This window comes from Echiichthys vipera (genome assembly GCF_963691815.1).
Source record: "Echiichthys vipera genome assembly, chromosome: 9".
Lineage (NCBI taxonomy): Eukaryota > Metazoa > Chordata > Actinopteri > Perciformes > Trachinidae > Echiichthys > Echiichthys vipera.
Window position 1 is genome coordinate 32,688,591 of NC_139834.1, and position 60,948 is coordinate 32,749,538.

The 60,948-nt window shown below is 38.8% G+C and overlaps 2 protein-coding genes and 1 pseudogene across 3 annotated transcripts; 1 reads left to right on the forward strand and 2 right to left on the reverse strand.

Annotated features, from left to right (window-relative positions):
- Positions 1-1,376: 1,376 nt before the first annotated feature.
- LOC310951200 (odorant receptor 131-2-like) lies at positions 1,377-2,129 on the reverse strand (annotated as a pseudogene). Its single transcript has one exon. The product of its transcript is annotated as an odorant receptor 131-2-like (transcript).
- An 8,218-nt stretch (positions 2,130-10,347) lies between these two features.
- LOC310951201 (odorant receptor 131-2-like) lies at positions 10,348-15,765 on the reverse strand (the record flags this gene model as incomplete). The annotated part of the gene is made up of 4 exons (XM_083919323.1): positions 10,348-10,517; positions 12,114-12,146; positions 13,072-13,828; positions 15,616-15,765. 4 exons carry the CDS (start codon positions 15,763-15,765, stop codon positions 10,348-10,350), a joined length of 1,110 nt encoding a protein of 369 aa, XP_083775449.1.
- An 18,137-nt stretch (positions 15,766-33,902) lies between these two features.
- Positions 33,903-37,089, forward strand: LOC310951202 (odorant receptor 131-2-like; the record flags this gene model as incomplete). Its single annotated transcript, XM_083919324.1, has 3 exons — positions 33,903-34,046; positions 36,150-36,940; positions 37,068-37,089. 3 exons carry the CDS (start codon positions 33,903-33,905, stop codon positions 37,087-37,089), a joined length of 957 nt encoding a protein of 318 aa, XP_083775450.1.
- Positions 37,090-60,948: the final 23,859 nt, after the last annotated feature.

Consider the following 60,948-nt stretch of genomic DNA (forward strand, 5'->3'; position numbering starts at 1 on the left):
GTGGGTGTCTGTGGTTTATTACGTTTGCTAGCGTCACAGCGCCTTCGCGTACATGCGCACTGTTTGCATGTGTTGGCAGGGGGCCTTGGTGAGTTTGTGTCCAGGGCCTGTAGTCATGGTAACCCGTCTATGCTCATGCCAACCCCTACTATACAAACGGTTTTACCCCCACATCCAGCACACAATGACATAATTATAATCATGTTTTTGGAGGAATATCCTCAAAGCAATTTCCGTCAAAAGCAACTGAGAGCTTTTTATTGATTATTTAGACATTGTAGCAAATTCGGCACACAAGTTATCCCCCAAGAGGCATTGTAGTTTTATTTACATCTGCTTTTGCTAGTTTGCAAGATGCATCTGTGCAATACAACGCGCAGAAAGAGGGCATTCAGATCCAGGTTTGTATTACTCTGTTATGTTTACGCATGCGTGCCGTATTGTATTGTATTATTCATTTATTTCAGACTTGTAATCCAAAGATGAGAAAAAAAAAAACTGGACTTGGTTATTTGTCTAGGAAGACGTTTCACCTCTCATCCAAGAGGCTTCATCAGTTCATGGTTAATCTGACCAGGCTGGGACTGGACCAGGACCAGGACCAGGCTGGGACTGGTCCAACTAACTGGTGTGGAGATCCAGGTATTTAACCTCTCACAAGGCAGATGATGTCACTGGAACCCTTTGTGCTCCAGTGCCAATGACTGTCGTTAGAGTGGCAGTCATTGGTGGGAAGTAGGTCTGGACTTGGTTAGTGCTGGTCCAGTCCCAGCCTGGTCCTGGTCCAGTCGTTGGTGGAAGATGATCTGGACTTGGTTAGTACTCTATTGAGTCTGAACGACAGTCGTTGGAGTCACAGGAGGACGTTTGTGAACAGTTGTTCTTTGAGGTTGGATTGTTGAATGAAGGGATGAAAGGGCAGCATTGTAAATTGTAGATAAGTGGTGTCTCAGACCTCCTCCTCTGGTTTGCGATGGTTACTTTACTTTTGCATAGATGGCTTCTTTTACTCCTCTTTCAAACCATCTGTCCTCTCTGTCCAGGATTTGGACATTGTTGTCATCAAAGGAGTGGGCTTTCTCCTTGAGATGTAAGTGGACAGCGGAGAAGCCATTCTGAGAGGTTAAACACCATGATCTCACACCAGTTAGTTGGTCCAGTCCCACTCTGGTCCTGGTCCTGGTCCAGTCTCAGCCTGCTCAGATGCGTACATGATTTGATGAAGCCTCTTGGATGAGAGGTGAAAGGTCTTCCTAGACAAATAACCAAGTCCAGTTGCTTTTGACTGAAATTGCTTTGAGGATAACGACACCCTGGACAAATGAGAGCATCCACAGGTTTTTGGAGGAATATTAGAAACAGAAATGCCAAAGGCTTTATTCCTTAGACAGTTTCTCTTCAGTTCGTGGTTTGATGCTTGCATTCACGGTACACAGCAGATTCCTTTTCAAATGCTGTCTGAACGTCTTATCTCGAAGCCTGTACACGATTGGACTGACGAACCTTGGGAGGATCTGGACGAAGATGTAACAGAAAAAGCGTACGTGTGTCTAAAGTGAAGGGAACCAGTACAACAGAGAGTTCTTTAACATATAGCCTACGTAGGTTAGCATACACATCAGGAGCTGAAAGCTGTGGAGCAGGATTGTGTTCCTGGCCTTCTTGGCATCTCCGTCTACTGATTTTTTTGCAGCTATGAATATCTTGATGTAAGTGTAGATGAGAGTGAGCCAAACAGCAGTTTGGTAAATTATGTAGGAGACATCCCTCTTTTCGAAGTGCACAGGGTGTCGGAACAGGATGTCCTTACTGCAAAATATTCTGGAATAAAACAACTGTATAGGCTCTGTTGCCAGAATAAGAAACACATCTGGCAGTGTGGAGAGCGCACTCATCGCCCAAATCCAACCAATGGTAATGTACGTTCTCTTGATCGTACGGATAACGGTGTGACAGAGCTGCAAGCAAATGGCAATGTAGCACTCCACTGCCATGACGGCTAAATTTAACGGAGTGTTGAGGGTGGTGAAGACGGAAATGGTGTGGATGAGGCAACACAACGAAGCGTTGATTTTGTAGAAGGTGTAACTGAAGACGAACAGGGTGACTGTCGTTGTCAGCTGGATCATTCGTTCACCACGAGGTGGATGAACAGGGTGTAACGGGGGTTCGAGTAAAATATCTGAAGGAGGTAAGAAGAAAAGAAACTACTCACGCTACGTTTGAAACATTAGTGATTGTGTGCATCCGGGTCAAACTGATGACTGTAAAAAGGATATATGCGTCTGGCTCTAATTATTAACAATTTTTTTTCTCTTTATTCTTTATTAAAATATGCATTTTGGCAAATTATATCTTTTTATAGTTATACGATGAAAATAAAGTGTTAAATTGTCACTTTTTACTGAATTTGAACGTGTGTTTGAACGTAAAGTAACACTTTTGTGTGCAAATTAAAGTTGTGCTGGGTGTAGTTTATGAAGTTTATTACAGTACTGTAAAAAGAGTACCATATTTTCCACACTATAGGGCGCACCGCATTATAAGGTGCACCGCATTATAAGTCTTAACGTAACCCCAGCATCGACTGGGGTTACGTTAAGGACCGCCTCTAAATTCAGTGATGTTAAGTTCGCGTGCTAGCGCAAGTAGCATCCAGCTGCAGACCCGGAGCACAAGCCCCTCACTTCCGTCAAGCCAGGGGCTTGTGACAAGTGAGGGGCTTGTGTCAAGTGAGGGGCATGGTCAAGTGAGGGGCGTGTGACAATTGAGGGGCTTGTGACAAGTGAGGGGCTTGTGTCAAGTGAGGGACTTGTGCTCCGGGTCTGCAGCTGGATAGTATTGGCTAGCGCTGTTGCCTTCAGTCGAATAGTGATTGTACGGACACTTCTACTTGCTGCTCCCTGTTCAACAACCCACTGTTGGAGTTTGTCCTCCAACTGTAGCCGTCTCGCTCTGTTCCCTCTAAAACTCTGATTAGTCTTCTTTACTTGGCGCAGGTCGTCTTGTTGCTTCCTCCACTTCCGCACCATTGTTTGGTTCATGTTCAACTCTCTGGCTGCTGCTCTATTCCCGTGTTCTACTGTGTGACTAATGGCCTTGAGTTTAAACTCTGCGTCGTAAGCGTGTCTCTTTATAGGAGCCATTTTGGGCTCTTTACACAAACAGCCACATGGAAATGAAACGGCACGCTTCGCGCAGTCTTATATCTCAACATGCACTGCGCGTTACTTCTTCTACGGGGGAAAATAGAGTCGGCGGCTGCTCAACGTAGTTGCGAGACCTGTTGTGGCTCAATATTGGTCCATATGTAAGGCGCACCGGATTATAAGGCGCACTGAGACATTTGAAGGTTTTAAGGTGCGCCTTATAGTGCGGAAAATACGGTAAAGTAGTTACTAACTGTAGACTATTGATGCAATATCGTGTATCGTCGGAGTTTCATTTGAGTGGTAATGATCTTTATAATAAGATCGGATGAGTATAGGTGAATGGAAGAAGTAAAAAATAACAATAAGAGGCATCTAAAATAAAAATAGAAGTAAAAAAAAATAAACTATACTAGAGCAGCCAATGACAGTGCTGCAAAGTATGGAATCGGGAAACGGTGTGTACAAGAATAATAAATAAGACATTTTATAAGTAGTAATGAAGCTGTTTGTGTGTATTCATATATATATATATATATATATATATATATATATATATATATATACTGTAATAAGGTATGTATATAATATATTGTATAGTACAGCAAATGTAGCAGACAGAATAGAATAAAATATCATCTATATTACTGTAAAGCATGTGTATAATCTAATCAAATGAACTTTATTTATATGGCACTTTTAATAAGAACAGCATGAAAACCAAAATCTCCCAGCCCAACAAATACACAAATACATACACACTCACGCATATACTCAGCCTTATGCATAGACATACACCCTCGAACACCCAAACATACACACACACACCCACACACACAAACACTAGCTGTTGCTAAGGGGGACATGGTTTATACCAGGGGTCTGCAACCCGCGGCTCCGGGGCTGCATGCGGCTCTTGGGCGCCCTTTCAGTGGCTCCCTTTAGCTTTATCTCATCTCATCTTCAGCCTCTTATCCAGGGTCGGGTCGCGGGGGCAGCAGCTTTAGCAGGGGACCCCAAACTTCCCTTTCCTGGGCCTCATGAACCAGCTCCGACTAGGGGATCCCAAGGTATTCCCAGGACCAGTGTGGAGATCTAATCTCTCCACCTGGTCCCGGGTCTTCCCTGCGGCCTCCTCCCAGCTGGACGTGCCTGGAACACCTCCCTAGGGAGGCGCCCAGGGTTCATCCTTACCAGATGATCCTGAACCACCTCAACTTGCTCCTTTCAACGCAAAGGCTCCCCCTCTCTCTAAGGGAGACTCCAGCCCCCCTCCTGAGGAAACCTATTTCGGCCGCTTGTACCCGCAACCTGGTTCTTTGGGTCCTGACCCAGCTTTCATGACCACAGGTGAGGGTAGGAACCAGGACTGACCAGTAGATCTCAGATCTCAGCTCTCTTTTTGTCACAACGGTGCGGTAGAGCGACCGCAGCACCGCCCCCGCTGCTCCGTTCCCGCTGCTCCACCCAAACTCCCGCTCCATTGTCCCCTCACTCGTGAACAAGATTCCAAGGTCCTTGAACTCCTTCACTTGGGGGTCAGGACTCATTCCCTACCTGGAAGAAGGCCTCTGGGAAGATCGCCTCGGGATCCCCCAGGTAGAGCTGGTTAACGAGGCCCGGGAAAGGGAAGTTTGGGGTCCCCTGCTAAAGCTGCCCAGCACCTTTCCCTGCCGGTGGCTAATCTGGAGTTTCTCGCATAATGGTGGCTCCCCGTATGCTCGATAAGTGTTGAGAATTTAGCAAACAATATTTTCTATAACAGGTAATAATTGTATATATCATATAACTACTTATAAGCTGCGACATTAAACATGTTTTGCGGCTCCAGACAAATTGTAATTGGTGGAAGAAGGGGCGAAAGGGCTCTTTTGATAGTAAGTGTTGCAGACCCCTGGTATATACAGTAGTTTAGTGTAATAAAAAATAAAAAAATCAACGTAAAGGATTCTGACCTGTTTTTTTCTAAAAGTGTGAATCAGGATACCGTTGATGTAGTTGATGGTGACGCCGAGAGTCACCACAATCACGTTTTGGCCAAAGCCGAGGTGTAGGAGTCAAGAGAACTCACGGCACTCGACGTGTTATCGCCATAAAATGAGGAATTCATTGTGCTGATTTAAGGATCCTGCAAGAAGAACATTGAACAGTTAATTTACTGCACATTTTCCTCTTTTTTACTTGTTTCCAACAACAAAACATAATTTTAACACAGGTCTTAAGGGGAGACAGCCCATACAAAATCATAATTTAGTGGTTTTTGGGGCTACTTCCCTCCCACAACGTGTCTTCTTTAAGATCGGTGCAAAGAAATCATCCAAAATACACATTGCATATTAAACAATCCATGTCAATAACTTGCACAAACCATATTAAACAGACATTAGTCGGTTATCAACTGGGGAAGTTGCATGGTGATTAGTTTCTATTTCCTATTCACGTGCTTATCTACACCATGTTGAGTCAACTCGATTCAACAAATACTAGATAAATAGATAAAAAGCATGTTTAATTATGTGCATGATTATTATTAGGATTATAACAGCGTGTAATTTCATGCATTTCTTTTCAGATGAAAGGTTTTCCACTCCGTAAAACATGATACCCATTTAGTTCAACATAAAACATATAATATATGTTTATATATATACATTAAATATGGTGGATAAGTCATATATGTGTATGTCCATTCAGAAGGACTGCAATGCTGCACATCTCACAAATAATGTGATTTGTGCAGTTTTATAATAATATTACAAAACAATACAACTTCAAGCCAATGCGGGACTTTGGTCTCCACAGATGTAATTAAACTACCACAACCCAAAGCTGTATAACAAATAATACAACATACACAGACTGAGCAGAAGACGTTTGCAGCAGAATAATTCAGATTAACATCAAAGAATGGACTACCTCAGATGGTGCACTACGGTTTCCACTGTCACCACATGTGAAATGAGTTCGAGATTGTGTTAAAAAAAGTCACAAAACAAATAAAAAAAGACACAAAACAAATAAAAAATAGACACAAAACAACTAAAAAAAGACACAAAAAGACACATAACTAAAAAAAGACACAAACAACTAAAAAAGACACAAAAAGGCACAAAACAACTTAAAAATAAGACGCAAAACGACTAAAAAAAGAAACAAAACAACAACAAAAAAGACACAGAACTAAAAAAAGACACAAAACAACTAAAAAAGACACAAAACAACTAAATAAAGACACAAAACAACTCAGAAAGACACAAAAAGACACAAAACAATTTAAAAAGACGCAAAAAGACACAAAACAACTCAGAAAGACACAAAAAGACACAAAACAATTTAAAAAGAAGACGCATAAAGACACTAAACAACTAAAAAAAGACACAAAACAACTAAAAAAGACACAAAAAGGCACAAAACAACTAAAAAAAGACACAAAACAACTAAAAAAGACACAAAAAGGCACAAAACAACAAAAAAAGATACAAAACAACTAAAAGACACAAACCGACAAAAAAAGACACAAAACGACTAAAAAAGACACAAAAAAACAAAAAAAGACACAAAACAAATAAAAAATAGACACAAAACAACTAAAAAAAGACACAAAAAGACACATAACTAAAAAAAGACACAAACAACTAAAAAAGACACAAAAAGGCACAAAACAACTTAAAAATAAGACGCAAAACGACTAAAAAAAGAAACAAAACAACAACAAAAAAGACACAGAACTAAAAAAAGACACAAAACAACTAAAAAAAGACACAAAACAACTAAAAAAGACACAAAACAACTAAATAGACACAAAACAACTCAGAAAGACACAAAAAGACACAAAACAATTTAAAAAGACGCAAAAAGACACAAAACAACTCAGAAAGACACAAAAAGACACAAAACAATTTAAAAAGAAGACGCATAAAGACACTACACAACTAAAAAAAGACACAAAACAACTAAAAAAGACACAAAAAGGCACAAAACAACTAAAAAAAGACACAAAACAACTAAAAAAGACACAAAAAGGCACAAAACAACTAAAAAAAGATACAAAACAACTAAGAAAAGACACAAACCGACAAAAAAAGACACAAAACGACTAAAAAAGACACAAAAAAAACAAAAAAAGACACAGAACAACTAAAAAAAGACACAAAACAACTAAAAAAAAAAAACACAAAAAACTAAGAAAAGACACAAACCGACTAAAAAAAGACACAAAAGGACTAAAAAAGACACAAAACAAATAAAAAGAGACACAGAACAACTAAAAAAAGACACAAAACAACTAAAAAAGTCACAAAACAACTAAGAAAAGACACAAAACAACTAAAAAAGACACAAAACAACTAAAATAAGACACAAAACGACAAAAAAAGACACAAAACAACTAAAAAAAACAAACTAAAAAAGACACAAAACAACTAAAAAAAGAAACAAAACGACAAAAAAGACAGAAAACAACTAAAAAAAGACACAAAACTAAAAAAGACACAAAACAACTAAAAAAGGACACAAAACGACTAAAAAGACACAAAACAACTAAAAAAAGACACAAAAAACTAAAAAAAGAAACAAAACGACTAAAAAAAACCACAAAACAAATAAAAAAGACACAAAACGACTAAAAAAGAAACAAAACAACTAAAAAAGACACAAAACAACCAAAAAAAGAAACAAAACGACTAAAAAAAAAACAACTAAAAAAAACGCAAAACAACTAAAAAAAGAAACAAAAGGACTAATCAAGACACAAAACAACTAAAAAAAGACACAAAAAACTAAAAAAAGAAACAAAACGACTAAAAAAAGACATAAAACGACTAAAAAAAGACACAAAACAACTTTAAAAAAGACGCAAAAAGACACAAAACAAGTAAAAAAAGGCACAAAACAACTAAAAAAAGACACAAAACAACTAAAAAAAGACACAAAACAACTAAAAAAAGAAACAAAACGACAAAAAAACAACTAAAAAAAGACACAAAACAACTAAAAAAAGACATAAAACGTTTGCAGCAGAATAATTCCGATTAACATCGAAGGGCGGCCTACCTCAGATAGTGCACTACGGTTTCCACTGTCACCACATGTGAAATGAGTTTGAGATTGTGTTAAAAAAAGACACAAAACAACAAAAAATGACACATAACTAAAAAAAGACACAAAAAGACACCAAACAACTTAAAAAAAGACACAAAAAGACACAAAACAACTAAAAAGGACACAAAAAGACACAAAACAACTTTTAAAAAAGGCGCAAAAAAACATAAAACAACTAAAAAAAGACACAAAACAACTAAAGAAAGAAACAAAACCACACATATTAACTTGTAAATGTTCATTAATATGATCAAATTTACTGTTGCTAATATATAAGATCATTTATAACCATGTATGCACATTTTGATTATAACTCATTATGTAAAACCACATGTGAAACCCCTGACCAACTCAGTTGAACCTTTCAACTGTTCCATTTCCTTTTTCGCAGTTATTCTTGGCAAGTCACTTGAAGTGTCTAGACAGGTCATGTTATTGCTCTTAATTATTTTTATTAAATCAGCCCAGTCCCCTATTGGAGCCCCATGCAGGACTCCAATCAAGGTCTCCGAATACTCTGAACTGCTGTTCGGTGCATATACACAAACAACAGTCAGAGTTTCCCTCCCTACCACCCGCAGGCCTAAGGAGGCGACACTCTCGTCCACCGAGGTGAACTCCAACACTGCAGCGCTCAGCCGGGGGTTTGTGAGTATCCCCACACCCGCCCGGCGCCTCAAACCCTGGGCAACTCCAGAGAAGAATAGGGTCCAACCCCTATCCTGGAGTCAGTTTCAGAACCGAGACTGTGTGTGGGGGTGAGCCCCACCAAATCTAACTGGTAGTGCTCCTCCTCCAGCACAAGCTGCGGCTCCTTCCCCGACAGAGAGGTGACGCTCCACGTCCCCACAGCCTCTGCTGCCCGTGTCTGGTCCGTCGAGGCTCCTCACCTTCACTGCCACCTGTGCACCAGCGCACCCGACCTTAGCAGTTCCTCCTGCGAGTGGTGGGCCCACAGGATGGAGAGGAGGGAGGTGCCACGTCACTTTTTCGTGCTGTGCCCGGCCGTACTCCATGGCAAACCCTCGCCGGCGAGCCCTGGGCCTGGCTCCACACGGGGGCCCGGGCTTCCTCCCGGCAGGGTCTCTCTTCCTCTTCCTCGTTTGTCCATGGAGTCTTTGTGAACCATTCTTAGTCCGGCCCCTCGCCTGAGACCACTCTGCCATGGGAGACCCTACCATGAGCACCAGGCTCCAGACAACACAGTCCTCAGGACACACAAACCTCTCCCCCACGATAAGGTGATGGTTCCCGGAGAGGTCTTAGGATTTTTTTGTTTTAATTTTGGATTTTAAAAGTTCATATTATTAGTTTAATAAAAATGTACCTGGATTCAAAAACACATAGCAGCCGGTTGGATAAACACATTCCAACATCATTACCTATACATTCTTCACCTTAAAAGTCCTCCAGTTCTGTTGTTATTTAAAAGCTGTTATTTTGAAGCAGCAAAATTAGGAAATGTTGGGTTTTTATTGGCAGGAACTTAACAGGACTCTGACAAGGCTGAACAGGGAAGTAAAATAAAACAGATACCTGAGAGTACAAACAGGAGAAAAAATAAATGTTAGACCACAGAGATTCAGTTAGAAGCTACAAAAGTGTTGAGCGCTGAAGACAGAGACTCTTAAAAAATGTTTCCCTCTGCTGCCCTCAGACATCAGTTGAGTCTCGCAAACAGCATTTTTTGAAGGGAAGAAGGGGGCTTGCAAATTAGCCACCTGGCCACAATCGCACACACATAAAAAAAAACTTCTCCTCACCCTCCGCGGTGGCTTGGTGGTTGACCCTCTCTCTAAGCTTGGGTCCTCAGGGAGCTTGAGGGTTCTGCGCAGTATCTTTGCTGTTCCGAGCACTAAACTTTTCTGGACCGAGATGTCCAGGTTGTTCCGGGAATCTGCTGTAACCACTCCTCCAGCTTGGTTGTCACTGCCCCTAGCGCTCCGAACACCACGGGAACCACTGCCAACTTTACCTTCCAGGCTCTCTCCAGCTCCTCTCTGAGCCCTTGGTATTTTTCAAGTTTCTCGTGTTCCTTTTTGCCGATGTTCCCATCACTTGGTATTGCTACATCCACCACCACGGCTTTCTTCTGTCCTTAATCCACCACCACGTCTTTCCTCTGTCCTTTATCCACCACCACGGCTTTCCTCTGTCCTTTATCCACCACCGCAATATCTGGTTGGTTTGCTATCACCATCTTGTCAGTCTGTATCTGGAAGTCCCAGAGGATCTTCGCCCGCTCATTCTCCACCACGGTTATTTCTCCTGTACGGAGCGACTTTGTTTTGAGATTTATTTGTTAACTTTGCCTTTTGTTTTGTTCCTCCTGTGCTGAGTGATTTTTTTGTTTTTGGCTTTCATTCTGTGCCACGTTGTTGTCGTCAAGCAAATAAATTCAGTGTTGATCCGCGAACCTCCGCATCTGAGTCCTCTTTCCTGCCTGGGTCTGACAATCTTATCTCAGTGTGTCGATATTTGAACTAGTTCTGGGTATTGTTTTATTTGAAATTCTTTCAAACTTGTGCTGATCTACAATACAATAACTGATGAAAATCCCTTTGAGGTCCATGACCATGTTTTTCTTAAGAACTTTTTTAATTTCTCATTTCATCGAGATGAAAGCAGTTCTCTAGAAGTTACAGAGAATAAATGGAAACACGTTTGAACAATTATAAAAGCACATGTAAAAAATACAAATTCAATTCAATTTACAAGGCTTTATTTGCATGACATCTGAAATATGTTACCAAAACACAATTGAACACCCGGGCGCCTCCCTAGGGAGGTGTTCCAGGCACGTCCAGCTGGGAGGAGGCCTCGGGGAAGACCCAGGACCAGGTGGAGAGATTAGATCTCCACACTGGCCTGGGAACGCCTCGGGATCCCCCAGTTAGAGCTGGTTCATGTGGCCCGGGAAAGGGAAGTTTGGTGTCCCCTGCTAAAGCTGCTGCCCCCACGACCGACCACGGATAAGAGGCTGAAGATGAGATGAGAGATGAGACGTTGACTACCATACATTTGAGGGTGTATGGCACTTATCTACCACCGAATTGGCTCAGTAGGCCTAATGGTAAGATTTTATTATCTTCTGTAGAAAACATCAATGGACAGGTAATTGTTGACACTCTGGGAATTTTTGCAACATTTAAAAGTTGTTTTGAAAAATTGTGTAGTCCAGATATATCACATATTGGACAAGATCCAAACTCCTTCCTAGATCTAGGTGCAGCAGTCATTAAGGTGGAAATGTCTACTGAAATTGATGATATACAGCAGGATCGGAAAGTATTTGGGCCCCCTTAAATCTTTTACACTTTGTTACTTTGCAGCCATAGTTCATGCTCAAGTCATTTAAGTGTATTTTTCTCAATAATATACACACAGCAGAGCATTTTGACAGAAAAACACAGAATTGTAGACATTTTTGCAAATTTATCGAACACCAAAACTGAAATATCACATGGCCATACGTATTCCGACCCTTTGCTCAGTGTTGAGTAGAAGGATCTTTTGAGCTCATACAGCGATGAGTCTTCTTGGGAGTGATGCAACAAGATTTTCATACCTGGATTTGGGGATCCTCCGCTACAGTCTCTTCAGTTCTGGAATTGGATGGTGAATGCTGATGGACAGCCATTTCCATGTCTCTCCAGAGATGCTCAAATGGGTACGTAAGGGTTCTGGCTGGGCCGTTCAAGAACCGGCACAGAGTTGTTCCTAAGCCACTCCTTTGTAAATTTAGCTGTGTGGTTCGGGTCATTATCTCGTTGGAAGGCGAACCCTGGCCCAGTCTGAGGTCCTGAGCACTCTGGAAAAGGTTTTCCTCCAGGATATCTCTGTACTTGGCCGCAGTTATCTTACCTTTAATTGCAACCAGTGGTCTTGTCCCTGCAGCTGAAAAATGCCCCCACAGCATGATGCGTCACCACTTATGCTTCACTGTTGGGATTGATTGGGCAGATGATGAGAGCTGCCTGTTTTATTCCACACATACTGCTTCAAGTTCAATCTCGGTCTCATCAGACCAGAGAATCTTATTTCTCACAGTCTGAGAATGTGTTTTTTTGACTAAATTCATCGTGCTTTCGTGTGTCATGCCCTGAGGAGAGGCTTTTGTCATGCCACTCTGCCATAAAGCCCCAAGTGGTGGAAGGCTGCAGTGGTGCTTGACTTTCTAGAACTTTCTCCCATCTCCCCACTGCATCTCTGAAGCTAATTCACAGTGATCAGTTCTTTTTGCCTCTCTCACCAAGGCTCTTCTCCCTTGAATGCTTAGTTTGGCCGCACGGCCAGCTTTAAAAAGAGTTCTGGTCATGCCAAACTTCTTCCATTTGAGGATTATGGAGGCCACTGTGCTCTTAGGAACTTTAAGTGCAGCAGAAAGACTTTTGTAACCTCGGCCTGATCTGTGCTTGCAATAATTTGTCTTTAAGCTCTTCGGGAAGTTCCTTTGACCTCATCATTCTCATTTGCACTGACATGCACTGTGAGCTGTAAGGTCTTATATAAACAGGTGTGTGCCTTTTCTAATCAAGTCTAATCACTTTAATTAAACACACCAATAAAAGTGTAGAACAATCTCAAGGATGATAGGAAGAAATGGAAAGCACCTGAGGTAGATATACAAGTGTAACAGCAAAGGGATGCTAGATGTTATGGACCCAGTTTGCAAGTAGATTGAACTGAACTCTCCCTGAGATGCTTCACTTATCAACCCCTCAGGGCTGTCCATTCCTGACTGTCTTTTATCCACTGTCTCCACCCTTAACACCAGGTAACCGGGCGTTGAAAGTGATTCCTCCCTTCTGTTATTTTTTACAAATCGCACACAGTGATAGATACTTTTTCAGGTACTTCCTGAAGGTCTTGTCTCTTACTCCATATAGGATTGGACTTATACATCGTGGTAGGACCTGTATAATAATATAACAAGCAAACAGAGAGTCTGTGTAATTCTTAGGGAACCATTGCAGCAGAGCTTCTTTCAATGGGGCGACTGCATATGTTGTCGTACACAGCAGCACCTGAAACCCATGGAGGATGATTGTGTTTCTGGCATTTTTAGCATCTTTGCTAGCTTTCTTAGCAGTGAAGATAATTCTTAAGTAAGTGTAAAAGATAGTGATCCACACTAGAACTAAAAACACTGCATATGTGATATCTCTCTTTTTGATGGTGAGAGGATTTCGGAAGACATTTTGTGCGACACAGAGAACCTGTAAATAAAAGTCCAGCAGCTCGGTGACCAAAGTGATCAGCAGATCACTAAGACCAGACAACATGTTTGTCGTCCAGATTAAACCAATCAGCATTAATGTTCTCTTGACGGTACAGATCTGCATGTGGTGAAGAGGGAGGCAGATGGCGATGTAGCACTCCACTGCCATGCAAGCCAGGTTCAGAGGGGTGTTTTGAGTGGTAAAAACAGCAAGCAGGATGAAGATACAACAGATGGGGACATTTATTTTATAGATAGTGTAGCTGATGAGAAACAGGGTGACAGTCACCGTCAATTGGATCATGTCATTGGCGACCAGATGAATGAAAAGGATGTATCGAGGATTCATGTAGAAGATCTGGAGGTAGGACAGAAAAACACCAAGGAAGAGAGATAAGAAATGAAAACACCATGAAGTCTGACATCAGAGATTCTAACTTGAAACAGGGATATCATGCTCAATGTGGGATTCAAACTACTCAGTATTTGCCAGATGTCAATCAGATGCATTTGACATAGCTTGCTAGCTAGCTGCTAAATACCTTGAACTCATTCAAATTGTGATTTTGATGTAAATTCTTATCAGTGGTTCAGCTTTGTGATGCTTCAGTGCCTCAGCTCAGCTACTAGCCTGGTTTCAAACCTCTGAATTGGGTAGTGGCTCATAAAGATTTGGTGCTGGAAAAAAAAAATCAACCAGTATTTTGGGGGTGTCTTCCATCTTTCACTTTATAGCTCCCTAGATACATCAGTAGATACATTTACAGTAGTATGGCCACAAAAAATATTGCCAAAAAAGATTGATGCAGCTGTACAGGTGAATTGACTCGCTGAAAAGACAATTATTATATTTCTTGTGTACTTCTACATTCAGTTAAATCTCTTAGTAACTGCTACTGCAGCTCCTATGTTGACTAAAATGTCACTTTTGAACCTGCTCTTGATTAGTTGGGACCAAACAAAACAAGTTATTCAATCACAACTAGAAATCTGCTAACATGAACACGATGTAAAGCTAAATACCGAAATGAAAAGAAATGGCAGTTCATTCTGATTATGAATATACAGCTCCAGTAAACATGTCTCTCATTAAACAAATCCACATGTGTCTACAGCTTCATATAGAATTGCTGATAACTTTATGTAAATTCAACAAAAGTGCCTACTTGGGATGGGCGTGAGTGATTGATTCCTCGAGTAGTTCTCGTTTCAAATTACCTCGATTGGTAAACAAGGCTCTTAAGGTTCTTGTGTGCGAGCAGCACTTCTTGCTTCTGCGCTTGAACTTTTGATTGTGGGACCTACATGACGGGGTTACTCTGCAAGGCCTTCAGCAAAACCTACTGGAGTGGTGGACGTCCAACAGGCACTGTGACAAAAAACTGAGCGTTGTATCAAAGCAAATTCTGCTGATACCTGCCACTTCTGTGCCAGCAACAGAATGGGAACGAGGATTCAATCACATTTTTGTCAGGAAACAATGTTCTGAAGTTGTGGCTGTAAAAGAACAAATCCTTAAAGGGTAACTGTGACAGACATGCTTTATTCCTGTGCATCATTATTCCTGTAGGAAGATGCGTTGTGTTCTTAAAATAAATTTAGAAAAAAGGGTACTCAGTTGACATGACCGAAAGAACGAGGTCACAGGTACAAGCGGCCGAAATGTGTTTCCTCAGGAGGGGGGCTGGAGTCTCGCTTAGAGAGAGGGGGAGAAGTTCAGCCGTCCATGAGGAACTTGGAGTAGAGCCGCTGCTCCTTTGCGTTGAAAGGAGCCAGTTGAGGTGGTTCAGAATCATCTGGTAAGGATGAACCCTGGGCGCCTCCCTAGGGAGGTGTTCCAGGCACGTCCAGCTGGGAGGAGGCCTCGGGGAAGACCCAGGACCAGGTGGAGAGATTAGATCCCCACACTGGCCTGGGAATGCTTCAGGATACCCCAGTTAGAGCTGGTTAATGTGGCCTGGGAAAGGGAAGTTTGGGGTCCCCTGCTAAAGCTGCTGCCCCCGCGACCCGACCCTGAATAAGCGGTTTAATCTGAGATGAGATGAGTACTCGGTTGGCCCTCGAGGAATTGAGGAGAGCCCTCGATTTTTGAATGAACTACTCGTGCCCATCCCTACTGCCTACATGTTAAAAGGAATAGCAGACCTGGTGTTTGCAGAAGGTGTGAATGAGGCCTGCATTGATGTAGTTGATGGAGATCCCGAGAACCACAACAATCACATTCTTGGTCACAGCTTTGGAGAAGGAGTCTCGATACTGTAAAACCGCCGTCACATTGTCAGATGATGCGTTCATTTCTTCAAAACTGAGGAGAAAAAATAAATTCTATAGTTAAATATTTACAGGGGTTAAATACTAACTATTTACAAATTAACTTAAAGACAATGCTCTCAAGCCATCCGGGACAGGGCCATCAAAGGGACAGCACCCGCATCAGTGGACCAGAAACAACTCTCGGTGTGGTCGGCCCCCTCGAGAAAACACTGGAAAACTGAGGGGCTAAAACAGTAAAATAGGATGTAAAGGTATAGAAGCTAAAAACTGAGGGAATAAAAACAGTCAAAACACTAAAATAAGATAAAAAGGAATAGAAGCTAAAAAATATCCTCAAAGCAATTTCAGTCAAAAGCAACTGGACTTGGTTATTTGTCAGGAATACGTTTCACCTCTCACCCAAGAGGCTTCATCAGTTCATGTACGCATCTGACCAGGCTGGGACTGGATCAGGACCAGGACCAGGACCAGGATGGGACTGGTCCAACTAACTGGTGTGGAGATCCAGGTATTTAACCTCGGACACGGCCGATGATGTCACTGGAACCCTTTGTGCTCCAAGTGCCAACGGCCATCGTTAGAGTGACAGTCATTGGTGGGAAGTTGGGTTCCACTTCGTAAGTGCTGGTCCAGTCCCAGCCTGGTCCTGGTCCTGGTCCAGTCGTTGGTGGGAGTAGGTTTGGACTTCATTAGTGCTCTATTGAGTCTTAACGACAGTCGTTGGAGTCACAGGAGGCCATTTGTGAACAGTTGTTCTTTGAGGTTGGATTGTTGAATGAAGGGATGGAAGGGTACCACTGGTCCAGTCCCAGATGGGTCCTGGTCCAGTCCCAGCCTGGTCAGATGCGTACATGAACTGATGAAGCCTCTTGGATGAGAGGTGAAACGTCTTCCTGGACAAATAACCAAGTCCAGTTGCTTTGGACTGAAATTGCTTTGAGGATAACGATGACCTGGACAAATGAGAACATTCACAGGCTTAAGCTAAAAAATTATAAAAAATATAGGAAGCATAAAAGGAAAGGAAATAATAAAACAGGTCAGTTAAAAGCCTGATTAAAAAGATGGGTCTTGCGCCTCTTTTCAAAAACAGCACTCTCTTCTGTCCTGAGGTTTCTCCGGGGGGCCATAATTACTGAATGCCACCTCCCCATGTGTTTTGGTTCTTGTGGCGTGGTTAAAAGACCAGCACCGGAGGACCTCAGGGTCCGCGGGGGTTGATAGGGTAAAAGTATTTCAGATAAATAAGAAGGCCCGAGACCATTAAGACATTTAAAAACTAGTAAAAACCGATCCTGAAGCGCACGGGCCAATGCAGCGATTTTAAAACTGGTGTAATGTGCTCCTGGTCCTCATCAGCACGCGTGCGGCTGAGATCTGTAGTAATTGTAAGTTGTATATGTTCTTTTTGGGAAGACCAGAGAGCAGGGCGTTACAATAATCTAAACTAACAAGAGATAAAAGCATGCATCAGTACCCCTGGGAGAAAAAAGGCGGGCTCTGAATATGTTCTTAAGATGATAAAAAACCTAAATCAACAAACCCAAATCTTCGTTATATTTTTGATGTATGGAATAAAAGTGAGCTCAGAGTCAAAAATCCCACCCAAAAGTCTAAAATCCTGTAGCATTCGTAAAGGTTTCTCTCTCTGGCCTTCAGGACCAATGACTAAAACCTTGGTTTTGTCCTGGTTGAGCTGCAGGCAAGGTTAAAAAGGGCATCAATTGGCCCTGTGTCATCGGGGACACGGCGTTATACAGTTGCGTATCGTCAGCACAACTATGAAAGCTGATTCCATGTGTCCTGATGACGTCCCCAAGGGGAAGCGTGTAAAGATTAAAAGGATTTGGACCTAAACTTGACCCTTGGGGAACCCCACACTTTATCTTATGGGTTTCTGAGGAACATGTATCCATACTTACAAAGAAACCGCGATCAGTATGGTAGGATGTAAACCAGTTAAAAACAGTACCAGAGAGGCCGTTAGATGTGAGATAATGATTATCTAAATTACACCTGATGTCATTTAAAACTTTTAAAAGTGTGGTCTCTGTGGTACTGTGGTTCAGGCCAAACATTGGGGTCTAAATCACTCTCCTTCAGAAGGGGCTTCACCACCGCCGTTTTAAAGGAGGTGGGGATGACACCCGTCTGAAGAGAGCTATTCACCAGATACGACAGCTGCTCCTCAAAGAAGCCATACTGTTTTAAAAATTGTGTGTGAACTGGATCTAAAAGGCAGGTTGTGGGCTTTACCTTGGAGAAAACTTGACCAAGTGTCCTCGCAACAACCAGGACAAAACTCTCCAGTGTTTCCTCCGGTAAAAGCAACGATCCAGGTGTTGAAAAACTGGATCTGATGTTGTAGATTTTTTTTCTGAAGTGGTCTGCAAAGTCCTCACAAAGGGCGTTATCTGGTGCTCTGGAGGTTTTTTTTTTTGTGTTAGTTAAAACATCAATTGTAAAAAATAGGAGTCTGGGGTTATGTTTATGGTCATTGATTATTTTTCGGAAGTGGGAGATTCTTGCTTGTTTGACCGTGTTATTGTAAATTTCGAGGTTTTGACGTAAAATGTTGTAGTGAACTGTTAACTTCGATTTCGTGGGGTCCACCCTGGACAGGACGCCAGTCTATCGCAGGGCACATAGAGACCAACAGAGACAGACAACCATTCACACCTACGGACAATTTAGAGTCATCAATTAACCTAACACCTGCACGTCTTTGGACGGGAACCGAAGACCCGGAGGAAACTCACGTAGACACGGGGAGAACATGCAACACAGCAGGAGTGCTCTGTAAGAGCTGGATCAAATTTCCTCCCACAGTCCAAAGACGTGCAGGTGTTAGGTTCATGCGAGGACACTTGCTGAATGATTATATATATTTGTACTTGTTGCACCGGTGTTCCTTTGGGTCAATTTGATAGTCTGGATGATTTAATCATTATTATTATTGTCTGTTTTACAGTTCAAATATTATATGAGGTCAAATTCATGCTACTGTCCGTGATAATGGACGTTACTTTCATTCCAGATATTACAAATAACACAGAATACTACTTAAAATAACAGACTTACTTTAAAACACACAGACGGAAATCCCTCGATGCAATTGAACATCAGTAATATATTTCATTTTGTTAAATAAATACATAAAGTACCCGACTAAACTTGAGTAACAAATTGATTATGATCATTTTCGAGATGTTTAACGGTCAAATTGACCCCTAGAATAAATGGTGTTAGTAAAATTTGAGGGCAACAGGAGGGTTAAGGAGTGCAAACCGTTCATATGAAAAGAAATGCACGAAATTAAATGCTGTAATAATCATGTACATAATTAAACATGCTTTTTATCTAGTATTTGTTGAATTGAGGTGACTCAACATGGTTTTTGTAGAAAAAGCACGTGAATAGGAGAAAGAAACACCATGAAACTTCCCCAGTTGATTACCGACTAATGTCTGTTTAATATGGTTTTACAAGTTATTGACATGGATTGTTTAATATGCAATGTGTATTTTGGATGATTTCTTTGCACCGATCTTAAAGAAGACAGGTTGTAGGAGGGAAATAGCCCCAAAAAACACTAAATTATGATTTTGTCTGGGCTGTCAAAAAGACACAAATAACTAAAAAAAGACACAAAAAGACACAAAACAACTGAAAAAGAGACAAAACAACTAAAAAAAGACGCAAAAAGACACAAAACAACTAAAAAAAGACACAAAACGACTAAAAGACACAAAACAACTAAAAAAAGACACTAAACAACTAAAAGAAGACGCAAAAAGACACAAAACAACTAAAAAAAAGACACAAACCGACTAAAAGACACAAAACAACTAAAAAAAGACACTAAACAACTAAAAAAAGACGCAAAAAGACACAAAACAACTAAAAAAAGACACAAAACGACTAAAAAAGACACAAAACGACTAAAAAAAGACACAAAGCAACTAAAAAAAGACGAAAAAAGACACAAAACAACTAAAAAAAGACCCAAAACGACTAAAAAAGACCCAAAAAGACTAAAAAAATCACAAAGCAACTAAAAAAAGACACAAAAAGACACAAAACAACTAAAAAAAGACACAAAACGACTAAAAAAGATACAAAAAGACACAAAACACTAAATAAGTCACAAAACGACTAAAAAAAGACACAAAACAACTAAATAAGACACAAAATGACTAAAAAAAGACACAAAACAACTAAAAAAAGACAAAACAACTAAAAAAAGACTCAAAAAGACACAAAACAACTAAAAAAAGACACAAACCGACTAAAAAAGATGCAAAACGGCTAAAAAAGACACAAAACGACTAAAAAAAAGACAAAAAAACACTAAAAAAGACACAAAACGACTAAAGAAAAGACACAAAACAACTAAAAAAAGACACAAAACAACTAAAAAAGACACATAAACACACAAAAAGAAACAAAACGACTAAAAAAAGACACAAAACAACTAAAAAAAGACGCAACCGACAAAAAAAGACGCAAAAAGACACAAAACAACTAAAAAAAGACACAAAAAGACACAAAACAACTAAAAAGAGACACAAAACAACAAAAAAAGACACAAAACGACTAAAAAAAGACACAAAACAAAAAAAAAGAGGAAAATTTGCAGTAAATTAACTGTTTAATGTTCTTCTTGTCAGGGGGCTTGCAGGATCCTTAAATCAGCACAATGAATTCCTCATCTTATGGCGATAACACTTCGAGTGCCGTGAGTTCTCGTGACTCCTACACCTCGGCTCTGGCCAAAAACATGATTGTCGTGACTCTCGGCGTCACCATCAACTACATCAACGGTACCCTGATTCACACTTTCAGAAAAAACCAGGTCAGAGTCCTTTACGTTGATTTTGTTATTGCTATCATAGCCGATTGAACCTCTTTTTGGATGGATTTGTGTATTTTATTACACTAAACTACCGTATATACCAGGGGTCTGCAACACTTACTATCAAAAGAGCCCTTTCGTCCCTTCTTCCACCAATTACAATATTGTTAAAGAAATGTATAAAATATTATCAGAAATGTTCTTTTCATGCATATAATACAAAGTGTTTTTTTAGAGTGTTTGTTGCAAAGTATGTGCCTGCATGTCTAACCAATTATATTTGACCCATCTGGGAAAAGTTTGATAACGTGTTCCCTCCCTAGAAGAGAACTGTGGGAGCAAAAGCAGCTGTGACCTTGTAGAAACTCTTGTGTGGAAAATAGTATCTGTATGTAACTAGTTAATTATTATTCATGAGTGACTTATGATTATTCATGCAAACTTCAAATAAAAGGACACGGGGAAGAATGGAGAGTCGGAGAGGTTTATGAGGACCAGACCTGTGCGTGCGATTACCTCTGCTCTCCCCGTGTCGAGATACGTTAAGTGTTTCTTGTCTCTGATCGATGAAGCCTCCAATGTGTTGTTCTGTCTGACAACTGAAAGATTTGACATGTGTTGCGTTTGTCAAAGCAACAGAAATATTTTGACATTTTTGGTCCTTCGAGCCGGATCTCAACACTGCAGAAAAAAGGGTGACTGACGGGACGTCTGCAAAGACTGTGCACAGCAAAGTCTGGCGGGAAAAACCTGCCGCTGGACAAAGACCACCTTTCCAAGTGGCCAGACGAAAAACCCTCATCCATCCTTTTGACGCAGCAGACGAGATCCGAGCCAGTGGAGGGGAGACATTCATCACGAAAAGGTCAGAGATTGAAAGAAACTAGGGAGCATTACGGCTCCAAGAAAGACGTCTTTAAAAGTGTGTCTGATTGCAGATCTGCAAAGAGTGTATGTGAGTGCGTGAATAATTGTTGTATGAAAAGGAATTTGGTCTGTTCGGCAGTATTTGGGCCCGAAACCTAACGGTGTAAACAAAGAGCCTATTTGCTTGCTGTAATAGATTAAATTGCATTAAGGACATTAGGTGAAGGGACTAGGGATCTAAAACGCAGATTTATTCCTGGGATAGAACCCCCAGACTGTGTCCGCAAGGAACAATAAGTTCTTTGTAGAAGCTTGACACAGTGGGAATTATCTGTGGTCCTTGAGAAATTTCCCTGAGTCCTGGATCACTCAGTAACGTGATGCAATTGAATAAAACATTTCATGTTGTAGTAAGATGCAAGTAAAATAAAAAGTAAAAGACAGATACTTGTAAGTGTAGAGAAAGCTAAAGCAAAAGAGGTGCTGGTTTATATGACGGAGGATGAAAAGACAGGGCCAGTGACAGGAAGACAGGAGAGACATAGGGATGAGGAAAGTGAAGAAAAAGGAGCTGCTGCAAAGCCAAAGGTCGTAGTGCAGGGATTATGTAAAGTACATTCTTTCAGGACAGGAAGAGTTGATTTACTACCCAAAAGTTGTAGAGGAGGTTTCAGATAGAGCGAAACAGACAGGGACAGGGGAAGTGCTATTAAACTATCAGGATGACCGGGCCTCATGTACTAAGAATTGCGTGGCTTTCTTACTAAAACATGGCGTACGCTAGAATCCAGAAACTGGCGTAAGCACAAAAAAATTCAGATGTATCAATGTGTGCTTACTCATGGATCCAAGCACTTTTCCTTTGTACATCCCAATCAACGTGGAATTGAGCGCACATGCAGAAGTGCTAAACTCCTCCCTGTCCACGCCCCCATTTAAATATGCATATCAATGTAAATAGGGCCTGCACTGGGGATTCCCTCTCTGCACTATCAGATTTAAACGATGAGTAAAGGTAAGAAGCGCAACTTCAACGAGTCTAAGCTCGAAATTTTATTAAATGAAGTGGAGACCGAAGAGCGCTTTTATTTGGTAGCCTCTTTTCAGGGATAAACACAAAGAAAAAGACATTTCTGGGGAGTGTGTGTGTGAGGCAGTGAACGCTGTGGGGTCGGAGCAGCGCACAACCACTGAAATAAAAAAAAAAATGGTCCGACGTGAAGCGGAGGATTTCGGCCCACCGCCGAAGTATCACCGCAACGGGCGGGGTGACAGGAGGGGAGGAACTGACCCCCTTTTGATCAGAGAGTGGCGGCTATTGTGGAGGGAACAGCTCTAAGCGGAGTTGTGGGGGGCCATGAATGCGACACAGATCATCCTCAAGGTAAATGTGTTAAACTCAGAAATGTCATTATACTAGGCTGCTCACATTACACATGCTCGTGCGTTAAGTTGCCAGGATATAAACACATTGACTCATGTTTAATTACTTCATTTTTTAAAAATTATTATTTCTCAATAGACGATGAGACAGGAGAGGGCTCCTCCCTCTGCACCGTGCGCCCTGGCATCTCCACCGGCACCTCCAGCACCACGCGCCCCAGCGACTCCACGCCAGCTGACGTCCGCCCGACTGGCTGTGTCCTTTCACAAGCTGTGCTGGAATCACAGGAGGAAATAGTGAGAGCAATCCGTGGCGTCAGTGATCGTCTAGATCAAATTGTCAATGCACTGGGAGATATTTATCATGCAATAAACGCACGTACAAAGTAAATCGTGTCCTTGCCTCTTTACATCATTGAAATCAGACGCTGCCGGGCCCGTATCGCTTTGCCGGGTGGGTCGAGGTTGACGGGTCCGGCATCCGGTTCCTCCGGTGGGGGGGGGGGGGCTCTGGCAGTGGTATGCCATGGCGGTGTGCCAAGTTGTGCAGGACACCATAGGCCAGCACGATGCGGTACATGTGTACAGCAGCACCCCGCCCGACCTGTCTAGACAGCGCCAGCGCCCCTTCAATAGGTCAATTGCCCTCTCCACCACTGCCCGAGTTCGGGAATGGCGGTCGTTGTATCTCCCCTGTTGGTCGGTGCCGGGGTTAGTGAGAGGGGTCAACGGCCACGTTCTCAGGGGGTAACTATATACATATATATAAATCACACTACTGTTCGCGGGAAAACAAACAGGACAAAATAACTGCATTACAAGGATTGACAAGACTGATCACACTTATATTAATGACTGCAGAGGTTCCAACTTTACGCACGCGTTTATTGAGACGAATAATGAACACAAGGAGACATTCTTTTTTCACCAGGGAAAAAAACAAATACACATATTTGAATGCGCTTGTCCAAACGGGCATTGTGCTGGTTTAAATTCGGGGCGCATTAAACGGATAAATGATTTACTCACCGAGGAGCCACCCATCGCGCACCGTGCCAGCCTCCAACCTGTTACCAACCATGCTATTGTTTAGATTGAACGAGTCATGCGGTGCCAGAAATCCCAGAGTGGTCAGCACCTGTGTGGGAATGGACAACCCCTGGCTCCTGGGCGTGTGTCGTTCTAAGTCTGGCCGCGGCTCCGCGCACAGCTCCAGTAACACTGGCCTCTGCAACCCGAAACGACTCATGAGCCAGTTGTCGTTATTTGCAAACAGATCTTCCCGCTCTCTAAACACCCTCTCACGGCTGACATAACCATTTGCGATGTCTTCTAACAAGGCCAAGGCTGCCATTGTTAATTCCATTTTTTATTAAATTGCGCATGCTTTTATATCCTTCTCCTTATTTTATATCCTGACGATTGCAAACACGTGTGTGTTAATTGTCCATTAATGTGTCTCTGATGAATTGTTTTCACATAACTAACAGTTTCCCAGCATCACCTCTAAGTGTCGCCAACGAAACAATAGCTGTAGAAACGTGCGTACGACAGCCATGAAGTTTGCGTGGCGCACCGCAGATTTCCACGGTCATTTCACTTTTGATACATCCGAACGTTGGCGTGGAAAATGGCGTACGCCACGTTTTTGTGCGTACGCAACATTGATACATGAGGCCTCTCTATGCATAGTATAAAACAAGAGGTCATTTTGTATGTGAACGGTAAACTTATTACCTTTTTATGTGACATAGGTGCCTGCAGGACTACCTGCAGATAACTAATAGATAAATATATAGATAAATAGATAGAAATACCATTAAAACAGTGCACAGACGCACAGTATGGAAGACAGAAGCTGCCAAACAAATAATAAATAAATGAATAAGTTGCTTTTTAGTTTAAGAAAACATTTAATTTGACTTCACTTTGTCCGTTTGTGGCTGTAGATTTCTCCTTAATTCATCAAAAGTTAACATTAGATAAAACATAAAATTATAAAAATAAGCTTAATTTTATGGGGACATATATTATAAATAATACAAAATAGTACTTACAAATATTTTGACATTTTTATATACTTAATATACAAACATATCCCTCGATCAAATTTAAGATCAATCTAGACAACAGCCTTGGTCCTCGTTAACTTCCTGTCAGCTGATGTCATTCACATTCACTGCAACAGGAATCAAACTGGGTCTAAAGGTATTCTGGATGTATAATGTTTGGGGATTTTGGTTTAATTCAAAATGCTATTTAGGTAATCATCAAATACATGCAGAAAACCTGACATACAAATTTTGATTCTGGTCGTTTTCTGGATGTTTAAATTCACTTAATACTAACAGTGTTAGTAAAATTTGAGGGCAGCAGGAGGGTTAACGTCAGTAAAGAACGGGGGAAGAGTCATGGTGATCTCAACCTGGTTTCTACATTTGATTCATAAAAACATGCAGAAAACAAAACTAACAGTATTTTCTGATTTATGGTTAAAAGAGATTTCTGTAAATATATCTCTATATTATAAATATGTCAAAATTAAACAAGAACGTTGAACTTGGTTTTATCAAATGTTCACGTTTCTGTTCTGGAAATGTAAGAAAAATAATACTTTATATTTTATACCTTAATGCCTCATTTGCATTTTTAAACATTACATTTCAAAGAACTTGTAATACAATAAATATTTTAATAATATAATACATTGTACCCTTTTCATCCTTTATAAAGACTTGACCTCTTTCTTAACAAATGATGCATTATATTTAATGCAGGGTGGACGCACACCACATGTTTCTTTGACTAAATCCCCAAAGCAAACATGGAAAGATTTGGATAATGAAGCAAGACGAGTAAAAGCAGCTCACAGCTGGACAAATACAATCGATCCTAAAGTTCAATACAATAAGGATACGCAATATTATCGCCAAAAACTACAGTGGGTGGTCACAACCACTCCAAACGTCCATTTGGACGAGTCAAACACATGAGAAGCAAATGTGTTATCCCTTACGACAGAAGAACAACAAAGTCTGGCTTCATTACCCAAAGAATTATGGTCTGAAGGTCCATCTGATGTAGGATTAATGAAAGGCGTCCCACCAGTGGTAATTAAAGGAAAAACAGAATATAGGCCGAAAGTTAAACAATATCCCTTAAAACCTGATGCAGAAGAAGGCATTGAGCCTGTAATTGAAGATCTAAAGAAAGCAGGAATTATAATTCCGTGCCTAGATTCACCCTGTAATACACCTATTCTTCCTGTCCAAAAAGCTGCGCCATCAATTTCTTGGCGCATGATACAGGACCTAAGAGCAATTAATGCTGCAGTACAACAAAGGGCACCGAATGTCCCCAATCCACACACATTGCTAAATTCTATGGATCCAAATGCAAAGTATTTCTCGGTCATAGACTTAAGCAATGCGTTCTGGTCGATTCCAATAAATAAAGATAGCCAACATTGGTTCGCATTTACGTTTAAAAATAAACGATATACATTCACAAGAGTAGCACAAGGCTATTGTGAAAGTCCCACAATTTTTGCTGAAGCAATTGCCAATTGTCTAGCAGACTTCAACCCCCCTAGAGGGAGCCAAATCCTCTCATATGTAGATGATATCATAATAAACTCCACAACAAAAGAGGATTGTAAAGAAGACACGTTATCTTTACTCAAATTTCTTGCTAAAACTGGCAACAAAGTAAGTAAAAGTAAATTACAATTGTGGAAAGAAGAAGTAAAATACCTAGGTCACACGTTGACCCAAAATGGCAAAACAGTAAATCAAGAAAGAAAAACAGCCATTTTGTCTGCACCAAGACCAATAACAAAAAGACACATGATGTCCTTTTTAGGACTTTGCAACTACTGCCGAGCGTGGGTAATGGATTACGCAGAAGTAACAAGACCTCTGCTTGATCTTATTTACTCTACACCTATGGCGTTAACAGATAAAATAATTTGGACAGAAACGGCAGAAAAAGCGTTTTGTAACATAAAACAAATGCTGGCTGGAACGACGGTACTTGCCTTACCAAACTATGATAAACATTTTATCCAAACTGTAGACTGTAAAAATGGATTTATGACATCAGTGTTATTACAAATACATGGGCAAAAACACAAACCCTTAGCCTACTATTCAACGCAACTGGACCCAGTGGCTAGAGCATCCCCGCCCTGTGTTCAGGCTGTGATCGCAGCACCAATGGCTGTACAGGCCTCTGCGGAAGTAGTATTGTTTCATCCAATAACACTACAAGTGCCACATGCAGTAGCAGCACTGTTATTACAAACAAAAATGACCTTTTTATCACCTGCCAGACATCTGTCATGCATGACTACACTTTTGTCGCAACCACATCTAAATATAGAAAGAAGCACAACATTAAATCCAGCCACGCTGATACCAGTATCAACAGATGGCACTAAACATGATTGTCTGCATGAAACACAGTTAGTGTACAAACCACGTCCTGATTTATTAGACACACCTTGAAACATGGCCATATAGTATTTGTTGATGGTTCTGCACGTAAGAATGCACAAGGACAAAATTGTGTAGGCTACGCTGTAACAACTATAGATAAATGCCTAAAAACAGGAAAATTACCATCTAATTTAATGGCATAGGCCGCTGAAATAGTAGCATTAACTGAAGCATGTAAATTATTTCAAAATAAGGACGTAACAATTTACACAGATAGCCAATTTGCATATGGCGCAGTACATCTATTCTGCCAACAGTGGAAACTTAGAGGTTTTAAAACGTCAACAGGAAAACCAATAACACACGACAAGTTATTACAGGAACTCTTAAAAGCTATAATGTTACCAAAATCTATTGCAGTGTGCAAGTGTGATGCCCACACAAGAAGAAAAGATATGGTTTCAATCGGCAATGCAATGGCAGACAAAGAAGCTAAATTAGCCGCACATCCTGTTTTGCATGTTTCAACGTCTCAAAATACACCAGTGACATGTGACATATTACAACAAAGACAACAACAAGCACCACAAACGGAGAAATCAATGTGGCAGAAAAAATTAGCTACAAAAATAAATGATATTTATATTGGACCCGATGGTAAGCCCTGGTTACCTCGATCGCTGTTCAAATGGGCTTCAATAATGAGCCATGGGCGTTGCCATGCCTCAAACGGGGGGATGACAGACTTATTGAACAGCTACTATACTACTTATGGGTTTAATACATATTCAAAAAAAATTTGTAATCAATGTTTAACATGCATTAAACATAACTCACAAGGACAACAACGTCCAAAACGAGGTGCATTTCCAAAACCAGAATATCCTTTTGAAGAAATACATATGGATTTCATAAAACTAAACAAAAGCAAAGGTGTAGAATACTGTTTAGTTATAATAGATGCCTTTTCCAAATGGGTAGAAAAGTTTCCATGTGCTAACCCTGATGCAATCACAGTAGCAAAAGCTATATGTAAAAGAATTGTCCCAACCTTTGGGATACCAAAAAGAATACGATCAGATAATGGCTCACATTTTGTAAACGACACAATAAATAAAATAGGAAAAAACCTAAAAATAGACTTAAAATACCATAGTGCTTATCACCCGGCCTCAGCTGGACTTGTTGAGAGATTCAATGGCACAATTAAAAATAAGCTAACCAAATGCATGAACGAAACTGGAAGACCATGGCCTGAATGTGTTGATTTAGTACAACTAAGTTTACACATTATGCCTACAGGCGAATGTAAATTGACTCCTTTTGAAACACTGTATGGTAGACCATATTATTTACCTGACTTACATTTAAAAATAAAAGACGAGCCTGACTCTGAGAAGACATTGGCAGACTATATGAGACAAACACTGAGCCATAGGAAATGTAAAGAAATCAATAATCTGCCTGATTTCCCTATATGCCCCCAGGAGGACAAAACTGTGACGCCTGGTGACCACGTGTTCGTGAAGGTGGTAAAAAGGAAGTGCTGGTCCAGTCCAAGGTGGGAGGGACCATTCCAAGTTATTCTCTCCACGCCTACTGCTGTGAAGATCGCTGAGAGGTCCAGCTGGATACATCTCTCACATTGCAAAGTGAGGACACTTAGTGATCTCGTTCCAACCGCTGAGTAGGGGAAGTCTGACTACAAAGGGGTTTGGAAACGCCTAGGTCCATTCGTCTCAACGTCAGTGAAGAAATCAACGATCCTCTCAGGTTAGTGGAACGAGAGCATAAGTGTGAAACCGTGTCAAAATACCAGAAAAGATGGCTGGCCTCCTGGACTGCAGGTGCAACGATGGTCGCACTGATGATCTTTGCTGCCCTCGCCCCGTGGATGTGGACAACACTTCAAGACCCGAAGGATGAAGAAATGGTTCCAGTGGTAAAAACTGTGATTGATGACTGTGATGATTCATTTCTTCTCCGTAACAGTACTGGTATGACGAGGTCTGTAAATCTCAGATTACGTAGGAAATGTTATCAAGACAGCGAGCAGGGTCATGGTAAGACTTTGATATACTGTAGTGATTACATTATTCTCACAGCAGAAGGTACTTGGTCACTTCAGGTTCTCAATAAATTATTGATGACATGTAAACACTTGTTCCGTAATCATAGCATGTGGACACCTATTGTTGAACCATACACACTCCACATACGACATCCTAGAGGTGATTATTATCGTAACCTCATTGGCAGGGAAGGGCATGGCTTACTGGAGGGGACTGGTGTGAGATTCTGCTGAAGTTTCTGACACCCATAACTGTGATTTTTCTCCTATGCTGTGTATTCATCACGTGCATCGTGCCTTGTCTACAATCCCTGATGTCCAAGATGATAAGCAGAACCACGGCCGAGGCTCTGTTATATCAGCAGGAGAGCCTGGCCCTGATAACTGCACATGCACATAACGAAGGATCCACCACAGCAGACACACACTTATACTGTGATGGCTGTGAGGAGTGTGCACTGGCTGACATAAAATACATTGTCTAAACTGATTACCTCTGAGTGTAAAGAAATGTTGTTTTCGAACCTGACGACTGTACTGAAAGCTCTGCCAAGAGAATGGTATGTGTCTGATATGAGAAAGAATAATAACAATTCTGATAAACAGGAGGGAAATGTTAAAGAAATGTATAAAATATTATCAGAAATGTTCTTTTCATGCATATAATACAAAGTGTTTTTTTAGAGTGTTTGTTGCAAAGTATGTGCCTGCATGTCTAACCAATTATATTTGACCCATCTGGGGAAAGTTTGATAACGTGTTCCCTCCCTAGAAGAGAACTGTGGGAGCAAAAGCAGCTGTGACCTTGTAGAAACTCTTGTGTGGAAAATAGTATCTGTATGTAACTAGTTAATTATTATTCATGAGTGACTTATGATTATTCATGCAAACTTCAAATAAAAGGACACAGGGAAGAATGGAGAGTCGGAGAGGTTTATGAGGACCGGACCTGTGCGTGCGATTACCTCTGCTCTCCCCGTGTCGAGATACGTTAAGTGTTTCTTGTCTCTGATCGATGAAGCCTCCAATGTGTTGTTCTGTCTGACAACTGAAAGATTTGACATGTGTTGCGTTTGTCAAAGCAACAGAAATATTTTGACAAATATGTCTGGAGCTGCGAAACATATTTGATGTCGCAGCGTATAAGTAGTTATATGATATAATCAATTATTACCTGTTATAGAAAATATTGTAAGCTAATTTCTCACCACATATCGAGCGTACGGGGAGCCACCATTATGCAAGAAACTCCAGATTAGCCTAGGGCAGGGAAAGGTGCTGGGCAGCTTTAGCAGGGGACCCCAAACTTCCCTTTCCCGAGCCTCTATAACCAGCTCTAACTGGGGGATCCCAAGGCGTTCCCAGGACCAGTGTGGAGATCTAATCTCTCCACCTGGTCCTGGATCTTCCCCGAGGTCTCCTTCCAGGTAGGGAATGAGTCCTGACCCCCAAGTGAAGGAGTTCAAGGACCTCGGAATCATGTTCACGAGTGAGGGGACGATGGAGCGTGAGTTTGGCCGGAGAATCAGAGCAGCGGGGGCGGTGCTGCAGTCGCTCTACCGCACCGTTGTGATGAAAAGAGAGCTGAGGAAGGCAAAGCTCTACCGATCAGTCCTGGTTCCTACCCTCACCTGTGGTCATGAAAGCTGGGTCAGGACCCAAAGAACCAGGTCGCGGGTACAAGCGGCCGAAATGGGTTCCTCAGGAGAGGGGCTGGAGTTTCCCTTAGAGAGAGGGGGAGAAGTTCAGCCATCCGTGAAGAACTCGGAGTAGAGCCGCTGCTCCTTTGTGTTGAAAGGAGCCAGTTGAGGTGGTTCAGGATCATCTGGTAAGCATGAACCCTGGGCGCCTCCCTAGGGAGGTGTTCCAGGCACGTCCAGCTGGGAGGAGGCCTTGAGGAAGACCCAGGACCAGGTGGAGAGATAAGATTTCCACACTGGCCCTGGGAACGCCTCAGGATCCCCCAGTTAGAGCTGCTTAATGTGGCCCGGGAAAGGGAAGTTTGGGCTCCCCTGCTGGAGCTGCTGCCCCCGCAACGCAAACTGATCAGGGGGGCCGGTGATGTCGTGGGGGAGGAGCTGGACACCCTGACGACCGTGGCAGAGAGGAGGATGCTGTCCAGGCTCCGTTCTATCCTGGACCAAGTCTCCCACCCTCTCTACGACACACTGGCCCAGCAGAGGAGCACCTTCAGCAGAAGACTCCTTGCATCCTGATGCACCACAGGAAATCTTTCCTGCCTGTGGTCATTAAACTATACAACGCATCCCTCGGAGAGTCAAATTCTAGTCTTTTCTAATATATGTTTAGTCCGTATAATATTTGTTGTTTGTAGATCTGGAGCTGTTTAACCAAAATAGTTTCCCCACCAGGGATTATTAAAGTATTTCTGATTCTGATTCACCGTACTGCCCCAAGCTAATCAGTGTTAGCCACGTCCAGCTGTTCACAACTCTTTCGGATTTCTCCGTTAATACTTCATACACAAAAAAAACTGTCTCTAAGGCATATTTGATGTATGTAAGTGCTGGAAAAGACCATGGGATGATTTTGCGCAACAATTCCACTTTAAGCTCCTCCTGGCTCCACTGTAGTGCAAGGCCAAGTTTAGAACCAGTAACAAAGTGGAATTGAAAGAAGAATTGTATGCTTCTGAGCTTTTTTATTCCTCTTATCAGTGTTGGGCACATGGCACGGGTCACCTGCACATATGTGAAGGCAACATTAATGCAGAACCATATAAACAGCTTCTGGAGGATCATATGCTGCCAGGTAGACAACGTCTTCTTCAGGAAAGACCTTGCATATTTCTGCAAGATGATGCCAAACCACTTCAGAATCAGGTTAATGGGTATGTGAGTCGTAGGTCCATAAGTTTCAGTCAGAGTCTTTAGCTATGTTCCAAAGCCTGATGGCAGAGGGGTAGAAACTGTCCTTGTGGCGGGAGGTTTTGGTCCTGATAGACCAAAACCAGCTTCGGCCGGGTCTGTCTGTCTGACGTTCCTGTCTGTTAAAGGGAAGGTTTTCATTGCCACTGTACTCTACGGGGGAATTGTTGGGTCTCTGTAAATCATAAATAAGTCATAGAGTGTGGTCTTTACCTACTCTGTAAAGTGTCCTGAGATAACTTTTTGGTTGTGATTTGGCACTATAAATAAAATTGAATTGAATTGAATACTTTGATTCTAACAGTAACACCCATTGGAGCATTTTGAAACGCAAACCATGACAAAGGACAGCCCAAACTGTTAAACTGCTAAAATCCTACATCAAGCAAGAATGAGAGCAACTGGTCTCCTCAGTTCCTTAATGGTTCCAGAGTGCTGTTAAATTGTAAACATGACCCTGTCACAACTGTTTTCTCCCATCAAATATTCCTTCATTCATCCATCTTCAACCTCTTTTCCCTGTCGGGGTCGTTGGGGGGCTGGAGCCGATCCCAGCTGACATCGGGCGTGAGGCGGGGTCCACCCTGGACAGGACGCCAGTCTATCACAGGACACATAGAGACGAACAGAGACAGACAACCTTTCACACCTACGGGTGATTTAGAGTCATCAATGAACCTAACACCTGCACTTCTTTGGACTGTGGGAGGAAACCAGAGAACCCAGACAAAACCCACGCAGACACGGGGAGAACATGCAAACTCCACACAGAAGGGCAGTTACAATTTTCTCATTTGATGTGTTGTTTTGTGCTATTTTCAATCACACACTGTTTTAATGATTTGCTAAACATTGCTTTCTGTTTTTATTTACATTTTTTACACAGTGTCGCCCAGCTTTTGGTAACGGGGTTGTAGAAAAGCAAATGTGAAACCATTCCTAAAAAAAACACACCTCTCAACATGAACACACACACACACACAAACACAGAGACACACGCAAAGACTCCAACACACACACACACACACACACACACACACACACACACACACACACACACACACACACACACACACACACACACACACACACACACACACACAATATGAGCCAGTGTAATCCCAAACGTGTTCCTTCCACATATATAAAACTGCATCAAAACCCACAACAGACTGGTGTTACATGTAGCGTCCTGCTGGGTAGGTCTTTCTAATCATGCTTACTGTTTTAACTGATGCTGTATGGACTGCAAAACACTGTCTTTGTGTATAGCATCATGTCATCCTGTATAACTGTTTGCAATATGTAATTAGAAGGGTCTTTTCTGTAACATTTATAGTGTAATATATGGGATAACTGCCTTCCTACAGTGGCGGTTCCTCTTAGAGCGTTATTATTATTATACTAGCGAACACCGCTGCATCATCTGCATGTAATTATTTCAGAATTAGCTGAATAGTTCAGGACGGAGACAGAAAATACTCCACAAAGAGGCAGGGGATTTCGAATTGTGTAGGATGTAGAAGAGAAGGATTGATTCCACTCTCATGACACATTTGTTATTCTCAGATTTGTTAATTTGTAGTTCTTTGGAGGACACAAAATAATATTTATAACCTTTTTTTTTTTTGACAGGACGGAGATTGACATTTTAAAAGATGAATTTTTCATCCGTCAACGCTAATTCAACTGGTCGGGACAACTTTGCCGCAGCTGTGACCAAAAATGTGATTGTCACAGCCCTCTGCATTTCCATTAACTACATCAATGGAACTCTGGTCCACACCTTTAGGAAGCACCAGGTCTGAATTGTTTTCTTATTGTTTGTGTATGTGCGAGGAGGAAAACGTGACCGAGTCAAACACGCTGAATCTCTGCCTCTCTCTCCCTCTCTCTCCCTCTCAGCTTGAAGCAAACAGGTGTTATTTTGAAATTCATTGATTTTATTGTTTTTATAGCTTTAAAAGTAATCTATCAACCTAAAGAAAAGGATTATTCATCTGATTTGGGTCCCTGCTTCAAATCTTATATTGAGATATTGTGATACACTCACTCACTCATCTTCAGCCTCTTATCCGGGGTCGGGTCCTGGGGGCAGCAGCTCCAGCAGGGGACCCCAAACTTCCCTTTCCCGGCCCACATTAACCAGCTCTAACTGGAGGATCCTGAGGCGTTCCCAGGCAAGTGTGGAGATCCTCCCAGCTGGACGTGCCTGGAACTCCTCCCTAGGGAGGCGCCCAGGGTTCATCCTTACCAGATGATCCTGAACCACCTCAACTGGCTCCTTTCAACGCAAAGGAGCAGCAGCTCTACTCCGAGTTCCTCACGGATGGCTGAACTTCTCCCCCTCTCTCTAAGGGAGACTCCAACCACCCTCTTGAGGAAACTTGTACCCGCAACCTTGTTCTTTCGGTCATGACCCAGCTTTAATGACCATAGGTAGGAACAAAGATTGACTGGTAGATCGAGAGCTTTGCCTTCTGGCTTAGATCTCTTTTCATCACAACAGTAGAGCGACTGCAAACCCCCCAAGCTTTACCAGGGAGACTGAGTAGTGTGATATCCTTGTAATTGGCACACACCCTCTGGTCCCCCTTTTTAAACAGGGGAACCACCACCCCGGTCTGCCACTCCCTTGGCACTGTCCCAGACTTCCATGTAATGTTCAAGAGACGTGTCGACCAAGACTGCCCCTCCCAACCCAAAGCTTTCAGCATTTCTGGATGAATCTCATGGATCCCTGGGGTTTTGCCACTGTGGAGTTGTTTCACTACCTCAGTGACTTCCGCCAGGGATATTGACAATGATTCCCCACCAGCCTCCAGCTCTGCCTCTACAAAAGAGGGCGTGTTAGTCGGATTAAGGAGTTCCTCAAAGTGCTCCTTCAACCCCCCTCATCAGCTGAGGTCACCTGCGTCCCGTAGTTACTGTAAACAACTTGGACGGTTCCCCGTTTCCCCCTCCTGAGATGTCGAATGGTTTTCCAGAAGCACCTCGGTGCCGCCGAAAGTCCTTCTCCAGGACTTCTCCGAACTCCTCCCACAATGACACAGCAAAGGCTGCAGCCCTTCTGGCCTGTCGATACCTTGCAACTCCCTCCCAGAGTCCTCTGGGATAACAGATCCTGGAAGGTCAGTAGGACAGCTTCCCTGACCCCCGGTGTCCAGCGTGGTTGTTGAGGGTTATCGCCCCTTCAGACCTTGTGGCCACAGCTCACCACTGCAGCTTCAGCAATGGAAGCTTTGAACATTGCCCACTCCGGTTTAATTCCCCCAACCTCCACAGGGATGCCAGAAAAGCTCTGAGTTGAAGATCTCTCGGACATGGGCCTCCTTCAGACCTTCCCAGTTCATAGAGTTTATCACCCTACCACCCGCAGGCGTAACGAGGCGACCCTCTCGTCCACCGCCCAACACCGCTGCCCGGTTTATTTATAAACATATAAATAAATAAAATGGAGAGTTAAATAGGAAAGTAAATAAATACTAGAATTAAAAAAAATAAAGTAAAAAAAGTAGCAAGGTTATTTATTTATCATATGGTTTATTTATGTATTTATTTAAACAGCAAGTCAATTATTTACTGAATCAATTTAGAGTAAAAGTCTGTATTTGTACCTTGAAATAGGAATTTCAGGACATTTCTGATACATAACTATCACTACAAGTGCAATTCGACATGACGATTGTTGTGTACTTTACAACAAAAGAAATTTATAGTCAGCATTTTTGATTTACAGCATGTATGACTACCAACACATATCAAATCAGCACCAAAGCATCGTTAGAGTATCGAATCGTGAGAGAAGCATGTCGGCCCTGATTGGCTGCTTTTAATCAACTACTGTACTATTTAGTTCATTACAACAGCTCTGAACTAAATAAAATCTTAATTCTATCCTCCAGATTTTCAACACAAACCCTCGCTACATTCTGTTCATCCACCTGGTGATAAATGACATGACGCAGCTGCTCCTGTCCACTCTTCTTCACATCATCAGCTACACCCTGCACACCATCAGCGTCCCCTTCTGCATCCTCCTGCTGACCGTCACTATCGTCACCACCCTCAACACCCCGCTGAACTTGGCTGGCATGGCGGTCGAGTGCTACATCGCCATCTGCGTCCCCTTCCGCCACGTACAGATCTGTACCGTCAGGAAGACCCACATACTGATTGGTCTGATCTGGGTTGTGAGCGCGTTGTCCATCCTGCCTGATATCTTCATCCTTCTGGCTACGGAGCAAATTAACTTCTTTCACTCTAAAGTTTTATGTTCTAGGGATTTTGTGTTCAGGAGCTCATACAGCCTGAAGAAGAGGGATGGTTCACACATTGTTTGTCTCGTCCTGGTCTGGCTCATACTCTTCTACACTTATTTCAGGATTCTGTTTGTTGCCAAGGATGCGACTTTAGACATTAGAAAAGCCAGAAACACTATTCTCCTCCATGGTTTTCAGCTGCTGTTGTGTATGCTAATGTACGTGAGACCCATCTTTCAACAAGGTCTGCTCTACTTATTGCCCAAAGCATATCGGGACATACGCTTTGCCAGCTACGTCATTGTCCAGATCCTTCCACGGTTCGTTAGTCCCATTGTGTATGGACTGCGAGACCAGACCTTCAGAAAACACATGAGACAGTATCTGCTATGTAAAGTGGGCGTGAATACAGCAAGGCCTACAATGAAACCGCAGTGAGTTCAAAAATAAAGCTGAAGTTGGTAACTTTTCGTGAGAAAATCATTATCCCCCCCCCCCCCCCCCCCATGTTGCTTAAAACAGTCACTATATCGTGACGTCTTTGTTCCCGTCTGCCTCCAGAGGCTTCCCTGTGTGCTCCTAAGGACATCCGCTAGTTTCCATCGCACCCGAAGAAAAACCTTCGCTTACGCAACATCAACAACTGCTCTGAACTCAAACTATGAAACTAGGCAGTGCCGACCGAATAGAATCAATATTATGTTACTGTGCGGCATATTTCTCGCATAAAGTCTGTGGATGTTCTCGTGTGTCCAAGTCGTCGTTCTCCTCAAAGCAATTTCAGTCCAAAGCAACTGGACTTGGTTATTTGTCTAGGAAGACGTTTCACCTCTCATCCAAGAGGCTTCATCAGTTCATGTACGCATCTGACCAGGCTGGGACTGGACTAGGACCAGGACCTGGTCAGACGCGTCCATGAACTGATGAAGCCTCTTGGATGAGAGGTGAAACGTCTTCCTGGACAAATGACACAAAACAACTGACACAAAACACAAAACACCACAAAAACATGAAGAAACAACTAAAAACAGACACAAAACACCACAAAAAGATGACAAAGCGACTAAAAACAGATGAAAACACCACAAAAACATGATGAAACAACTAAAAACAGACGAAAACACCACAAAAACATGACAAAACGACTACAAACAGACACAAAACTTGACAAAATGATTAAAAACAGACAAAAACACCACAAAAACATGACAAAACGACTAAAAACAGATGAAAACACCACAAAAAGATGACAAAACAACTAAAAACTGACGCAAAACACCACAAAAACATGACAAAACAACTAAAAACAGAAGACAACACCACAAAAACGTGATGAAACGACTAAAAACAGACGCAAAACACGACAAAAAGATGACGAAACGACTAAAAACAGATGAAAACACCACAAAAACGTGACAAAACGACTAAAAACAGGCGCAAAACACCACAAAATGTACGTATGTAAATGTGTATGTTATATGTACCGTATTTCCGCAATATAAGGCGCACCTAAAAACCTTCACATTTCACTCTCACTCTTAAAAGGCATTTATATAGATAAAAATCTATATAAAGTACAACTTTACAACTATTCCATTGCATTTAACATAATTTGAAAAACACACGTGTATGTTAAAGGACTTGTCATTTCCATTTTTAATCTAAAAGACTATGACTGAATTTAAAATGAACACAGGGTGATATGGGTCCCTCATAACTGCTTGTTTGTCGAAAGACGTTTTAGTTTCAAGATGATGAACCGTGTATATTGCATGCTTATTTTGTGGAAGTAAACATGATTGAGAAAGTGAATAACAGGGCTAGGTCACCGTGTTCAGGGGACATGATAAGCACATTCTGTTTAGAAAAAAATAGAACTGTATTTGGGCATGATGACGTCTGGACACAAAGTAGACCCTACTGATGGTAAATGTATGAGTGTGTATTGGAAAGACTGTGAGACCTCTCTGCTGACTCCTTCTCGTAGACCTTTCTATTTTTATAATACATTGTTCTACCATAACTTGGTGACCCCGCCGTGATCGGTTTGGACCTGCTCGCTGGGACGACGGCTGAGCTCACCATTGCAGGGGCTGTGCAGAAGGCGCCATTAAGGTAGGAACTTTTATCCCATCTCGCACAGTTGTATGCCTGTTCAGGCTCAGCCTCGACACAGGGTAGTGTTATGGAGGTGCATCCCAAGTTGAACAGGCTGAGTCAGCTGGGAGGCCTCTGGCTGTCTTGTGTGTTCCTGCATGCAGGGCGAGCTTTGCAGGCCAACGTTTTTTTCCCCCACACGCGCACGCTTTACCTCTGCTGCTACAACTCCATCTAAGGGGAAACACTGTAGCCATAAACGTTATTGTAATGTTGCATTGAAGTAGAAAGTTCGGGAGCTTCTGACACACTTTTGACTAAAGCTAGCTCGCTCTAGCAAACTAGCTAACCGTTAGCTAGCTTAGTGATTGACATTTCGCACCTACTACGGAGAAATTGGACATTATATTCAAATACGACGTCAAATGGACTGAAAAATACCAAAGCAATGAAAACTAATGCAATTTGTAAAGGGGGGGGGATCTCCCCATGCTTAAATGAGTTATCGTTAATTAATAACATAAGCATTATTTCATGTTAAAGCGGTATTTGCTGTCCTTTTGATGCAGAACCCGTCAAAACTTCACTGCACTGTCGTCCCATGGTCTACTAATCCTAAATGCACTCCTGTCTCTATTGATCGCCTGCGATGTTTATGTTTTTTGCGCTCTTACCTACTTTATACTGGGGTCCGTTTCACAAAGCAGGTTCAAAAAACTCTGAGTTTAACCCTGAACTCTGAGTTGATCTACTCTGAGATAGGAAACTCTGAGTTTTCGGTTCCAGAACAGCAGATTTGCGTTAGGTTGATCAACTCAGAGTAGTTTGACCTGGAGTTAAGCTTGTGCACCACAACTAAAAAAAGACAGCATCAATGGAGCCCTGATTCGACGAGTCACCATGGCAACGGGGAAGCGGAGGGCTACGCTACAACTACAACTGTAAATATTAATGCGCTCATACGGAGAGTTTGAGCAGGTTTACACCGCTGCAGCAGCAAAAGAGAGGGAGACGGTGCGGGAGAACATTGCTGCTCGGGTCAGTGCGTAAGTTTAAATGTAGTCCTGTTGTAATCACAGTAATATCACAGGGGAAACTGCTTGAGTGGGAGCCTATTAATTTATTTCATTTAAGTGCATTCCCACGGGGGAGAAGCGCACTTGGTAGCAGCTTAAGATGAAACATAAAAACATACAGGTATTCAAACAGGTAAAACCTCAGCACTGTCTCATGGTGACGCCTCATTTTGAGCAGGTTTTACATGGTAAAGTAAATATTACTGTAAGTGGCTGTTTTTTATACAACATATAAATGTTGTATAAAAAACTCCCATTTGCATAAAACGCAGCGCAACACACAATATCTGCTGTGATATGAGAGCATTACTGGTTGTTAATGTTGGAAATGTAAGGAGGGGTGAGATGGACTGTGACATAAAACGGTGTCAGCCCCCTCGCATTATAGGTGATATTCTGGATCAGAAGGCTGTTGTTTCCACCTATAGGAGTAGTTTATATACCGGTAACCCAACTAAAAGCACACACTTTTGAACCTATGAATTGCAAGAAAAGCTGGGATTATATTTAGGAAACGCTGAGTCAAATACATTCAACTTGCTCAAAAGATCCATTTCATTCATTTTGTAATTATGGCTGCAGTATATTAAGGACGTCTATGCGCGGTCTGATAATCCTCTCCTGACGAATATTTAATTCTCTTTGCGAAATGCGTCAGCTTCATCCACGGGATCGTTATCAAAAGGACATGCCATGGTAGTGTAAATATTCACCACCTTATATAACTTCTAATGTAGGCCTACTGAATGATTTTTATACGTTGTATACAAAAACTCCCGTTTGCAAAAAAAACGCAGCGCAACACAGAATATCTGCTGTGATATGAAACGGTACCGCTCAAAAAGATAATTGCCTGGAAATGCAAGCACATCTATAATCAATAGTTTGATAATCATCTCCCAACGAATATATAATTCTCTACGCACTAATGCTGCACCTTCATCCACGGGATCGTTATCAAAAGGACACGCCATGGTAGTGAAATAGTCGCCACCTAATATAACTTCTAATGTCTGATTTTTGCAGTGATTTTCTGAAATACTGACGGAACTATACTACGCCAAAATTCGCGTGCTGACTGAATGAATGAGGAAATCAAACAACGTGTGTGGCTGAAAGAGGGCGGAGACAGAGAGAAACTCAAGGTTTGCTGAGAAAAACCTGGTCCCGACCAGGTTAGTTTCAGAGAGCATGTTACCATGGTAACTGACCGAGAAGTTAAGTTTCTTCTCTTTGTGAAACAGGCTAGAGTTACCCCTCTGTCTCTGGTTTGAGTTACCTCCCTTTGTGAAACAGAAAACTCAGAGTTTCCCTCATTTCAGGGTTAACAGACTCAGAGTTTTCACTAAACCTGCTTTGTGAAACAGGCCCCAGGTTAGGTTCAGAGAGCATGTTACCATGGTAACAGGCTAGAGTTACCCCTCTGTCTCTGGTTTGAGTTACCTCCCTTTGTGAAACGGAAAACTCAGAGTTTCCCTCATTTCAGGGTTAACAGACTCAGAGTTTTCACTAAACCTGCTTGGTGAAACGGACCCCTGCTCCATAACTAAATCTGTCACAATAAGCAATAAACAATTAATCGCATGTTTAATGAGCCTCGCTAACTTTTCCAGCCGTAATAACTTCCATTTTTCCCGGTGTCCCTCTATCAAAGAGACTGGAGGACATGAGTTTTCACTCCGGTGCATCTGAGCCCTCTCTGTTCCTCAGCGTAATGAGGAGTTAACCCTGACTGTCAGTCACTCGTCAGCAGCACGGTCTCTGTGTGGGGTGGCTAGTTGAGATTTGGAGGTATGAAAACTGTAGGAGCACTTCGGGGTTCGAACCACATGACCGCAGTGAACCACTGCACCTGAGCGAGCGGTGTGTCCCATTTGTTGTAAAACAGGAGCAACTGAGAGGCCGTTTGACGAAAAGAGAGCTGAGGAAGGCAAAGCTCTGGGTCTACTGGTCAGTCCTGGTTCCTACCCTCACCTGTGGTCATGAAAGCTGGGTCAGGACCCAAAGAACCAGGTCCAGGTACAAGTGGCCGAAATGTGTTTCCTCAGGAGGGGGGCTGGAGTCTCCCTTAGAGAGAGGGGGAGAAGTTCAGCCATCCGTGAGGAACTCAGAGTAGAGCCGCTGCTCCTTTGCGTTGAAAGGAGCCAGTTGAGGTGGTTCAGGATCATCTGGTAAGGATGAACCCTGGGCGCCTGCCTAGGGAGGTGTTCCAGGCACGTCCAGCTGGGAGGAGGCCTCAGGGGAACACCCAGGACCAGGTGAAGGGATTAGATCTGGAGCCTGGTAGGGTCTCCCATGGCAGAGTGATCTCAGACGAGGGGCCGGACTAAGAATGGTTCACAAAGACTCAATGGACAAACGAGGAAGAGAAGGAGAGACCCTGCCCGGAGGAAGCCCGGGGCCCTCCGTCTGGATCAAGGCCCAGACGGAGGGCTTGCCGGCGAGCGCCTGGTTGCCGGGTTTGCCACGGAGCCTAGCTGGAGTAGAGCCGCTGCTCCTTTGCGTTGAAAGGAGCCAGTTGAGGTGGTTCAGGATCATCTGGACCCTGGGCGCCTCTCTAGGGAGGTGTTCCAGGCACGTCCAGCTGGGAGGAGGCCTCGGGGGAAGACCCAGGACCGGGTGGAGAGATTAGATCTCCACACTGGTCCTGGGAACGCCTCAGGATCCCCCAGTTAGAGCTGGTTAATGAGGCCCGGGGAAGGGAAGTTTGGGTTCCCCTGCTAAAGCTGCTGCCCCCGAGACCCGACCCCGGATAAGAAGCAGTTGAAGATGGTTTCGAAAACGGCAATCCTACCTCTTCCGTGAGAGGCCGATCCATAACAAGGTCCCTCTGGGTAATTACAGTTCTATGTGATCATGTTTGTCTCTTCTCTGACGACGACGAGGGGGGAAAAGTCCTGTTTCAAAGTGTTTATAAGGAGTCTCGCGTCACCGTCTTCCTTCTGTGTCTGATCCGGGCTCTGCCGAACTGAGACGGCTGCACTCAAACCACATTAAAGGTAAAACTTAGCTTCTAATGTCAGTTTGGTGTCTTCTAATTTCCAGATTCTTGTTAAATTGTGATGCATTTATTCGTGTGTTGAACTGAAAGAATGTTTTAATGCTGAGCTTTGTGGAAGTTAGATGTGTTTTATAATAAATATGCTGTTTTAATACGTTTAATTTAATAGTTTCACTGCTTGTTTATAGATTTCTTGACTTGATTATATTATTGTCGTTACGGGTTATTAAGTATATTTCCTGCTGTGGTTGTAGGTACAATAATAACCTGCTATACTGCCATTGTGCATCTTTTTGTGGTGGTTTTGCATCTATTTGTAGTCATTTTGCATCTATTTTTAGTAATTTTGCATCTTTTTGTGGCGGTTTTGCGTCTATTTTTAGTCATTTTGCATCTTTTGTGGTGGTTTTGCATCTATTTTTAGTCATTTTCATCTTTTTGTGGTGGTTTTGTATCTATTTTAAGTCATTTTGCATCTTTTTGTGGTGGTTTTGCATCTGTTTTTAGTCATTTTGCATCTTTTTGTGGTGGTTTTGCATCTATTTTTAGTCATTTTGCATCTGTTTGTTGGGGTTTTGCATCTATTTTTAGTCATTTTGCATCTTTTTGTGGTGGTTTCGCATTTATTTTTAGTCATTTTGCATCTTTTTGCATCTGTTTGTGGTGGTTTTGCATTTTTAGTCATTTTGCATCTTTTTGTGGTGGTTTTGCATCTATTTTTAGTCATTTTGCATTTATTTGTGGTGGTTTTGCGTCTGTCTTTAGTCATTTTGCATCTGCTTTTTTTAAACTTTAGCTGCTTTAACGTGTGGATGTTAACGTGTAAAGTTCATCTTATCTTTGCGTAACTCCGTATTTATTCTCTTAGTGAAGAATGAGTTCATCCGCGGGTCTCGAAAGCAACGCGACTCATCAGGTTCGTGGAGGAAAACGACTCAATCTTTAGTTATCGATACATTTTTACTGTTTTATTATTCATTTCTGAGTTTCCAGGTCACTGTTTGGTTGTAAATTACTGCTCAAATGCTTCTAAAATTGCTCCGATCAACAGAAACCTTTAAGTTAAATGTGTCTTCATGATTTCCTTAATTGTCTTAATCCTCCTGTTTTAGTCATTTTGCTTAAATTTCTTGTCATTTTGCTTCAATTTCTCGTAATTTTGCCTAAATTTCTCGTCATTTTGCTTACATTTTTTGTTATTTTGCTTGAGTTTCTCATCCTTTTGCTTAAATTTCTCGTCATTTTGCTTAACTTTTAGTCATTTTGCTTAAATTTCTCGTCATTTTTTAGTCATTTTGCTTAAATTTCTCGCCATTTTGCTTAAGTTATGGTCATTTTGCTGAAATTTCTCGTCATTTTGCTTAATTTTCTCGTCATTTTGCTTAAATTTCATGTCATTTTGCTTAAGTTTCTCGTCATTTTCCTTAAGTTTTAGTCTAAGTTTCTCATCATTTTGCTTAAATTTCTCGTCATTTTGCTTAAATTTCTCGTAATTTTTCTTAAATTTCTCGTCATTTTGCTTAAGTTTCTCGTCATTTTGCTTAAATTTCTCATCATTTTTCTTAAATTTCTCGTCATTTTGCTTAACTTTTAGTCATTTTGCTTAAATTTCTCGTCTTTTTGCTTAAGTTTCTCGTCATTTTGATAAAATTTCAGTCATTTTGCTTAAATTTCTTGTCATTTTGCTAAAATTTTAGTCATTTTGCTTAAATTTCTCATAATTTTGCTTAAATTTCTCGTCATTTTGCTTAAATTTCTCATCATTTTGCTTAAATTTCTCATCATTTTGCTTAAGTTTTAGTCATTTTGCTTAAATTTCTCGTCATTTTGCTTAAGTTTTAGTCATTTTGCTTGAATTTCTCGTCATTTTGCTTGATTTTCTTGTCATTTTGCTTAAGTTTCTCGTCATTTTGCTTAAATTTCTCGTCAATTGCTTAAATTTCTCGTCATTTTGCTTAAATTTCTCATCATTTTGCTTGAGTTTTAGTCATTTTGCTTAAATTTCTCATCATTTTGCTTGAGTTTTAGTCATTTTGCTTAAGTTATGGTCATTTTGCTGAAATGTCTCGTCATTTTGCTTAAGTTTTAGTCTCTAATTGACACTAAGTAGAACAGGAAGGTTAACATGTAAAGTTTTTTTAAAAAGTACCCTTTCTTTAGATAATAACCTTGAAACTAATGAGTTCATCATAATTAAGCCTGGTGTGGTCGCTTTTAATGCTTTTAACGCTTTTAACCAAATATTAAGAGAGATTCCAGATTCCTGTCATGTTCATGTTCCTATTATCAGGAAAAAATGATGTGTTTTTTCAGCTCATTTTCACACAAACGTTCCTGTGAAAATGAAAGAGTGTCAGAATTTCATCGACATTTGACGAATACTTGACTCGTTGAGAGTAAAGGGGGTGATTACAGCATTAGTCGACTTATTAAAAAAATAGATGCAAAACCACAACAAAAAGATGCAAAATTACTAAAAATAGATGAAAAACCACCACAAGCAGATGCAAAATGACTAAAAATAGATGCAAAACCACCACAAAAAGATGCAAAATGACTAAAAATAGATGCAAAACCACCACAAAAAGATGCAAAATGACTAAAAATAGATGCAAAACCACTACAAAAAGATGCAAGATGACTAAAAATAGATGCAAAATCACCACAAAAAGATGCAAAATGAGTAAAAATAGATGCAAAACCACCATAAAAAGATGCAAAATGACTAAAAATAGATGTAAAACCACTACAAAAAGATGCAAAATGACTAAAAATAGATGCAAAACCAACATAAAAAGATTCAAAATGACTAAAAACAGATGCAGAACGACCACAAAAAGATGCAAGATGACTAAAAATAGATGCAAAACCATTACATAAAGATGCAAAATGACTAAAAATAGATGCAAAACCACCACAAAAAGATGCAAAATGTCTAAAAATAGAGGCAAAACCACCACAAAAAGATGCAAAATGATTAAAAATAGATGCAAAACCACCGCAAACGGATGCAAAATGACTGAAAATAGATGCAAAAAGATGCTAAATGACTAAAAATAGATGCAAAACCATCACAAAAAGATGCAAAATGACTTCGAATAGATGCAAAACCACCACAAAAAGATGCAAAATGGCTAAAAAAAGATTCAAAACCACCACAAAAAGATGCAAAATGACTTAAAACAGATGCAAAACCACCACAAAAAGATGCAAAATGTCTAAAAATAGAGGCAAAACCACCACAAAAAGATGAAAATTACTAAAAATAGATGCAAAACCACCGCAAACAGATGCAAAATGACTGAAAATATATGCAAAAAGATGCTAAATGACTAAAAATATATGCAAAACCACCACAAAAAGATGCAAAATCACTAAAAATAGATGCAAAACCACCACAAAAAGATGCAAAATGACTAAAAATAGATGCAAAACCACCACAAAAAGATGCAAAATGACTAAAAATAGATGCAAAACCACCACAAAAAGGTGCAAACTAACTAAAAACAGATGCAAAACCAGCACAAAAATATGCAAAATGACTTAAAGTAGATTCAAAACCACCACAAACAGATACAAAATGACTAAAAATAGATGCAAATTCACCACAAAAAGATGCAAAATGACTAAAAACAGATGCAAAACCACCACAAAAAGCTGTAACATGACTTTAAATAGATGCAAAACCACCACAAAAAGATGCAAAATGACTAAAAATAGATGCAAAACCACCACAAAAAGATGCAAAATGACTACAAATAGATGCAAAACCAGCACAAAAAGATGCAAAACAGGCACAAAAAGATGCAAAATTACTTGGAATAGATGCAAAACCAACACAAAAAGATGAGAAATCAGCACAAAAAGATGCAAAATGACTAAAAATAGATGCAAAACCACCACAAAAAGATGCAAAATGACTACAAATAGATGCAAAACCAGCACAAAAAGATGCAAAACAGGCACAAAAAGATGCAAAATTACTTAGAATAGATGCAAAACCAACACAAAAAGGTGCAAAATGACTAAAAATAGATGCAAACCATTATAAAAAGATGCAAAATAACTAAAAATAGATGCAAAACCAGCACAAAAGGTGAAAAATGACTAAAAATAGATGCAAAACCACCACAAAAAGATGCAAAATGACTAAAAATAGATGCAAAACCACCACAAAAAGATGCAAAATCATTCAAAATAAATGCAAAGCCACCACAAAAAGATGCAAAATGACTAACAATAGATGCAAAACCACCACAAAAAGATGCAAAATGACTAAAAACAGATGCAAACCATTATAAAAAGATGCAAAATGACTAAAAATAGATGTAAAACCACTACAAAAAGATGCAAGATGACTAAAAATAGATGCAAAATCACCACAAAAAGATGCAAAATGAGTAAAAATAGATGCTAAATGACTAAAAATAGATGCAAAACCACCACAAACAGATGCAAAATGATAAGAAATAGATGGAAAATGACTTAAAATAGATGCAAAACCACCACAAAAAGATGCAAAATGTCTTAAAATAGAGGCAAAACCACCACAAAAAGATGCTAAATGATTAAAAATAGATGCAAAACCACCGCATACAGATGCAAAATGACTGAAAATAGATGCAAAAAGATGCAAAATGACTAAAAATAGATGCAAAACCACCACAAAAAGATGCAAAATGACTAGAAATAGATGAAAAACCACCACAAAAAGATTCAAAATGACTAAAATCAGATGCAAAACCACAACAAAAAGATGCAAAATGACTATAAATAGATGCAAAACCAGCACAAAAAAAAACAAAATGACTGAAAGTAGATGCATAACCATCACAAAAAGATGTATAACAAGCACAAAAAGATGCAAAATTACTAAAAATAGATGCAAAACCACCACAAAAAATGCAAAATGTATAAAAATAGAGGCAAAACCACCACAAAAATATTACAATTACTAAAAATAGATGCAAAACCACCGCAAACAGATGCAAAATAACTGAAAATAGATGCAAAAAGATGCTAAATGACTAAAAATAGATGCAAAACCACAACAAAAAGATGCAGAATGACTTAAAATAGATGCAAAACCACCACAAAAAGATGCAAATTGACTTAAAATAGATTCAAAACCACCACAAACAGATTCAAAATGACTAAAAATAGATGCAAAGCCACCACAAAAGATGCAAAATGACTAAAAAAAGATGCAAAACCACCATAAAAGGATGCAAAATGACTAAAAATAGATGCAAAACCAGCAAAAAAGGATGCAAAATGACTAAAAATATATGCAAAATGCCTAAAAATAGATGCAAAACCACCACAAAAAGATTCAAAATTACTAAAAACAGATGGAAAACCACCACAAAAAGATGCAAAATGACTAAAAATAGATGCAAAGCCACCACAAAAAGATGCAAAATGACTAAAAACAGATGCAAAACCACCACAAAAAGATGCAAAATGACTAAAAATAGATGCAAAACCACCACAAAAAGATGCAAAATGACTAAAAACAGATGCAAAACCACCACAAAAAGATGCAAAATGACTAAAAATAGATGCAAAACCAACACAAAAAGATGCAAAATGACTAAAAATAGATGCAAAACCACCACAAAAAGATGCAAAATGACTAAAAATAGATGCAAAATCACCACAAACAGATGCAAAATGACTAAAAATAGATGCAAAACCACCACAAAAAGATGCAAAATGTCTAAAAATAGAGGCAAAACCACCACAAAAAGATGCAAAATGATTAAAAACAGATGCCAAACCACCGCAATCAGATGCAAAATGACTAAAAATAGATGCAAAAATATGCCAAATGACTAAAAATAGATGCAAAACCACCACAAAAAGATGCAAAATGACTTAAAAAAGATGCAAAACCACCACAAAAAGATGCAAAATTACTAAAAACAGATGCAAAACCACCACAAAAAGATGCAAAATTACTAGAAATAGATGCAAAACCAGCACAAAAAAAATGCAAAATGACTAAAAATAGATGCAAAATGAATAAAAATAGATGCAAAACCACCACAAACAGATGCAAAATAACTAAAAAATAGATGCAAAATGACTTAAAAAAGATGCAAAACCACCACAAAAAGATGCAAAATTACTAAAAACAGATGCAAAACCACCACAAAAAGATGCAAAATTACTAGAAATAGATGCAAAACCAGCACAAAAAAAATGCAAAATGACTAAAAATAGATGCAAAATGACTAAAAATAGATGCAAAACCACCACAAACAGATGCAAAATAATTAAAAAATAGATGCAAAACCACCACAAAAAAATGCAAAATGAATAAAAATAGATGCAAAACCACCACAAAAAAGATTCAAAATGACTAAAAACAGATGCAAAACCACCACAAAAAGATGCAAAATATTTCAAAATAAATGCAAAGCCATCACAAAAAGATGCGAAATGACTAAAAATAAATGCAAAACCACCACAAAAAGATGCAAAATGACTAAAAATAGATGCAAAACCACCACAAAAGATTCAAAATGACTAAAAACAGATGCAAAACCACCATAAAAAGATGCAAAATGACTAAAAACAGATGCAAAACCACCATAAAAAGATGCAAAATGACTAAAAATAGATGCAAATTCACCACAAAAAGCTGCAAAATGACTTTAAATAGATGCAAAACCACCACAAAAGGTGCAAACTAACTAAAAACAGATGCAAACCAGCACAAAAATATGCAAAATGACTTAAAGTAGATTCAAAACCACCACAAACAGATACAAAATGACTAAAAATAGATGCAAATTCACCACAAAAAGATGCAAAATGACTAAAAACAGATGCAAAACCACCACAAAAAGCTGTAAAATGACTTTAAATAGATGCAAAACCACCACAAAAAGATGCAAAATAACTAAAATAAGATGCAAAACCAGCACAAAAAGATGCAAAATGACTAAAAATAGATGCAAAACCAGCACAAAAAGATGCAAAACCAGCACAAAAAGATGCAAAATGACTAAAAATAGATGCAAAACCACCACAAAAAGATGCAAAATGACTACAAATAGATGCAAAACCAGCACAAAAAGATGCAAAACAGGCACAAAAAGATGCAAAATTACTTAGAATAGATGCAAAACCAACACAAAAAGATGCAAAATGACTAAAAATAGATGCAAACCATTATAAAAAGATGCAAAATAACTAAAAATAGATGCAAAACCAGCACAAAAGGTGAAAAATGACTAAAAATAGATGCAAAACAACCACAAAAAGATGCAAAATGACTAAAAATAGATGCAAAATCACCAGAAAAAGATGCAAAATGAGTAAAAATAGATGCTAAATGACTAAAAATAGATGCAAAACCACCACAAACAGATGCAAAATGATTAGAATTAGATGGAAAATGACTTAAAATAGAAAACCACCGCAATCAGATGCAAAATGACTGAAAATAGATGCAAAAATATGCCAAATGACTAAAAATGATGCAAAACCACCACAAATAGATGCAAAATGACTTCAAATAGATGCAAAACCACTACAAAAAGATGCAAAATTATTAAAAATAGATGCCAAACCACCGCAATCAGATGCAAAATGACTGAAAATAGATGCAAAAATACCACAAGAAGATGCAAAATGTCTAAAAATAGATAAACAACCAGCACAAAAGATGCAAAATGAAAACAAATAGATGCAAAACCACCACAAACAGATGCAAAATGACTAAAAATAGATGTTAAACCACTACAAAAAGATGCAAGATGACAAAAAATAGATGCAAAGCCATCACAAAAAGATGCAAAATGACTAAAAATAAATGCAAAACCACCACAAAAAGATGCAAAATGATTAAAAACAGATGCAAAACCACCACAAAAAGATGCAAAATATTTAAAAATAAATGCAAAGCCATCACAAAAAGATGCGAAATGACTAAAAATAAATGCAAAACCACCACAAAAAGATGCAAAATGACTAAAAATAGATGCAAAACCACCACAAAAGATTCAAAATGACTAAAAACAGATGCAAAACCACCATAAAAAGATGCAAAATGACTAAAAACAGATGCAAAACCACCATAAAAAGATGCAAAATGACTAAAAATAGATGCAAATTCACCACAAAAAGATGCAAAATGACTAAAAACAGATGCAAAACCACCACAAAAAGCTGCAAAATGACTTTAAATAGATGCAAAACCACCACAAAAAGGTGCAAACTAACTAAAAACAGATGCAAAACCAGCACAAAAATATGCAAAATGACTTAAAGTAGATTCAAAACCACCACAAACAGATACAAAATGACTAAAAATAGATGCAAATTCACCACAAAAAGATGCAAAATGACTAAAAACAGATGCAAAACCACCACAAAAAGCTGTAAAATGACTTTAAATAGATGCAAAACCACCACAAAAAGATGCAAAATAACTAAAAACAGATGCAAAACCAGCACAAAAAGATGCAAAATGACTAAAAATAGATGCAAAACCACCACAAAAAGATGCAAAATCAGCACAAAAAGATGCAAAATGACTAAAAATAGATGCAAAACCACCACAAAAAGATGCAAAATGACTACAAATAGATGCAAAACCAGCACAAAAAGATGCAAAACAGGCACAAAAAGATGCAAAATTACTTAGAATAGATGCAAAACCAACACAAAAAGATGCAAAATGACTAAAAATAGATGCAAACCATTATAAAAAGATGCAAAAATAACTAAAAATAGATGCAAAACCAGCACAAAAGGTGAAAAATGACTAAAAATAGATGCAAAACAACCACAAAAAGATGCAAAATGACTAAAAATAGATGCAAAATCACCAGAAAAAGATGCAAAATGAGTAAAAATAGATGCTAAATGACTAAAAATAGATGCAAAACCACCACAAACAGATGCAAAATGATTAGAAATAGATGGAAAATGACTTAAAATAGAAAACCACCGCAATCAGATGCAAAATGACTGAAAATAGATGCAAAAATATGCCAAATGACTAAAAATGATGCAAAACCACCACAAATAGATGCTAAATGACTTCAAATAGATGTAAAACCACTACAAAAAGATGCAAAATTATTAAAAATAGATGCCAAACCACCGCAATCAGATGCAAAATGACTGAAAATAGATGCAAAAATACCACAAGAAGATGCAAAATGTCTAAAAATAGATAAACAACCAGCACAAAAGATGCAAAATGAAAACAAATAGATGCAAAACCACCACAAACAGATGCAAAATGACTAAAAATAGATGTTAAACCACTACAAAAAGATGCAAGATGACAAAAAATAGATGCAAAATCATCACAAAAAGATGCAAAATGCGTAAAAATAGATGCAAAACCACCACAAAAAGATGCTAAATTACTAAGTAGACGCAAAATCACCACAAAAAGAAGAAAAATGTCTAAAAATAGATGCAAAACCACCACAAAAAGATTCAAAATGACTAAAAAAAGATGCAGAACCACCACAAAAAGATGCAAGATGACTAAAAATAGATGCAAAATCACCACAAAAAGAATTCAAATGACTAAAAACAGAAGCAAAACCACCATAAAAAGATGCAAAATGACTAAAAACAGATGCAAAACCACCATAAAAAGATGCAAGATGACTAAAAAAAGATGCAAAATCACCACAAAAAGATGAAAAATTAGTAAAAATAGATGCAAAACCACCACAAAAAGGTGCAAACTAACTAAAAACAGATGCAAAACCAGCACAAAAATATGCAAAATGACTTAAAGTAGATTCAAAACCACCACAAACAGATACAAAATGACTAAAAATAGATGCAAATTCACCACAAAAAGATGCAAAATGACTAAAAACAGATGCAAAACCACCACAAAAAGCTGTGAAATGACTTTAAATAGATGCAAAACCACCACAAAAAGATGCAAAATAACTAAAAACAGATGCAAAACCAGCACAAAAAGATGCAAAATGACTAAAAATAGATGCAAAACCAGCACAAAAAGATGCAAAATCAGCACAAAAAGATGCAAAATGACTAAAAATAGATGCAAAACCACCACAAAAAGATGCAAAATGACTACAAATAGATGCAAAACCAGCACAAAAAGATGCAAAACAGGCACAAAAAGATGCAAAATTACTTAGAATAGATGCAAAACCAACACAAAAAGATGCAAAATGACTAAAAATAGATGCAAACCATTATAAAAAGATGCAAAATAACTAAAAATAGATTCAAAACCAGCACAAAAGGTGAAAAATGACTAAAAATAGATGCAAAACAACCACAAAAAGATGCAAAATGACTAAAAATAGATGCAAAACAACCACAAAAAGATGCAAAATGACTAAAAACAGATGCAAACCATTATAAAAAGATGCAAAATGACTAAAAATAGATGTAAAACCACTACAAAAAGATGCAAGATGACTAAAAATAGATGCAAAATCACCAGAAAAAGATGCAAAATGAGTAAAAATAGATGCTAAATGACTAAAAATAGATGCAAAACCACCACAAACAGATGCAAAATGATTAGAAATAGATGGAAAATGACTTAAAATAGAAAACCACCGCAATCAGATGCAAAATGACTGAAAATAGATGCAAAAATACCACAAGAAGATGCAAAATGTCTAAAAATAGATAAACAACCAGCACAAAAGATGCAAAATGAAAACAAATAGATGCAAAACCACCACAAACAGATGCAAAATGACTAAAAATAGATGTTAAACCACTACAAAAAGATGCAAGATGACAAAAAATAGATGCAAAATCATCACAAAAAGATGCAAAATGAGTAAAAATAGATGCAAAACCACCACAAAAAGATGCTAAATTACTAAATAGACGCAAAATCACCACAAAAAGAAGCAAAATGTCTAAAAATAGATGCAAAACCACCACAAAAAGATTCAAAATGACTAAAAAAAGATGCAGAACCACCACAAAAAGATGCAAGATGACTAAAAATAGATGCAAAATCACCACAAAAAGATTTCAAATGACTAAAAACAGAAGCAAAACCACCACAAAAAGATGCAAAATGACTAAAAACATATGCAAAACCACCATAAAAAGATGCAAGATGACTAAAAATAGATGCAAAACCACCACAAAAAGCTGCAAAATGACTTTAAATAGATGCAAAACCACCACAAAAAGGTGCAAACTAACTAAAAACAGATGCAAAACCAGCACAAAAATATGCAAAATGACTTAAAGTAGATTCAAAACCACCACAAACAGATACAAAATGACTAAAAATAGATGCAAATTCACCACAAAAAGATGCAAAATGACTAAAAACAGATGCAAAACCACCACAAAAAGCTGTGAAATGACTTTAAATAGATGCAAAACCACCACAAAAAGATGCAAAATAACTAAAAACAGATGCAAAACCAGCACAAAAAGATGCAAAATGACTAAAAATAGATGCAAAACCAACACAAAAAGATGCAAAATGACTAAAAATAGATGCAAACCATTATAAAAAGATGCAAAATAACTAAAAATAGATGCAAAACCAGCACAAAAGGTGAAAAATGACTAAAAATAGATGCAAAACAACCACAAAAAGATGCAAAATGACTAAAAATAGATGCAAAACCACCACAAAAAGATGCAAAATCATTCAAAATAAATGCAAAACCACCACAAAAAGATGCAAAATGACTAAAAACAGATGCAAACCATTATAAAAAGATGCAAAATGACTAAAAATAGATGTAAAACCACTACAAAAAGATGCAAGATGACTAAAAATAGATGCAAAATCACAAGAAAAAGATGCAAAATGAGTAAAAATAGATGCTAAATGACTAAAAATAGATGCAAAACCACCACAAACAGATGCAAAATGATTAGAAATAGATGGAAAATGACTTAAAATAGAAAACCACCGCAATCAGATGCAAAATGACTGAAAATAGATGCAAAAATATGCCAAATGACTAAAAATGATGCAAAACCACCACAAATAGATGCAAAATGACTTCAAATAGATGCAAAACCACTACAAAAAGATGCAAAATTATTAAAAATAGATGCCAAACCACCGCAATCAGATGCAAAATGACTGAAAATAGATGCAAAAATATGCCAAATGACTAAAAATAGATGCAAAACCACCACAAAAAGATGCAAAATGACTTAAAACAGATGCAAAACCACACCAAAAAGATGCAAAATTACTAAAAATAGATGCAAAACCAGCACAAAAGAATGCAAAATTACTAAAAATAGATGCAAAATGAATAAAAATAGATGCAAAGCCACATCAAAAAGATGCAAAATGACTAAAAACAGATGATAAACCACCACAAAAAGATGCAAAATCACTAGAAATAGATGCAAAACCACCATAAAAAGATGCAAAATGACTAAAAATAGATGCAAAACCACCAAAAAAAGATGCAAAATGACTAAAAATATATGCAAAATGCCTAAAAATAGATGCAAAACCACCACAAAAAGATTAAAAAACAGATGCAAAACCAGCACAAAAAAATGCAAAATGACTAAAAATAGATGCAAAATGAAAAAAAATAGATGCAAAACCACCACAAACAGATGCAAAATGACTAAAAATAGATGTTAAACCACTACAAAAAGATGCAAGATGACAAAAAATAGATGCAAAATCATCACAAAAAGATGCAAAATGAGTAAAAATAGATGCAAAACCACCACAAAAAGATGCTAAATTACTAAATAGATGCAAAATCACCACAAAAAGAAGCAGAATGTCTAAAAATAGATGCAAAACCACCACAAAAAGATTCAAAATGACTAAAAAAAGATGCAGAACCACCACAAAAAGATGCAAGATGACTAAAAATAGATGCAAAATCACCACAAAAAGATGAAAAATGATTACAAATAGATGCAAAACCACCACAAAAAGATGCCAAATGACTAAAAACAGAAGCAAAACCACCATAAAAAGATGCAAAATGACTAAAAACATATGCAAAACCACCATAAAAAGATGCAAGATGACTAAAAATAGATGCAAAATCACCACAAAAAGATGAAAAATGAGTAAAAATAGATGCAAAACCACCATAAAAAGATGCAAAATGACTAAAAATAGATGCAAAACCACCACAAAAAGATGCAAAATGTCTAAAAATAGAGGCAAAACCACCACAAAAAGACGCAAAATGATTAAAAATAGATGCAAAACCACCGCAAACTGATGCAAAATGACTGAAAATAGATGCAAAACCACCACAAAAAGATGCAAAATGACTTAAAACAGATGCAAAACCACACCAAAAAGATGCAAAATTACTAAAAATAGATGCAAAACCAGCACAAAAGAATGCAAAATTACTAAAAATAGATGCAAAATGAATAAAAATAGATGCAAAGCCACATCAAAAAGATGCAAAATGACTAAAAACAGATGATAAACCACCACAAAAAGATGCAAAATCACTAGAAATAGATGCAAAACCACCATAAAAAGATGCAAAATGACTAAAAATAGATGCAAAACCACCAAAAAAAGATGCAAAATGACTAAAAATATATGCAAAATGCCTAAAAATAGATGCAAAACCACCACAAAAAGATTAAAAAACAGATGCAAAACCAGCACAAAAAAATGCAAAATGACTAAAAATAGATGCAAAATGAAAAAAAATAGATGCAAAACCACCACAAACAGATGCAAAATGACTAAAAATAGATGTTAAACCACTACAAAAAGATGCAAGATGACAAAAAATAGATGCAAAATCATCACAAAAAGATGCAAAATGAGTAAAAATAGATGCAAAACCACCACAAAAAGATGCTAAATTACTAAATAGATGCAAAATCACCACAAAAAGAAGCAGAATGTCTAAAAATAGATGCAAAACCACCACAAAAAGATTCAAAATGACTAAAAAAAGATGCAGAACCACCACAAAAAGATGCAAGATGACTAAAAATAGATGCAAAATCACCACAAAAAGATGAAAAATGATTACAAATAGATGCAAAACCACCACAAAAAGATGCCAAATGACTAAAAACAGAAGCAAAACCACCATAAAAAGATGCAAAATGACTAAAAACATATGCAAAACCACCATAAAAAGATGCAAGATGACTAAAAATAGATGCAAAATCACCACAAAAAGATGAAAAATGAGTAAAAATAGATGCAAAACCACCATAAAAAGATGCAAAAGGACTAAAAATAGATGCAAAACCACCACAAAAAGATGCAAAATGTCTAAAAATAGAGGCAAAACCACCACAAAAAGATGCAAAATGATTAAAAATAGATGCAAAACCACCGCAAACTGATGCAAAATGACTGAAAATAGATGCAAAACCACCACAAAAAGATGCAAAATGACTAAAATCAGATGCAAAACCACCACAAAAAGATGCAAAATGACTATAAATAGATGCAAAACCACCACAAAAAATGCAAAATGTCTAAAAATAGAGGCAAAACCACCACAAAAATATGACAATTACTAAAAATAGATGCAAAACCACCGCAAACAGATGCAAAATGACTGAAAATAGATGCAAAAAGATGCTAAATGACTAAAAATAGATGCAAAACCACCACAAAAAGATGCAAAATGACTTAAAATAGATGCAAAACCACCACAAAAAGATGCAAAATGACTTAAAATAGATGCAAAACCACCACAAAAAGATGCAAAATGACTAAAAACAGATGCAAAACCACCACAAAAAGATGCAAAATGACTAAAAAATGGATGCAAAACCACCACAAAAAGATGCAAAATGACTAAAAGCAAATGCAAAACCACCACAAACAGATACAAAATGACTAAAAATAGATGCAAAACCACCACAAAAGATGCAAAATGACTAAAAAAAGATGCAAAATCACCATAAAAGGATGCAAAATGACTAAAAATAGATGCAAAACCACCAAAAAAGGATGCAAAATGACTAAAAATATATGCAAAATGCCTAAAAAAAGATGCAAAACCACCACAAAAAGATGCAAAATGACTAAAAATAGATGCAAAACCAACACAAAAAGATGCAAAATGACTAAAAATAGATGCAAAACCACCACAAAAAGATGCAAAATGACTAAAAATAGATGCAAAATCACCACAAACAGATGCAAAATTACTAAAAATAGATGCAAAACCACCACAAAAAGATGCAAAATGTCTAAAAATAGAGGCAAAACCACCACAAAAAGATGCAAAATGATTAAAAATAGATGCAAAACCACCGCAATCAGATGCAAAATGACTGAAAATAGATGCAAAAATATGCCAAATGACTAAAAATAGATGTAAAACCACCACAAATAGATGCAAAATGACTTCAAATAGATGCAAAACCACCAAAAAAAGATGCAAAATGACTAAAAATATATGCAAAATGCCTAAAAACAGATGCAAAACAACCACAAACAGATGCAAAATGACTAAAAATAGAGGCAAAACCACCACAAAAAGATGCAAAATCATTCAAAATAAATGCAAAGCCACCACAAAAAGATGCAAAATGACTAAAAATAGATGCAAAACCACAACAAAAAGATGCAAAAGGACTAAAAATAGATGCATCACCATCACAAAAGGATGCAAAATGACTAAAAACAGATGCAAAACCACCACAAGAAGATGCAAAATGACTAAAAATAGATGAACAACCACCACAAAAAGATGCAAAATATTTAAAAATAAATGCAAAGCCATCACAAAAAGATGCGAAATGACTAAAAATAAATGCAAAACCACCACAAAAAGATGCAAAATGACTAAAAATAGATGCAAAACCACCACAAAAGATGCAAAATGACTAAAAATAGATGCAAAACCACCACAAAAGATTCTAAATGACTAAAAACAGATGCAAAACCACCATAAAAAGATGCAAAATGACTAAAAACAGATGCAAAACCACCATAAAAAGATGCAAAATGACTAAAAATAGATGTTAAACCACTACAAAAAGATGCAAGATGACAAAAAATAGATGCAAAATCATCACAAAAAGATGCAAAATGAGTAAAAATAGATGCAAAACCACCACAAAAAGATGCTAAATTACTAAATAGATGCAAAATCACCACAAAAAGAAGCAAAATGTCTAAAAATAGATGCAAAATCACCACAAAAAGATGCAAAATGAGTAAAAATAGATGCTAAATGACTAAAAATAGATGCAAAACCACCACAAACAGATGCAAAATGATTAAAAATAGATGGAAAATGACTTAAAATAGATGCAAAACCACCACAAAAAGATGCAAAATGTCTAAAAATAGAGGCAAAACCACCACAAAAAGATGCAAAATGATTAAAAATAGATGCAAAACCACCGCAAACAGATGCAAAATGACTGAAAATAGATGCAAAAAGATGCAAAATGACTAAAAATAGATGCAAAACCACCACAAAAAGATGCAAAATGACTATAAATAGATGAAAAACCACCACAAAAAGATTCAAAATGACTAAAATCAGATGCAAAACCACAAGAAAAAAATGCAAAATGAATAAAAATAGATGCAAAACCACCACAAAAAAGATTCAAAATGACTAAAAACAGATGCAAAACCACCACAAAAAGATGCAAAATGTCTAAAAATAGATAAACAACCAGCACAAAAGATGCAAAATGAAAACAAATAGATGCAAAACCACCACAAACAGATGCAAAATGACTAAAAATAGATGTTAAACCACTACAAAAAGATGCAAGATGACAAAAAATAGATGCAAAGCCATCACAAAAAGATGCGAAATGACTAAAAATAAATGCAAAACCACCACAAAAAGATGCAAAATGACTAAAAACAGATGCAAAACCACCACAAAAAGATGCAAAATATTTAAAAATAAATGCAAAGCCATCACAAAAAGATGCGAAATGACTAAAGATAAATGCAAAACCACCACAAAAAGATGCAAAATGACTAAAAATAGATGCAAAACCACCACAAAAGATTCAAAATGACTAAAAACAGATGCAAAACCACCATAAAAAGATGCAAAATGACTAAAAACAGATGCAAAACCACCATAAAAAGATGCAAAATGACTAAAAATAGATGCAAATTCACCACAAAAAGATGCAAAATGACTAAAAACAGATGCAAAACCACCACAAAAAGGTGCAAACTAACTAAAAACAGATGCAAAACCAGCACAAAAATATGCAAAATGACTTAAAGTAGATTCAAAACCACCACAAACAGATACAAAATGACTAAAAATAGATGCAAATTCACCACAAAAAGATGCAAAATGACTAAAAACAGATGCAAAACCACCACAAAAAGCTGTAAAATGACTTTAAATAGATGCAAAACCACCACAAAAAGATGCAAAATAACTAAAAACAGATGCAAAACCAGCACAAAAAGATGCAAAATGACTAAAAATAGATGCAAAACCAGCACAAAAAGATGCAAAATCAGCACAAAAAGATGCAAAATGACTAAAAATAGATGCAAAACCACCACAAAAAGATGCAAAATGACTACAAATAGATGCAAAACCAGCACAAAAAGATGCAAAACAGTCACAAAAAGATGCAAAATTACTTATAATAGATGCAAAACCAACACAAAAAGATGCAAAATGACTAAAAATAGATGCAAACCATTATAAAAAGATGCAAAATAACTAAAAATAGATGCAAAACCAGCACAAAAGGTGAAAAATGACTAAAAATAGATGCAAAACAACCACAAAAAGATGCAAAATGAGTAAAAATAGATGCTAAATGACTAAAAATAGATGCAAAACCACCGCAATCAGATGCAAAATGACTGAAAATAGATGCAAAAATATGCCAAATGACTAAAAATGATGCAAAACCACCACAAATAGATGCAAAATGACTTCAAATAGATGCAAAACCACTACAAAAAGATGCAAAATTATTAAAAATAGATGCCAAACCACCGCAATCAGATGCAAAATGACTGAAAATAGATGCAAAAATACCACAAGAAGATGCAAAATGTCTAAAAATAGATAAACAACCAGCACAAAAGATGCAAAATGAAAACAAATAGATGCAAAACCACCACAAACAGATGCAAAATGACTAAAAATAGATGTTAAACCACTACAAAAAGATGCAAGATGACAAAAAATAGATGCAAAATCATCACAAAAAGATGCAAAATGAGTAAAAATAGATGCAAAACCACCACAAAAAGATGCTAAATTACTAAATAGACGCAAAATCACCACAAAAAGAAGCAAAATGTCTAAAAATAGATGCAAAACCACCACAAAAAGAT